This window comes from Zootoca vivipara, chromosome 9 (genome assembly GCF_965207765.1).
Source record: "Zootoca vivipara chromosome 9, rZooViv2.hap1.1, whole genome shotgun sequence".
NCBI lineage: Eukaryota > Metazoa > Chordata > Lepidosauria > Squamata > Lacertidae > Zootoca > Zootoca vivipara.
Window position 1 is genome coordinate 4,425,127 of NC_142592.1, and position 71,910 is coordinate 4,497,036.

Genomic DNA, 71,910 nt, shown 5'->3' on the forward strand with positions numbered 1-71,910 from the left:
GAAGCGACTTTTGATGCTGCTTTGCCCAGTTCCAAAATGGCTGCAGTGTGACTTCTGGCGCGGTGGCCATTTTTGAACTGGGCAAAGCAGCATCAAAAGTCACTTCTGAGTTGGACAGTATGAAGACGCTGGCCGGGGAAAAGGGGAAACTGCTACCTGGGGAGGGAGGGGGTGGGATTTGAGGTTTAGCTATAAGATTGGATAGAATTTGAATCAGGAAATAGTTTATCTTTTTAGGGGGAAATTATAGGCTAAAGGAAATTATTAGAAATAGTTAAAAGTAATGTAGTTTAAAATTTAATAGAAATTGTTGTGTGGGGTAAAAAAAAAGAAGTTGTGAAATTTGATACGGAATAGACCCGGGAGGGGAGGGACGGGGAAGTCGGGGACAAGATATTGTTAGAGATATTACTTTTCTTTTTTCTCTTTTTTTCTTTTTGTGCTTTTTTTTTTGTTTCTCTTAATATTTCTTTTCTATTTTTTAAGCTTTTGTATTTTTGTGTGGTATTTTTTTATTGTAAAAATTCCAATAAATATAATCAAAAAAAAAAGTCACTTCTGAGCATGCTCCGCCCAGTTCCAAAATGGCGGCAGCGCTACTTCCGGTCTGCTATTTCCGGCCCGGTCCCTTATTTCTCTGACAGCAGCTTGGCAGGTATGATAAGAGGAGACAGTACTCTTTTGTGCAATGGTGCTCACCAGTAGAGCACCATTGCACAAAACCCCCTCTGCCTCACATCATCTCAAAGTATGATGCTGTGGTCAATGCATTTTGTCAAAGAAGCTGCTGATACCTGTAGAGCAGAGACCACAGGTCATTTTTTCATTCCCAATTCAAATTTGTAACCTGCCCCCTCCATTCTCTCTCTCTCTCTCATACACACATAGGAGCCAACTCCTAGGGGCCAAGGTCCCTTCAGCCCCCAATAAAGTATTTGAGGGGGGGCAGGCTGATGGGCACTGCCATTCAAATGGTGTGTCTGTGTCATGCCATGTGATTGATTATGTGGGGTGGGGCTTGCCTGCCCCCCCCCCAATATTTTATTCAAGTTGGCACCCCTGCACATACACATACCATGATCCAATTACATGCAGATAATCTCATGAGTCCCGCTGGGAGTGGTCATTAGGAGGCTGGGGACAAGGTGCTCTCAGTCTGCTGATGACACTCAGTTCTATCTCTCAGTTCTATCCAGTCCTTGGATCAGGGCCTGGCCACAGTGGCGAGATGGACAAGGAGAAACAAGCTGAGCTTGAATCCTGGGAAGACAGAGGCACTGCGGATGAGAAGCTCCCATGTCCGAGACGGTGGTCAACTGCACTCCCTTTGAAGGACCACGTTTGCATCCTGGGGGCGCTTCTGAATCCAGCGCCGTCACTGGAGGCTCTGGTAGAAAGATATAAGGTAACATCCAACAGTCTTTCCAATATTTCTTTTCAACTTGTAGCATCTGTTAATATTTGGTTTTCAAACCTCACTGTGACTAGGGATGGGCAAATTTATTCATTTCAGTTTCTTTCAGTTTCTTATTTTCCACTCGTAAGTTCTGTTCTCCACATTTCATCAACATTTTTGTTAATTCTACAAAAATATATATTTCTGTATGCAATTTCCCCTGATACTGCATAAATATTTTTTGCAAAGTTTCCTCCCCCAAATATAATGCATTTTTTGCAGGCTATTGTCACTAATATACGCATTTCTTTACACACTTTATTAACACCATTCACACGCATTACTTGACAGGAGAACTGTATTGCAAAATTCAGACAAATGTGAATTTTCAAAGTTTCCTATGTTTCAGTTAGTACAAATGAAGTAGGTTTTCCTTTAAATCTGGACTGAATCAAACCAATCTCCCATCCCTACCTGTGACGATGATTGCTGTAATTCCTCCCACTGGCAGTAGCAACTTTTGTGTTCTGTGTTCTTTTCGTGTGCAGGAAGTCTATTTAAGAATGTACTGTAATTGTTTATGCAATTTAAATCCTGTCCTTTCTCCCGAAGGAGTTTAGTACCTAGTTTACACAGTGTATTTTCTCCCACAGTTAAGGAATACTGTCGCACGCCACACCACCCTCCAAGTGGTGTGATATTACAGGGGTTCCAGGCGCTTTCCTAGGACTCGTGTTTCCTTTTGATTTGATAGAATTGATTTGATTTTTATGCTGCTTTGAATTCAAATGAATATTTTGGAATGAGGGGCAGTGGAGGCTGTGGTGTCTTTATGATACATGGTTTATTTACACGTACCGTGTTTCTCATATTTTAAGACGTAGCCATAAAATAAGACGTAGCAGGATTTTCAAGCATTTGAGAAATATAAGCCATACCCCAAAAATAAGCCATAGTGGTAGGCACCGTTCTGGAGGGCGCCAAGGAAGAGGCGAGGCTGCCCGCACCTCTCCGGTCACCTCCGAGCCTCCGGGAGCCAGCAGCAACAATGCAAGCTGCGGCAGGAGGAGGAGGAGGCTTGCCGGGTCGGCACCCAGCAGCGCCATGCGGAGGCTTCAGCAGGGCACGCTGCTGGGTCCCGCTGGGTCGGCGCTCGGAGCGGCGCGCGCTGCGGCTCTTGCCGCGTCCTGCCGCCGGGTTGGGGCTCCGGAGGCAGCCTGCCGGGTCGGCGCCAGCGCGCCCTGAGCCTCCAGAAGTCAGCAGCAGCAACACAGCAGAAGGAGGAGGAGGCCTGCCGGGTCGGCACCCAGCAGCGCGTGCAGAGCACCCCAACCCTCCAGGAACCAATGCTCCTGCTGGCTTGGGGCTTGGAGCACGCGGCGCTGGTGGTCGCCGACCCGGCATGCCGCCACCTCCTTCTGCTGTGTTGCTGCTGCTGACTTCCGGAGGCTTGGAGCGCGCTGGGCGCCGACCCGGCAGGCTGCCTCCGGAGCCCCAACCCGGTGGCGGGACGCGTCAAGAGCCGCAGCGCGAGCCGCTCCGAGCGCCGACTCAGCGGGAACCAGCAGCGTGCCCTGCTGAAGTGCCGACAAAGCGCCCACCAGCACAGCAGAAGCAGCAGTCAGTTCCAGGCGCCGAGCCACGACAGGAAGAGGATGTAATTTTTTAAAAAAAATAAATAAATAAGACACCCCCCAAAATAAGCCATAGGCTTATTTTCTTGAGTAAAATAAATATAAGACGGTGTCTTAAATTATGAGAAACATGTACAACCTGAGCCTATGATGGAAGGCTTCACAGCATCAACACCCCAAAAGTGTCTTGCTTTTCACACAGCTACAGCCCTGGATACCATGGGACTTACTCCTGAGTAGAAGTGTAGATTGTGATGTAACAGAGCTAGTGTAGCATAGCTGCTAGGGCCACAATCCTATATACAAGGTGGGGGGAACTGTGAGTCCTCCAGATGTTATTCATTTATTCATCTCAACAGTTTATATGCCACTTCATTACAACAGTGGTGTACAGAAACTCGACACAATGAAGATAATGTCATTGACCTACAAGTCCCATCTTCCCCAGAAAACACGATCACTTTGTGGGAAGTCTCATTTACCTTCTGCCTACCTGAAGGTTTTTAGGAGGAGTCTCCTTACCCCTCAGAGCCACAGGGTAGATTAGTTTCTGCTTAAATATGGTCCCCATTCTGCCCTGAGGAAAGGGAGGAGAGACACATATTAACAAAGGCTAAGCTCTTCGCTGGGTTGCAGAAGTGTGAAGCAATTCCTAGAAACCTCTGCAGAGGAAAGATCAATAACAATTCCAAGAGCACATTATATGCATGCTCTAGTTCAGGCATAGGCAAACTTGGCCCTCCAAATGTTTTGGGACTACAACTCCCATCATCCTTGACCACTGGTCCTGTGAGTTAGGGATGATGGGAGTTGTAGTCTCAAAACATCTGGAGGGCCAAGTTTGCCTATACCTGATCTAGTTGCATTCCTTACAGCAAGGCCTAACAAGTTTTTGGGGACGGTGGGCATGTTTGTAATGGGACAAACTGTTATGGGCACCAGAAACACAGAGCCTGCAGCCAGGCACACTCCAAAGCCTAGTCCAGATGTTTTCAACCTTTTTGAGTCCATGGTTCCCTTGACCAACTGCATTCTTTCTGTGGCACACCTGTGGGGCTCAGGAGCCCAGCCTTGCCTGTCTGGTAGCCTCTCACCCTTTTTCAAACACCCTCCCTCAGCCTCCTCTCCTCTCCTCTGGGCAACTGCTGCTGTCGTCCCTTAGGAAGAATTTCCTGACAGTAAGAGCTGTTCGGCAGTGGAATTTGCTACCAAGGAGTGTGGTGGAGTCTCCTTCTTTGGAGGTCTTTAAGCAGAGGCTTGACAGGCATATGTCAAGAATGCTTTGATGGTGTTTCCTGCTTGGCAGGGGGTTGGACTGGATGGCCCTTGTGGTCTCTTCCAACTCTATGATTCTATGATCCTATGTCTGGAAGAAGGTGGACTGAATACTGGCAAGCTACTTCTTGTGAGAATAATGCTAAACTGATAAAGCACGAAGTAATATATTCCATAAAAAGCCACCACCCGCCATCATCTGGACAGCCAAAGCCACCCCCCACCTTTGTCAATAAGCCCTCTTCTTTGGGGAGGTACGCATGTGAATAGGAAGTAATGACAATGTTAGGAAATTGCCTCAGGTTAATAGCTTGCATGCTTTTATAGAACAAACGTTATTTTCACCACCTAATGTAAGTCAAAGTGCAGGGACTCTGCAAAAACACTGTCAACATGTTGACTGTAGTACACAAACAAAAAATGGAACAAGCTCAAGTTAACCATGCCTATTCAGCAGCCAGAAAATTTTGATCTAATAAATATAATGCTTTATGGTTAATTCATGGGAACTTTTTTTGACATACACCTTTACGGAGGGTAAACCCTTTTGTGTTGAGTGGTAACACAGCCATGTTATCACACCACTAACTTGGCCTGGGAGTGGGGCTCAAATGATCTTTCCACCAGACCTGATCTTTCCACCAGACCATGGCTGTCTGTACCTAGTTCATCAAAATCCCTTCAAATATGCCAAATTTAGCTGGGGCCTTGGCCTAATCAAGGGCCCAGCCCTAGTAAGTGAGCAAGTATGCCGTTCTATTTTTTTCCTCATTTTTATTTGTAAGTTCCTCAGAGGGGTGGGTCTCACGTATTTTGGACAGGAAACCCATTATTCCTGTATCTAAGCATTCAGGGAGGCATAATGCAATGTTAATTGTTTTTAGGAAAAAGTGGTAAGCTTTTGTTTTCATCTGAAGCTGCAATGTAACACTTGAGAGGAAATGTTTTCGTCATGTTCATTGTCATGGTAGATGCTGTACACAGGAATGTGGGAGTCATTCACTGGGATCGGGGCCAGGGGTGTCCATTTTAGCAGGACTGGGGCAAAGTCAAAGTGGCTCACGGTTGATGCTTGTCCAGCTCTCCCTCGAAATATACAGATATGAACTCCAAACATTGCCATACAGCTGGCTCTTTCTTCTCTCTTCATTTCCCTCAGGGTCTCTGATGTAGCACTGATAGGGGGAGTTGTGGGAAAGGGAAAAGGTGGCTAAACACCTTTTAGTGAAGCTTGAAACGATGACACTGCAACCAGGTAATCTCATCTGGGTCCTAGTTACAGGTAGGTAGCCGTGTTGGTCTGACGTAGTCAAAACAAAATTAAAAAACGAAAAGCTCATACCTATGACAAAACTTGTTGTTGTTGTTGTTTAGTCGTTTAGTCGTGTCCGACTCTTCGTGACCCCCTGGACCATAGCACGCCAGGCACTCCTGTCTTCCACTGCCTCCCGCAGTTTGGTCAAACTCATGTTCGTAGCTTCGAGAACACTGTCCAACCATCTCATCCTCTGTCGTCCCCTTCTCCTAGTGCCCTCAATCATTCCCAACATCAGAGTCTTTTCCAGGGAGTCTTCTCTTCTCATGAGGTGGCCAAAGTATTGGAGCCTCAGCTTCAGGATCTGTCCTTCCAGTGAGCATTCAGGGCTGATTTCCTTCAGAATGGATAGGTTTGATCTTCTTGCAGTCCATGGGACTCTCAAGAGTCTTCTCCAGCACCATAATTCAAAAGCATCAATTCTTCAGCGATCAGCCTTCTTTATGGTCCAGCTCTCACTTCCATACATCACTACTGGGAAAACCATAGCTTTAACTATACGGACCTTTGTAGGCAAGGTGATGTCTCTGCTTTTTAAGATGCTGTCTAGGTTTGTCATTGCTTTTCTCCCAAGAAGCAGGCGTCTTTTAATTTCGTGACTGCTGTCACCATCTACAGTGATCAAGGAGCCCAAGAAAGTAAAATCTTTTACTGCCTCCATTTCTTCCCCTTCTATTTGCCAGGAGGTGATGGGACCAGTGGCCATGATCTTGGGTTTTTTTGATGTTCAGCTTCAGACCATATTTTGCGCTCTCCTCTTTCACCCTCATTAAAAGGTTCTTTAATTCCTCCTCACTTTCTGCCAACAAGGTTGTGTCATCTGCATACCTGAGGTTGTTGATATTTCTTCTGGCAATCTTAATTCCGGCTTGGGATTCATCCAGTCCAGCCTTTCGCAGGATGAATTCTGCATATAAGTTAAATAAGCAGGGAGACAATATACAACCTTGTTGTACTCCTTTCCCAATTTTGAACCAATCAGTTGCAATGACAAACTTAGTTGGTCTCTAAGGTGCTGCTGGAAGGAATTTTTTATTTTGTTTCATCTGGGTCCATCAGAGGATGTGTACTGCTTCCTTAGATCTTGAGCTGACCCTCCACAGGCCATGGGCTCCACGGCAGAGCATCAGCCTTACCTGCAGGAGGTCACAGGTTGAATGTTTCCTGCCTGAAATCTTAAGAGAGTAGCTGGCAGTCATTGGAGACAATACTGAGCTGCTGAGGCACAGTTGCCAATCGTCTAGCTCATTATATGGCAGCTTCATCTATTCCTAACCAGGCAAGAGTAAAATGGGAAACCACCTTTGGCAGGGGAGACTCCTGAAAAGGGAACTGTATCAGCAATTCAAGGCTGTGTGTTACACTGTTGCCTTGAAAATAATTCGCTTGCGGACAGTGTGAGTCACTGACAAGGATAGGGTTGCCAGACTCAATAGAGGACAGGACTTCTGTGCCTTTAATTGCCCTGCTCTCTTTTGAGTCTGGAAACCTTAAGGAGAAACCAGCAGACCCTTTGTTTAATTTCCAAGCAAAGGGTCTGCTGATTTCTCTTTTAAGGCTTCCAGACTCAAAAGAGAGCAGGGCAATTAAAGGCACAGAAGTCCTGTCCTCTATTGAGTCTGGCAACCCTAGACAAGGATGCATGCGAGGGATGATAAGCAAGACCAGCCTTGACCAAACTACCAGCTTCACCTCCCCACTTGTCTTAAAAGAGCTGCCAGGAGTCTATGGCCAACAATACAGAATGGTCCAATGGATCCCAGTGTGATTATCTACATGCCAGCAGGAAGGCAGGACTAATTATTCCTGGCTTGAGCAAGGTGTGACAGGGATAGAGAGCAGTTTAATGGAGACGGCACACCTTTCTTGAGGTTTTTTGTGGCCCTGGACATGGGCGAGGGAGAAACAATAATACTTGGCACCAGTTCAAAGCATTTCACATGCACTTCTTAGGAATCCCTGCAAGAGCCCCATAGATTATCCCGATTAAATATGGAAGGCTGGAGTGGCTTTATGAAAGCACTTTATGAAACAACCTGCTAAGTTCACAACTGAGGTGAGGTCTGAATCAAAATCCCATTGCTCAGACAGCTGGCAACTATCATATGCTTGCTCTGAGAAGGTTTGCCAAGCCATGAGCACAATCCAGATCCAGCAGCGCTTTCTTCTCCTCCGTTCCTGTCCCCCTGCCGCCGACAGCAAGCGCTTCTCCGAACCCCAGGATGTTCTAGCACCCATTATTGAACGGGCTGAAATACACTAGTTTACTTATAAAACCATTTCTATGCCTCCGGGCCACCCTGCCACAAAATATCATGGCTGTTTGCAATGTTCAAACATAAAACACCATTTTTAAAAAAGTACAGGTCATGAGGTCTGTTGGCACAAAATGACCGCTCCCCACACCAGATTGTTGTTGTTGTTGTTTAGTCGTTGTTTAGTCGTTGTTTAGTCGTTGTTTAGTCGTTTAGTCGTGTCCGACTCTTCGTGACCCCATGGACCATAGCACGCCAGGCACTCCTGTCTTGCACTGCCTCCCGTAGTTTGGTCAAACTCATGTAAACTGGGCGGGTGACTTTTCCATGGCTGTGCACAGCCCCCAGGATCCCAGTGTGGCTCCTGGTAGTTCGGTAGTTCGGGAGGCGTTGCCAGGGGATTGGCCAGGTAAGGCGAGGGACCGTCCTCCCCACACAACAGAAGGTGTAGCTTACCTGGGAAGCGGCAGTCGGCTCCAGAGCTTCTCCCACCCTCCACTCCCTCAATTAAGTCTTCTTTTACAGGTTAACCTCTTCTCCATAGGTACGCAGGCGCTGCTATATCAAGGTCACTGTTGAAGGGCCGGAAAGAAATTTTCCTGCATTGGGAGGTTTCGCCTTTCCCATAGCAAAACATCACAACTTTTGCGGTTTTAGGCCTTGGGCGGAATCCTTTAGTCTATTTTCCTAAATGGGGGGGGGGGTTGGGAAGCGGTGTCCCACACCCCCTTTGTGGCGTTGATACCAGGATTCCCCATTAAAGGGGTCTTAAGGGGAGGCATTGGTCATACGCCAAGAGGTTGTCATTGCTCTCCCCTCCAGCGGCGGCGAACAGGGGGTGGGCTCTCTGCTTGAACATATGTTCTCCAGAGCCAGCCCAACCCCCACACATTCTGGAGAACCCTGAAGTCCCCCAGATCCCCGGCTGGGGACTGGAAAGGGTAAACGCCCAATGCCCGAGCCAAGGTCTCCCTAAAACTGAATGTTAATAAAGTTGTGGCCAATTTTAATCCCATAGCAACGGACCTGAGTCATTATTCTGCTCGGGGGTTGCCTGGGGTTTGGGGGACTCCGCCTGTCCACACAAAGGTATTCAAAAGGCACCTGAAAGTCAAAGGGGAGGCGGCCTGCCCAATTTCTGCCGGAAGAGTGTTCCACAACATGTGAACAACATTGTGAATTGTCCAAACTCTATCTGAGGCCAGTTGGGCCTCCACAACAGGAGGGACCACTAACAGTGCTCCTCTGGATGCTGAGGTGGTCCTTAAGGTCACCTGGGCCCAAGTTGTTCAGGGCTCTGTAGAGCAACACAGGAACTTCAAATATGGCCCAGGAGCATAAAGGAAGGGCCCAATCCCTTTTATTGCCAGGGCAAAAAGTGGGAAGGGGTTCCCCCCCCCCCAACTGAGGGCCTTCAGGGAGCTACATGACAGTAGTGGGCAGGGACACTTCCATAAGCTTCCACAGCAGGGTGGGGGGCAAGGGGGCAGTGTGTCGGCCTCTCACCCCACTTGGATTGCTGGCTTTCATTTGTTTTGAAGCATGTTTCTAACATTTGTGGAACCTGATATATGAGGGGAAATGTATAGGAACTATTCTTCTCAAAAAAAAATTGTAAAAAATTAGCCTGTGTTGCCTTTCAGTGTATTACTGACCTCCCCACAGGAGAAAACATCCCATGGATTCATCTCTCTCTCTCTCTCTCTCTTTCTCTCTCTCCCCCTCTCCCCCTCTCCCCTTCCCGCATGCATTCCTACACATTCACACACAGTGCATGCCCTCCAACATTTCTTTGATGAAAATAGGGATGCCCCTTTCCATAATGGTAATTTTACTATTTACACCCAACATATCTTATTGGGTTGCCCCAGCCACTCTGGGCAGCTTCCAACATATATAAAAATATAATAAAACATTAAACATTTAAAAAACCTTCCCTATACAGGACTGCCTTCTGATGACTTGGGGTTGGGTAACTCCATACCCTCCAACATTTCTCCAATGAAAATAGGGACATCCTAAGGAAAAGTGGGGCATTCCAGAATCAAATCAGAAACCAGCATGGCTTCTCTAAAACAGGGACGTCCCTGGAAAATAGTGACACTTGGAAAATAGTGACACTTCTCGGTAGTGGCACCCACCCTGGGGAACGCCCTCCCACCAGATATCAAAGAGAAAAACAACTACCAGACTTTTGCATGTGGAGACCTTTTAACCACCCCCAAGAAATAAATTCAGACAAGACTCAATTTTTTGGTTTGATTTTTGGCAGAATGTAGGCCACAACTTTATTGTTTACAATCAAGTGAGTGGTTGCATAGCCTCTGGTTCAACTAGCTCCCTGCACCCTTGCAGGCAGCGCTGACCCTGGGCACCAACCATAGGTCAGCCTCGGGTGAACACCTGGGACAGACGGCAAGCAGGAGCCCTGCTAGGCCTCCACCCAGATGTCCCCTGGACTCAGGCTCCTAAGGCACAACCCCTCACAGGGAAGACCAACCATGAGTCTGGGATTACTTCTTAAAGGAATACCCAACACATAGGGGTATTCCTTTAAGGCTATCCAAACTGCCCCACCCACAATACAGGGTCTGGTTGCCAGGTTGCACCGCAACACGTGCCCTCTGTTAGGGAGGACCCGATTCAGAAGACATCTGTATGTAGCCCTGTTTAGGGAAGCTTTTAATGTTTAACAGACCACTGTACAGTGGTACCTCAGGTTACAAACGCTTCAGGTTACAAATGCTTCAGGTTACAGACTCCGCTAACCCAGAAATACGTAGTACCTCGAGTTAAGAACTTTGCTTCAGGGTGAGAACAGAAATCGTGCTCCAGTGGCACGGTGGCAACAGGAGGCCCCATTAGCTAAAGTGGTGCTTCAGGTTAAGAACAGTTTCAGGTTAAGAATGGACCTCCGGAACGAATTAAGTTCTTAACCAGAGGTACCACTGTACTTTAATATTTTGTTGGAAGCTGCCCAGAGTGGCTGGGGAAACCCAGCCAGATGGGCAGGGTATAAATAATAAATTATTGGCTTCCGGTTCATCGCCTGAGCCGACCGGTGGGGTTTCTCTCGAGCTCCGAGGGAACCCAGCTTTGCGAGGGGGGGAGCCATGAGAGTGACGTGGACCCCTGAAAGAGCCCCAGATCGAGTGTTCTGGGGACGAAGTGCCCGGCGGAGCTCCAAAAGCGACTCTTCTATTCCCCGGTAAGCTCCATTAGGAGCCCCGGAGAGAGTGGATAGGTAGTTGTGGGAGCCATTTCGAGCATCAGTGTTACCCTTGCAAGGTGAAGCTTCGTGCCGACGGCGGAGAGCGGTGGATTTTTCCAATTAGAAGATCTGGTTACATTGGGCACTGTGAGTAAAAGGACTAAAAAAACTTCTTAAGTAAAACTTCTTAAGTTTCTTAAGTAAAAGATTTGGTCACGGTAGGAGCTTGTAAAAGGAAGCCAGGCTCCTCCATTATGTGAACAGAGAAGCAGTAATTTGACCCCTGGCTGACAGGGTGAAAGGAAACAATCAATTTACCAAGAATTTTACTTTTAAACTCTCTCCTGGAGCAGGCAAGGGGAGAGGTGTGAATTGTTTTAAAGAGCCTGTAAAACTTCAAAGGAAAGTCTAAGGAAAGTCCCCCGAAGCTGGATCTGGATGCCTGTGTGGATTAGTGAATGACTTGGATTTGTTTATTTTAAAGTGAATTTGAAGATGTGTTCATGACTGTGGATAAAGATTTTGAGTTATAATCACAAGAATTAAAAAGGGGAAAGATACCCAGAGTGGACATTAAAATGGCGATTGAGTCTTGGAAATATGACTCCTGTCTCTTCCGATTTGGTTATCTGCAGTTCTCCCATGGAATTTGAAAAGGCAAAAATGCCTCTAGACTCAACATCACCACAAGTTCTTTTGGAACTTTCAGACATTAAACAGGAACAGGCTGGGATTATTAAGCATCTGCGTGAAGCTAATAACCAAGTGAAGAAAGTGAAAGGAACTGCCTGGACATTGAATCTGGAGAAGTGGTAGTATTGGACCATGCAGAGGCACAAAAGGAGCAATTATTAACTTTAGATAATGCCACAAATAACAAAATACCTAAGTGCTGCAAAGAAGAGGAGGAAGAAGATTGGAATGTGTCACAAGTGGGAGATGTGGAACAGGATTTAGAAGTAAACCAAGGGCTTCTCGAGGGGGAACCAGATGGTATTGTTGCTCTCCTAGTGAGAGAGGGAGAGCAAGGTACATGCTGTGAAAATGGGAAGGTAGAGGGAGGGTGTTGAGTAACAGGTGGGAAAGGGAAGACACTACAAAGAGGGCTTTAAAAAGTTAGATTCTGGAAAAGGGTGGGAGTGGGTTAAAAGATTTAAATGCTTGATGTTAGGATGGATTGATCGGAAGGTCCGACACTGGAATGAACTACGGAATTCGCTGAGACACCTAGACATCTAGATCTAGGAGAGGGGGGGATGAAGTATTCTGAGTTTGTTTAAAGGTATTATGAGAAAAGATTTAAGATTATGAATTGTGAATCATTGTTGGTAAAAATATAAGCTAAGGGGAGAAATAATAGAAAGATTAGATATTGGGGAAAAATTTTTAGAGATATGAATTAATTGTTTGAATGTTAATAATATAAATTTGGGATTTATACATTGGAATTGAATTGAAATGTTTAGAGATAATTGTAAAAAGAGGTTTAAAATATCGTGAAAACTGCTTAAAGGATAATTTTAATAGGGACCCAATAAGGGGAGATCTGGGGAAGTCCACAATGTGATGGCAAAGTTAAGAGTAATAGGTTTTTATTTTGTTTTTGTTGCTGTTGCTGTTTTGTTTCCTTGTTTTTGTTTGGTATTTTTGCTGTTTTTGTGATGGTTTTCTTTTCTTTTTATGTGTTGGTAAACCATTCTGAATTGGTGGATTATTAATGTGAATTGATTGTTATTGTTCTCTTTATAAAATTACCATATATTCCGGCGTATAAGACGACTGGGCGTATAAGACAACCCCCAACTTTTCCAGTTAAAATATAGAGTTTGGGATATACTCGCCGTATAAGAAATGCGACCCAGCGTATAAGACGACCCCTGACTTTTGAGAAGATTTTCCTGGGTTAAAAAGTAGTCTTATACGCAGGAATATACATTAATAAATATATTTCAAAAATAAATAATAAATTGTTGTTGTTATTGTTATTGGAAAGTCTCACACAAAGCCATGTTCACACATTACTCTCTCTCTCTCTCTCTCTCTCTCTCTCTCTCTCTCTCTCTCTCTCTCTGTGTGTGTGTGTGTGTGTGTGTGTAGTGATCTTTGTGGAGATGCCAACATAGTATTTTTCCATGTTTCTGTATATGCTGTAAGCCACCCTGAGTGGCTCGGGAAACCCAGACAGATGGGTGGGGTATAAATAATAAAATATTTATTAATAATATTATGTGGGGAAGGAAGGGTTATTCCATTCCTACTAACTGTAGTCTCCACAAAGCTCTCCCCCCCCCTTCATGTGGCAATTAAATTTGAAAACAATTACCATGAATATTCAAGCCTAATCGCCACACTGAACGGGGTGGGCAGCGGAGGGTCACAGTGCGTACAAAGGAAGGCGTAATACTATTTAAAATCCACCCCAAGCTCTGCCCTCATCCAAATGATCTGCATGGAAATTAGGTTTAAGATCAGCTTCCAATGGAGAAGCCTCATTGCTGTGCCCGGAGCAAGCCAAGAAGGGAAGTCTGTAGGCTGGATTGCGGGTTGCGGGCAGATATATAAGCCACATCCAGCCCTCAGGACTGAAGTAAACATAAATGTAAAGATGAAATAACTTCTTTAGATACGGAGAGCAAACACCAGAGAAATGAATGAGCTATGCCTAAACAGCATACTTAGAAATATTTGTGCCCATTTCCCCTCATGTTATTGGAGGAAAGGTAACAAGAGGCAAGGCTGTGTTCACATTGTTCCATTTTGTGTACCAAAGCACGGTGTGGGGACTGATGGATTGCACAGCCTTAGGTGCTACAATGGGAATGGATGTGTTCCGGAAATTAGGTGTTCTTTAAATGGCCCTTTCCCACCGCCCTTTTGTAAATACACCAGTTAACTGCAATCTTTTCTGAAGGCTTACACCCAGACCTACTGCAAGCCTAGGAGGATAAATGCCAGCTGCCTTGAAGCAACAGGAAAGCCTCATTTCCCTCCTCTCAAAATAAAACGTACCTCAGGAGCAGCACAAACAGCTAATGGTTAATCCCCAGCCTTGATCATCTGGTCCAAAGGTTAGTGGCTTTTTTCCTCCATAAATGTCCTCGAAGCTATATGAGGAGCTCCATTCAGAACCTTTGCCACAAATTGTCCTAAATTTTATGTGTAAACCAGGGTGTGTTTGGGGGGGGGGGTTAGTAGTTAACTGTTTATGGAATATTCCTGCTGGTTAGTTTGCACAAATTTGCATGGAGGTTAAACAACATTGGGTATTTACTGAGTGTTCCTTCTGATTTGTTTGTAAGGAGGTTATATGATAAGGCATCAAGCGATCATTACCCGTTAATTTCCAGAGCATTTCCCCTTCTCTTTCCTTTTTGTGAGATGTCAGAGTGTGAGGTTGGGGAGGGGGGGGCAGTTTTGCTGTGTAAGATGCCAAATCAATCTTAGCTGAATGACCTGAATTTGTTGGCATGAGATTGAACCCCCACCTGAAAATAGTTTCTGCCTGGAAGCACCCTAAATGCAGGATTTATGTGCCTTTGAATTGCTAGACAAACTTCGGTGGATCCAGAATACGGCAGCAAGATTGCAGGCTGGTCAAGATGAAATTGGTGTGTACTTTAACATTGTCATTGGTTTCAGTCACAGGTGGCTGGTGCCCAGTAGAACTGGTAGGGCATAAAGCAGAAAGATGGCGTTAGAGTCAGTGACAGGCAAAGTCAACTGATTCTAATGTTGTCCCCATTTTCATAGAATCGTAGGATTGTGAAGTGGAAGAGACCCCAAGAGTCATCTAGTCCAACCTCAGGAATCTCAGCTAGATCATACATGACAAATGGCCACCCAACCTTTGCTTAAAAACCTCCAAGGGAGGAGAGTCCATCACCCCTTGTGGGAATCCATACCACTGTCAAACAGCTCTTACTGTCTGAAAGTCATTCCTGATGTTTAGTTGGAATCTACTTTATTGTAATTTTAATCCATTGGTTCTGGCCCTAACCTCATGAGCAGGAGAAAACAAGGTTGCTCCATCTTCCATGTGACAGCCATTGCAATATTTGAAGATGGCTATCATATCTCCTTATCGGGCAAATTGCCCCAACCATTTCTCAGAAGGCTTGGTTTCCAGAACTATCATCTTTGTCGCCTTCCTATGTACACATTCCAATTTGTTAACATCCTTCTTAAATTGTGATGCCCAGAACTGGGCACAGCATTCCAGGTGTGGTCTGAACAAGGCAGAATCTGAAGAAGTGTGCATGCACATGAAAGTTCATACCAATGACAAACTTAGTTGGTCTCTAAGGTGCTACTGGAAGGAATTTTTTAATTTTGTTTCGACTACGTCAGACTAACACGGTTACCTGCCTGTAACTAGAGTGGTACTACTTCTCTTGATCTGGATGCTTCTGTTGATGGTGTCTAGAATAACATTAGCTTCTTCTTTTTTTGCTGCTGCTGCATCATGTTAAGCTTGTGGTCTACCAAGACTCCTAGATCCTTTTCACATGTACAGGGCCGTCTTAAGTATATTTGGCGCCCTGGCGCCATGGTGCGACGGATCCCTCTGGTGCCCCCGCCCTGTTTGCCAGCGTGGCGGGCGGCCAGAGCTGCGCGGCCGGGCTGGTGGGCGCAGCACACAGTGAGGCTGCCGGGGGTGCAGCTCCGCGGCGGGTGGGCGGGGCGCAGCTCCACAGCAGGTGGGTGGGCACAGCTGTGCAGTGCCCCCCGGGCGGGCGGGCGCCCTGGCGCCCTGCGCCACCCAGCCTGGCCGTAGGGCCAGCTTTGCACATGTACTGCTAGTAAGCCAGGTGTCCCTCATCTTATAATTGTGCAGCTGGTTCTTCCTGCCTAAGTGTAAAACCTTACATTTGTCCCTACTGAAATTCATTTTGTTAGTTTTCGCCCAGCTCTTCAATCTGTTAAGGTCATCTTGAATCCCAATTCTGTCTTCTGTGGCAATGGGTCTCCCCTCCCAGTTTGGTGTCATCTGCAAATTCGATAGGCAGCCCCTTGATACCCTCACGCTAGTTATTTATAAAGCTGTTGAACAAAAACGGGCCTAGGGCGGAACCCTGCAGCACCCCACTTGTTGCTTGTTTCTAGGATGATGAGGAACCATTGATTAGCCAGGTCCACCTTTTGGACTGGTTATAAGAAAAAGGCAGACATGTGGGGTCTGAAAGAGACCAGAATGATGTTGGTGTGGCAGTGCCCCATTGCCCTAATGAACCAGCCTCTTGACCTGTGTGCTTATCTGAACTTTTGTAGAGGCCCGTCCACCTGTCCCTTTTAATATCTACTGTCATGAACTGAGTGAATTAGGCCTATTGTCCCAGGAGAAGCTGCAGGATCAAGACTGGGAAGAATCCATAAATGAAAGCCCGGCTAAATCCAGATGGTTACAGGAATTAAGACAGCAAATGTTTAGTTTCAGGGAATTGCATCTCATATACATAATTCTTTGACCTACTTCCAACCTAAGCAACTGCTGCTGGAGGAGTGAAACCAAAATACAAATAGGATATTTGAAGTGATTAATTAGACGAGGTGGAGAGAACATTCTGGACATGTAATACACTCTTCAGATTACTGTCTGGGTACCAAGATGACCTACCTGCAACTACAACTGGTTATATCATGCAGTGGTTATGTGTATGGGCTGTAAACTGGAAAAGGTAAAGGGACCCCTGACCATTAGGTCCAGTCGTGACCGACTCTGGAGTTGCGGTGCTCATCTAGCGTTACTGGCCGAGGGAGCTGGCGTACAGCTTCCAGGTCATGTGGCCAGCATGACAAAGCTGCTTCTGGCGAACCAGAGCAGCACATGGAAATGCCGTTTACCTTCCCGCTGTAAGGTAAAGGTAAAGGCACCCCTGACCATTAGGTCCAGTCATGACCGACTCTGGGGTTGCGCGCTCATCTCGCATTATTAGCCGAGGGAGCCGGCGTATAGTTTCCAGGTCATGTGGCCAGCATGACAAAGCCGCTTCTGGCAAACCAGAGCAGCACATGGAAACGCCGTTTACCTTCCCGCTGTAGCGGTTCCTATTTATCTACTTGCATTTTGACGTGCTTTCAAACTGCTAGGTTGGCAGGAGCTGGGGCCAAGCAACGGGAGCTCACCCCGTCACAGGAATTTGAACCGCCGACCTTCTGATCAGCAAGCCCTAGGCTCAGTGGTTTAACCACAGCGCCACCTGGGTCCCTTGGCAGTACCTATTTATCTACTTGCACTTTGATGTGCTTTTGAACTGCTAGGTTGGCAGGAGCTGGGACCAAGCAACGGGAGCTCACCCTGTCCCAGGGATTCGAACCGCCGACCTTCTGATCTGCAAGCCCTAGGCTCTGTGGTTTAACCCACAGCGCCACCCGTGCTGGAAAAGGGGATGGGCAAATCTGTCAATTTCACTTTATCTCCATTTCTCATTTTTCCAATTCTGTTCTCTACATTTCCACATCAGTTTCCAATGTTTTCTCTTTCTTTTTTAAACATTTACAGCTCCCTAGCTGTAAATTCTTAATTCAAATTTCACATCAGTTGCAAATTGAACACTCAGATTCTTACTAAGTACACAATATGAGAGTAACAAAATTAGCATGTTGTTGTTGTTTAACAATTAAATACTAGTTGGAGATGGTCAATAGTCTTCCCCACAATGTGAAGGGAGAAGATGTTTAAGTTGTCCTCCTCCTGTTGAGATATTGGGATAAAACTTGCCACTGGTGCCATTTCATGCAGGCAGGGAATGTTTTTTACTAAGATGAGGTGAAGATAGCTACTGCCGTCTGTTCTAGTTTAATTTGTTTTTTTAATAGTTTTAGCTGCCTCAGCAGTGTTAATTGTAACATACAGGCAAGGAGTGTATCAGTTTTATCTGTTTTACTTCTATGTGGGTTTAATGGCCATTTTAATTGGAGGACAGGTGCTGGGAAAATAGCTGCTTCAGCTCAGTTTTCAGCTGATAAGGAACGCTTAACCACCCATCTTGCCTGAAGGGTACTCTGCCGTTCTGACACTTTCATCATGATTAACATGCTAGCACAGATCTTCAGTGCTTCAAACAAGTCTTCCAGAACTCCATTGCCAAATTTAATCCAGACGTTTATACTGAACTATTGATTCGGCAACTGGAACAAGGAAGGCGGAGGTAACTGCAAAGCAATTGTGGCAAAAGGTACTTAATCTGTTTTATATGGACAGCCCTGATCCTTTACATGGCAGGTGTGCAAGGAATGGGGCTGGAGGTGCCTTCTTCAAAATAAGAGAATTTGCTACATACTCCTCTAATGAAAGGTTAGTTAACTACGGTAGTCAATCGATCTGGATTTATTAGGAGCTGATACATATGCTCCCAGGCAAATGCCAACTTCTTCCATATAATGAAACATCAACTATGTATAATAATAATCTTGGCATAATAGTCTTGGCCACAACAGAGACTGAAACTCCCTCACTATGGGAAATTTTATGCAACCAATGTCTCCTGTCTAAACAAACAGCAAATCTTTAGCAGAACGGACACATTGGAAAAAGAAGTTTCAGGTTTGAATGCCATAAATGGTACATTGGCCAGGTTAGTGGAGACAACAAATTATCACTCTTTAAAGCCCTAAATGGCCTTGGTCCAGTATACCTGAAGGAGCGTCTCCACCTCCATCATTCTGCTCGGACACTGAGGTCCAGCACCAAGGGCCTTCTAGCAGTTCCCTCGTTGCGAGAAGCCAAGTTGCAGGGAACTAGGCAGAGGGCCTTCTCGGTGGTGGCGCCCACCCTGTGGAATGCCCTCCCAACAGATGTCAAAGAGGAAAACAGCTACCAGACTTTTAGAAGACATCTGAAGGCAGCCCTGTTCAGGGAGGCTTTTAATGTTTAATAGATTATTGTGTTTTATTTATCTGTTGGAAGCCACCCAGAGTGGCTGGGGAAACCCGGCCAGATGGGCGGGGTATAAATAATAAATTATTATTATTATTATTATTATTATTATTATTATTATTATTTATTATTATTATTATCACCACAGAAAAGACCTACCAACAAAGAAACTGAAGTTACTGAAGTTTTGAAGGTACATCAAGATGGAGATGGGTCTGAGCTCAGTAAGTCCCTATGTAATACAGTAGCAAAACAATTAAATGATATCAATCAAGATCCAAACCTGAACTCAGAAACTTGCTTTTACATCAGTATGAATGCTCAAGAGATGGGGTTGGAGGAGTCGCTTTCCATTCTTAACCTAACCCCTCCAGATCCAAGGCTAGTATAGATAGTAGATTAATAGAGTGACCACCCACTTGCTACCTTCCAAGGAAATGATCTCAGCCCTTCACCTAATCTGATTTGTTCAAGCCCCAATCGGGCGTGTTTTGATGGAACTTTGGGGGTTTCAGATTGACACACCTCATTTCCTGCCCTACAGTGAAGACAGGAGGGGAAAGCAGCAAAGAGTAGATGAATAAACATAGGCCTACTTGGAAAGGAACTGAACGGGGGGGGGGGGAGTCCAAATTCCAATGGTGATTCTTCTAGGAAGAGGGCCCTAGATGATCTCCCGGTGGTCATTCATAATGGGCCAGTGAAGAAATCCAGCGGAATAAGGAAAACCAGAATCTGAACCGATGTATGGAATACATTTTGGTTTCTAATTCATATCTTTGCTGACAGAGAGCTGTTATTAAAATTAAAAGGTTGTTCAAATAACCCACCCACCCAATGGCAAGTTGTACTAACTAGAGAAAGAGAATTGCGATCTGGAAAAGGCAACTTGAGAGAAAAGAGCAGAAGATTTTTGAGCCATAAGACTCCTGAATTTGTTACCCATCCTAATAATATCCAGATATGCTCCAATAGAAAAGAAGGGAAGATTTGTGATAGATTATTATTATTATTATTATGTGTGGGAGTGTTGTTGTTTTTTGATAATTTTATACATATAAAACATAACCATGCTTGATGTTCCTGGTTTCGGATAGTCCCTGTCAGTTTCGCCATCTCCACTTACTCCATCAGTTTCATCTGCCATTCTTCCTTTTTTGGTATTTCTCCTTCCTTTCATCTCTATGCTAGTAGCATTCTCTCTGCCGTTCTTGCATGCATAAAAAGTCTTTTATCTTCTCTTGGTATTAAGTGCACCTATTAAGTAAGAAGGCTTCTGGTTTTTTAACAAATGTTATTTTTAAACATTTCCCTTAGTTCATTATATATCATTTGCCAGAAACCCTTTACCAATGTACATGTCCACCACATATGGTAAAAACTACCCTCCTTCTCTTTACATTTCCAACACAATTTTGAACTTGTTTGGTACGTTTCAGCAATTTTACCAATGATATATCATCTTCATATAGTTTTCTTTCAATGAACAGCATGCAGTAAACTTTATTTCTTCTTTCCATAAGCTTTCCAAGATGAAAGTTGGATATTATACCCAAAATCTCTAGCCCAATGTATTATCACTCCCTTGACTCCTTCATCTTTTGTATGCCATTCTGAAAGTAATTTGTACATTTTTGATAACACTTTTACATTATTTTCCAACAGATCTATTTCAAACCTCAATCTCATTGTATCGAAACTTTTTTTATCAACCTTAAACCATACCTGCCAAGTCTCCCGCTGAAAAAAGCGGGATCAGCAGCGGCGCGGCACCGGACGTTGATTAGAAGCAACTTCCGGTGCCGCTCTGCCCATGTGTGGGCACTGGAAATTGGGCAGAGCAGCACCGGAAGTCGCTTCTACGCATGCCCGGTGGCTATCTTGGTGGTGGCCGCATGGCGATGGCCATCTTGGTGGTGCCCGCCGCCATGTGGCCACCACCAAGATGGCCACCGGGCATGCGTAGAAGCGACTTCCGGTGCCACTCTACCCGATTTCCGGTGCCTAGGCATAGGCAAAGCGGCACCCAAAATGGAGGCTCCCTGGCAGGTAGGAAATCCGGGGGATTTCTGGGATTTTTCTCCATTCGGGAGAACAGTGGGAAATGGATTAAAATCCAGGGGTTTCCCGTGAAAAACGGGATACCTGGCAGCTAAGCCTTAAACACATCATTTAATTGGTGATACTGAGGCCAGTCCATTAACAATTCTCTAATATCTTCAATTCAATTTTTTTCAATTTTAATTGGTTGGTTTCCTGCCTTTTAACAAATCTCTATAGGTGACCCACTCGCCTCTCATATTTACTTTTTTAACCGAAATTGCTACCAATGGAGAGAGCCACCATGGTGTTCTCCATTCTAATAAGTTCTTATACCTATCCCATACCTCGTAGATCAATTTTCTTAACAAATGGTGCAGGAATCTTTTATGTACTTTTGTTTTATCATACCACAAATATGCGTGCCACCCAAATCTATTATCATGACCTTCCAGGTCTAGTAAATCTGTATTTTTTAACAAAATCCATTCCCGCAATGAGCAGAGGCAGGACGCTTCATAATATAACTGCAGATCAGGCAGGGAAAAGCCTCCTCTTTCTTTAGAATCAGTTAGTAATTTATATTTTATTCTTGGTTTCTTCCTCTGCCAGATAAATCTAGATATTACTTTCTGCCATTTGTTATATTGGTCCAAATGCAAGAAATATGCCCAGGTTAGAGGCCCTACTAGCAATTTATTTTCCAGAAATCAAAGGGATTATCCATTAACAAATGCTCAAGAAAAGCCCAGACCTAGGGGTATTTATAGAAAAGCAAATTATTATGCCTTCAGCTGTCCTTTAAGATAACATTGCTGATTAGTAAACATCAAGAAAGGTCTTACCATTCTTTCCTGGAACTGTGTGGGTTGAGATAATTAAAAGGCAGTCAATGATTTTATTTGTATTTTTCAACAATTTTATATACGTAATATGTTTGGAAGAGACTTGGCCACCACAATATTTGTTTGAATGTCACAGAAAGCTGCCCTGGTCTGCGCGGTGACAAGAGATGCTGCGGAGACCAGCACAGCCTAGCGGAAGGCTGCACCAGCCTACACAAAGTGGGGAGACACGTGTGATGTCATGTGATGCATTTCGCACATATGATGTCATACATGCACTACACATGCTGGGCCTCCTCAATCTTGGGGGCAACCTGATGAATATCTTGTGCGCACACATCCACTAACCTGATATTCAATTTTAAGAAGACCAGTAACATGTTTGCCAATCCCATAATATACAGTTACAGGTGCTTAGCCACTTAATGGCTCTGGGCGAAGCATATGCTTCAACTTTGCCCTTTTATAAGGTGGTGTTAAATGTGAGCCACAGGGTTATCATTAAAAAGATGTAGGTGTGAAGTACTTTGAAAGTTATATAACTGCATGGCCTGCAATCCAACACACACTTACTTGGGAGTAAGCCCCACTGAACTCAATGCGGCTTGCTTTTCGGAGTAGGCATGATTTAGGATTGCAAGGCACTGTTGATTTAAACGTGAATTGATGCGGGGATTAATATTAAGTTTTCAAAGAAAAAGATTAAAGAGGCCAAAACTCTTTTAGGGTGGAGGTCATTTGTCGCAGGACACAAAATGTTCCTGTGACAGGAAATTCACGTCAAGCAATCTAAGACTTCGTTCAGCTTCCTCAGGGAGTCCTCATTTCACCAAGAGCTTCAGTTGCCAGTTTTCCTATTGCAAGCAATTCTCACCGATATAATTTATTTATTTCATAAATCTGCACACACAAAAACCTCAAAGCGACATACCAGGGATGAAACAGCAAAATCAAGAAAAAAAATCACAACCATGCTTTAAGACATACAAAAGTCAAAATACTAAAACAAATCAAAATTACCTCAAATTTCTAAGCATCTGGGTAGGCCTGTCCAAACAGGACTGATTTTAGCAGGCACCAACTTAGATCTCAAGAGGCAGGGAGTTCCAAAGTTGATGTGCTGCAACACTAAATGATCGAGTTCTTACAAACGCAGAAAGGGTATTCTGTGGCATCTGCAGTCGTGCCTGTTCTGCAGATTGAAGCGGTCAAGTGGGCACATGCGGAGTAAGGCGATCTTGTAGGTAAGCTAAGGGCTTTGTATGCTAATAGTAACACCGTAAACTTGGCCCTGTAGCAAATTGGCAACCCGTGCAGCTCTCTGAGTACACGTGTTACTTGCTGTCAAGGCCTCGCTCTTGTCAGCAATTGTGCTGCCGCATTCTGCACTAACTGAAGCTTCCAGACTGAACATGAAGCTCTTTTAGGATTAAGGTCTTTTGTCTCAGGACAATGTTCCTGCCTAGAGCTGAGCCCACAGATAATGTTGCAAGATTTGGAGCCCGGCAGCATCTAATGGCTAGCTGCATTCTGTTTTTGCATTCGCGTAGGAAGTAGGGATCAGGTGAGAGTTGCACAGAGGAGAGTTTCCTCAAGTTTCTCTATGGTAAGCACATAACCATAGGCATAACCCTTTGCTTTATTAGAGCAGGAATGTTGTGATGCAAGGAGGAAGAGCAATAGCACAACATCTGTTTTGCATACAGAAGGGCCTAGGTTCAAACCCAGCCTGAAATCCTTGAAAGCCACTGCCAGTTGTTGCCGTTGGTATCCCTCTGTCTCGAGAGACAATGGAGTGTGCCTCTGGGGGTGAAGTCAAACCAGAAACCAAAGTGACCTCCCTAGAGCACAAGCCTGGGCAGCCCAGACAGCAATACTACCCTCTCAGTTTCGCTGATATGGTCCAAAGGAAAGCAGAACAGCTTGGCTGCAGGAGTTGCTGGAAGGAGGCATACCAACCGTCTTAGGGACTCACCTCCAGATTTGTGTAGGGTTTACTCCATGGCCTTTTCCTCTCCCAAAGATTTCCTCAAGGCAGCAGAGAGATAGGGATGGGGTATATTCACAATGAGGGGAACTCATGATGTGACTGTCCTGAATTCAAAAAGTCTAACACCGTGTTGAGCTGGGCCCATACTCCTCGGAACGGAAATATGCAGTTCAGATATTCTTAAAGAAGGCTGTGCTGTATTCTGTCCATCTTCTTTTGCTGTCCTTAGATACTGGGTGACACCATATACCATCAGCAGAAAATATACCCCTAGAGGCCCAGAAATACATTCCAGCCTTGGAATGTAAATGTTGTTGGCACTGTGATCCCTGAAAATTATAGGTACAAAATAGCTTTAAGCAGCACTTAAATATATATATTCCGCACTGTTGTTTTACTATAAGTGTGCAATCTTCCTGTTTAAAAGACTGTGGAAAGCAAATCCTGTTGCAACTTGCAAGCATCAGTATTCAGTTCAATCACCAATAATGGATTGCACACTGCAAATTTAAGGAACATTCTGTATCCGGCATTGCCCTACCTACCCACACAGTGGTTCTTGGAAAGAGCATGTTGCATTGCCCCAGATGCTGATCGCCATTAACATTTCCTTCAAAATGGAACCTTTGTACTGTTTGCCACCCATTAAGCTTCTCCTGTTATGACCTTATGGTCAATTAAACTTTTTATTGGACTAGCCATAGGCCATGGCACCTGTCAGAGGTTATTACGGCTACTCCTGAGTAACGACTCTCCACAAACTTGTCTTTATTGGTGCACGTTATTTACAGTGTGATGAGCTGTCGGTTTCATGTCCTCTCATTCCGTGTCAGAATCCGGCACTGCCCCTTTTCGCCCCTTGGACCAACATAAGAGCCTGGGGACAGCGAATCTCCTCCCTTTTCTCCTCCTCCTTAATTCCGGTGCCGGGGGAAAGGGTCTACGCTCCGTCTTTTCCCTCTCCCCCCTTTCCGTCTCTCTCTCTTCCCGCCTGTGGAGCAGGGGCTCTTCCCTGCTGCCGGAGCCCTGGCTCTCTCTCTCTGCTTCCTGACTAGCTCCTTCAGACCCTCCGCTTCCCTGGCTGCTTGGGGAGGAGCTGCTCCTGATGATAGGGGGAGGTTCTCTATACTCTCTCCCCCTTACAACATCATTCAGAAGGAGAACCCAAAAAACTAACACAATAACCATAAAAATCACCTGGCACCACACACACAATAAAACCACGGTCATGGCTACTAAAACTATTTGTTGCGTTAGATAGAAGAGAATAGCAGAAGATTCTCAGATAAAATGTGCCAAATTAAATATCCGAATCCCCTTTGCAGTTGACCACTATTTTGTCTAGTTCCTTCCTCCTGATCTTCTTAGCTGCCAGTGCATGATGGATGGAGTGCTACGTTATAAGTAACAAAGTCATCGGTATCACTCAGCAACCATTTCACCCTTTCCACCCTATTCACATGTGTTCCATTTGTAAACAGGGATTTTATAAATCGGTCTCTTGGTTCTATATATAATGGGCATATGACCTTATGTAGCTGCAGCCTTAGGGCTTAGCTAGAAATGAGGAGAATCGTTTGCATTGGGAGGAATGCTCCAGATTTTCACCGGAATTAGCAGGACAGAGTCCGCTCCCCTCTGTCTACTCTGAAATAAATCCTTTTGAATTCAATGGGGCTTGCACCCAATTTGGATCACAATCTTCACCCCTTACCTCCAGGTGCTCAGGCAGAAAACAGGAGGGCCAGATCTCCCCTCACTGACAAGCACCAGCTTTGGCAGGTGGGTGGGACAACCCACCTGGCAGTCATCTGACATCATAAAGGCATCAGGTAATTGACAGCACTTCCCAAACACCTGGCACCAAGCACTGCTCAAAAGCTGTGCATGCAAGCCCTGTGCTTGACTTGCTCTGCACCTGATACCAGGTGGCTCTAATGAAAAGACACTGCAGACCAAATGGTGTGGAGGTTTTCCACATTCAAAGTTAGATATAGTTGTGTGGGTTGCCTGCTGTTCTTGTTTCAAAAAGCAATATGAGCATTTTGATTGAATGCAAAAGCACTTTGCTCAGATAATGTTTGTATTGCAAAATGCATATGCTGTATGTCAGTGATCCAGCTAGCATAAAGTGTGTCAGTTTGCCCAGCAATTATCTGCAGGTGTTTATCCCGCCATCTAGTGTCCAACAGCAGTAATTTATATATCAGATCATCAGATCATTTAATGACAGATTTAGGATATACAATTAAATTGGGTTTGGTGCACTTGTGCAACAGACCAACTAATGAAAAGAAACATGATTGAATATTTGTGGTAAGAAAAGAGCTGGGAAAGTGGGAATGATGGTGAGGCTATAGAACTGCAGTACAAACAAATCAGGATGAAGGCTGACTAAACCTGCAGGAGCTCTGACTTTGTTTTTCAGGGAGATAAGGACTGTCTCTAATTCATTTTTTAAAAAAAGACTCTTCTTTTAAGCAAGGCCACAGCCAAAAATAGGAAGCTGCTTTAAACTGAGATAATCCATCAGTAAAGCCATCCAAGACTGTGGAGGAGGCTTGGCAAAGTCAATCTTTGTGAAGTCTCATCCAGATTGATAGACGAATGTAGGGTTGCCATACGCATAGCTGGGATTCAGTCGTCGGAAACAATGCCTGGCCGTCAATCGCTCAAATGTCTGGGGTTTCGCTTATTGAAGTAGGGCAACCCTGGACAAAGGTGCATATCAGAACTTCATTACATACCTGCTTTTGCTGTTCCGACCCAGTTCTTGACCTAAAAGAGCTCTCAAAATGCATTTGAAAAGGTGTATTTTGAGAGAAAGCAACATAGAAAAACTCAATCTCAAGAGCCTCCGACACTTGGGGCTCGTGGGCACATTTCGCTTGGACTACTGCAATGCGCTCTATGTGGGGCTACCTTTGAAGGTGACCCGGACACTACAACTAATCCAGAATGTGGCAGCTAGAGTGGTGACTGGGAGTGGCCGCCGAGACCACATAACACCAGTCTTGAAACACCTACATTGGTTCCCAGTACGTTTCCAAGCACACTGACCTTTAAAGGTGCTGACCTTTAAAGCCCTAAACGGCCTCGGTCCAGTATACCTGAAGGAGCATCTCTACCCCCCATTGTTCTACTGAGGTCCAGCCCCGAGGTCCTTCTGGTGGTTCCCTCGCTGCGAGAAACCAAGTTACAGAGAACCAGGCAGAGGGCCTTCTTCGTAGTGGCACCTGGCCTGTGGAATGCCCTCCCACCAGATGTCAAAGAGAACAACAACTACCAGACTTTTAGAAGACACCTGAAGGCAGCCCTGTTTAGGGAAGCTTTTAATGTTTAATAGATTACTGTATTTAAAAATTTTGTTGGAAGCTGCCCAGAGTGGCTGGGAAGGCCCAGTCAGATGGGTGGGGTATTAATAATAATACGGTAATAATAATAATAATAATAATAATAATAATAATAATAATAATAATAATACTATTACTATATTTGCAAACCAGAGTGTATGTTGTGGGCATTATGCTCACTCTGCAACCACACATTCCCACTCTCTTGCCTCTCCCAAAATTAGGCTTGAAGAAAGCTGAGGTTCCAATGCTGTTGGGCCAAATCTGCCATGTCAGAGCCTTGCAGGGCCCCTGAAAAGAATTTGGCGAAGGCAGGAGACAAGGGGAGTGACCCAGGAGAGGGGACCAGTCATGCCACCCACAAGGCAGGAGCCAGGGGAGAAGGGAGAGTCAGGGCAGTCCAAGGCAGAGGAAGGCGCGCAGGATGTAGCAGAGGAAGAAGGGACAGTTCAGGCAATGGATGGGTCAGTATATCCCCCACCCCACAGTCTCCTGGAACCAGGAGAGGCTTGAAAAAGGCAGAGCACCAATGACTTCCATGCAGGAAATGTCTCAGGTGGTGGACACGCAGCCCATCAGAGGGGGGTATATAAGCCAAAGGAGCAGAGGGTCCCCACTGTTTCTGCAACTGCTCCCTAGGGCCCAGATCTGTGGACCACTCTCTACAGGCTAGAAGCAGGCATGTGTGTGTATCTGGAGCACCACAGAAGCTGCTGCAAAGGTTTCTCTTGCCAATAGAGAGTAAAATATCAGGTGTGCGCTTCTTCTTTATCTGGGATGGGCCGTGACATGCCACCCCACAGACACTCTATCCTAAATGATGATATCCCAGGATCCCCAGGCCCAGATTGTCATTTCAATTTGCTTAAAGTGAAGCCATGGGGAGATTTTCCAGTGTTTTGCTTTCAGTGAAAACAACTGAGTTCACACCTGTGGCTCAAAATGGCTTTTGGTGCATCAGCCATGGAAGACAATAGAGTCATCATTTCAAAATGTCATTTGTTGTGCAGGGTTTTTTGCAGGGGGCAGGGTTGTATGGTGTTTTAGATCTGCATGTTTCAAAAATGATTTAATTTTTTTTCCAAAATGGTATCCAGATAATACACCAGCATTTCTGATCAGGCAAGATGTCTGCAAAAAAACAAAAAAACAAAAAACCCCAGAATCATCTGTTCTCAAGTTTGCCCTGTGAAATGACAGGGTGAGTGAGAGTAGCGGATTGGAGGGGGAGAGAGCTCTTTTGTGACTGACAGGTTTAACTTCTAATCAGAGGAAATAAATTTTACCAGGGCTCTCCAACTGCAGAAGTTTGGGGAAGGGTTGTTGAAGTAATGTATCACTTTGGACTCAGCTAGATTGATAAAGAAAAAGTATTTTATGTGTGATACAACACTGTGACACCAGGTGGCGCTGTGGGGCCCCGTCTTTCCCTACTGGATTTCCATGTATGAGTTTACAACACGTTTAACTGAATTGCTTCTTTGACGTGTCTAGATCCAGCCTTTGTTCCTGTCTGTTTTGTGCTCTTTGCTAGTTCTGTTCATGGTTTGGGTAGCACTGGGCTTTCCAGTATTCCTGCCTGGGTGCCACAGGCTCACATTTCTGCTCGTGACAAATCTGGAGTTTACCGGTAGTTTATGTGAGTTTTGGTGCCAGCTGAGCAGAACAAAATCCTGAAGCTGTTTTGTTCCACTCATCTTAACTCCCTGGTCCCTGCACTCCTCTTTCTGAAATATTGCAGGTTACTCTTCTAGAGCATCTCTTCATTGAATGCCATGTTCATCACAGAACTTTTTGCTCCCCAAAAAAACACAGGGAGAGAAGGGATACAGACATACCTGCAGTTACGTTCATCGTAGGTTGCGTACAACATGGGTTACGAACGCGCCAAACCCAGAAGTGCTGGAACGGGTTACTTCCAGGTTCGGCGATTCGCACATGCGCAAACGCGCCGAATGAGATCACGCGCATGTGCAGAAGCACCGAATCTGCCAAGCATGCGCAGATTCTGCGCTTCAGGCTGCGTACTGCTCTGGATGTGAACGGGGCTCCGGAACGGATCCCGTTTGCATCCAGGTGTACCACTGTACCCCCAAAATCCACTTTAAAGCACCCACCACAGCCCCCTTTTATCTCTTTGGCAGGATTCTTTTTTTACCTAGGGGCACTTCTTTGATGTATATTACTATACAAATTGCTAACAAACAATAATAAAGTAAAGCTTATTGTGAGGACTAAGCCTTTACACGGGGACCCAGGTGGCGCTGTGGGTTAAACCACAGAGTCTAGGGCTTGCTGATCAGAAGGTCGGCGGTTCGAATCCCTGCAACGGGGGAGCTCCCGTTGCTCAGTCCCAGCTCCTGCCCACCTAGCAGTTCGAAAGCACATCAAAGTGCAAGTAGATAAATAGGGACCACTCCGGCGGGAAGGTAAACGGCGTTTCCGTGCGCTGCTCTGGTTCGCCAGAAGCAGCTTTGTTATGCTGGCCACATGACCTGGAAGCTGTCTGCGGACAAACGCCGGCTCCCTCGGCCTATAGAGCGAGATGAGCGCCGCAACCCCAGAGTCGGACACGACTGGACCTGATGGTCAGGGGCCCCTTTACCTTTACCTTTTAAGCCTTTGCACAAATATCTACATAAGAATGTTAAAAATCATTACCTATAACCTTAGCAATGACATATAACCTTAGCAATAAAATAAGAATAAAATACAATAAAAACAAATTATGAAGACAATAAAGGGGTCTTTTCCTTGTCAGCCAGAAATCTTTCCCTAGCTTTCATCGATTTCATCGCATAGACCGCTACCACATAGAAAATCTGTGGATTGGCATCAACTAATAAAAAATGTATGCGATCTTTGGGGTTAGGTATTGAATTGGGTATGATTTGCAGCATCCCACCTCTAAAGCTCGAATAGAGAGGACACAGAAGAAGGTAATTTATAAGGTCCTCTTTAGTTCTCAGGGGGCAAGGGATAACAAACAATAGGGATGATTAAGTGAGTTCTTTTTTAACCACTGCAAAGGCTGCCCTTGTGAGAAAAATCGCTACAGTTATCTTTCTGAAATTTGACAGGATCCATCTCTTCCAAAAAGGCAAATTTCATTAGTTTCTACCAAAAATGAAAGAATAATCTTCTATATATATAAAGTCCAAGTTGTCCCTGTGTCCAAGTTGTCCCATGTGTCCCTGGGGTACTGCGCATGTGCGCCAGGGACACAGGGATTGGACGGAGAGACAAGCAGGGACACAGGGATTGGACGCGCGCGTTCTCCCCCCCCCAAACCCCTCTGCCTATGGTCAGACAACAGCCAACCGCCGCTCCGCCAACCCCCGCTCCGAAGCCCAGTCTCATGCTGGAGGTGCGCGGTGAGGCAGCGGGGGAGAGAAGCGCTCCCCCCGGCAGTATTGCCGCACACCGCCGGCATGGGACGGCGCTTCCTCGGCGAATGCCAGCAGGCAGACAGCCCGCCTGCCTGCCTTCCCCGAGGAAGCCGAAGCGGCAGCGGGCGCCGAGGGAAGCCGGCTTTGGCTTGGCGGCGGCGGGAAGAAGGGGAGGAATTCCTCCCCTTTTTCCTGCTGCCGCCAAGCCAGTCCCCGAGTCAAAGGGCGGCGCGGCGGGTGCTTTTCGCCGTTTGCCTCCCCCTGGGGGGAAGGCAAACGGCGAAAAGCCCCCGCTGCGGACTGGCTTGGTGGTGGCGGGAAGTCTTCCCCCCACCGCCAAGCCAGTCCCCGAGCCGAATTGTGGCGCGACGGGGTTTTTCGCCGTTTGCCTCCCCCTGGGGGGAAGGCAAACGGCGAAAAGCCCCCGCTGCGGACTGGCTTGGCGGTGGCGGGAAGTCTTCCCCCCACCGCCAAGCCAGTCCCCGAGCCGAATTGCGGCGCGGCGGGGTTTTTCGCCGTTTGCCTCCCCCTGGGGGGAAGGCAAACGGCGAAAAGCCCCCGCTGCGGACTGGCTTGGTGGTGGCGGGAAGACCCGCCACCGCCAAGCCAGTCCCGGAGCCGAATTGCGGCGCGGCGGGGTTTTTCGCCGTTTGCCTCCCCCTGGGGGGAAGGCAAATGGCGAAAAGCCCCCGCTGTGGACTGGCTTGGCGGTGGCGGGAAGAAGGGGAAAAATTCTCCCCTTCTTCCCCCCACCGCCAAGCCAGTCCCGGAGCCGAATTGCGGCGCGGAGGGGTTTTTCGTCGTTTGCCTCCCCCTGAGGGGAAGGCAAATGGCGAAAAGCCCCCGCTGTGGACTGGCTTGGCGGTGGCGGGAAGAAGGGGGAAAATCCTCCCCTTCTTCCCCCCACCGCCAAGCCAGTCCCCGAGCCGAAGTGCGGCGCGGCGGGGTTTTTCGTCGTTTGCCTCCCCCTGGGGGGAAGGCAAACGGCGAAAAGGCCCCCCCCCGCCGCAATTCGGCTCAGTCCCCCACGCGCTTGGGTTTGGGGAAGCAGGCAGGGAGACGGCAACAGCCCGGGAAGCTGCCTGCTTCCCCGAGCCGTAGCGCATTGGGGGACAGAGCCGAAGATCGGCGGGCGCTGTTTGCTGGGGTTGACAAGCCCCGGCAAGCAGCGGCCGCCGATCTTCGTGTGACAGGCGGTGGGGAATGCAGGCAGGCAAGAGAGCAAGCGCCTGTCTGCCTGCCTGCCTTCCCCGCCACCAGTCCCCCGGTGCTTCGTGCAGCGCTGCTGGGTGCCGACCCGGCAGGCCGCTTCTTCTAGCGCCCGTTTTTAAACGGTATGAATTCCACTAGTAAATAATAAAAGTCCAGACAATTCATGGAACAAAAAACCCTGGACCTATTTCTCTGTCATTTGGATGGATGGAAAGGATACTGTGCCTGCAAATTCTAATACTCTGAAGGGGGTGGGAGTTGTTTCCAGATTTCCCTATAGTGCATGGGGGAGTCACCAAACTTTGCTTTTCGAAACTAGGATTTGGATGTGGAGTGAAACCAAACCAGGCAGCTTCTGAAGCACCAGACCAAATTGGCTGTTTTCTGAAGAATTGAGGTCCGAACCAAATCTTGTGGTCTGTTTGTAATTTTGAAAAATAAATGAAGCCCCTAAACATGCTTATCACTGCAAATAAGTTTCAAACAATGCAAATAAGGATGCAAAACCTCAGTGGCGTAGGCTGACTGGAAGCAAGGCAGGCAAGGCATGGGCAATTGCCACTCACATAATCAATCAATCAATAAACCTTTTATTGTCACTACACCACCTGTGTGCAGTGAAATTAAACGAGCCCCCGTCCCTCCATACACTCGGTCTTGTTTGCACTCTGTGTGCTTGTCGGAAGTCAATTGCACCACTATTGTTTCACTACTACAAACCGAACCTTGGTGCTATTGACGGTGACCCTTCGCTGGCGGAGGAGCTTAATCTCCTCTTTGCACGCTTCGAAAAGGAGCCACTAGAGACGGCTGTATTACAGCAACTAGCCCATAGCAGCCCCCCATTCACTGTAAAGGAGCATGAGGTGAGACAGGTAATGAGGATGGTGAATCCGAGGAAGGCTGCTGGACCTGATGGTATCACTGGACGGGTGTTGAGGGGCTGTGCAGATCAATTGACAAAGGTCTTTACTAAGATCTTCAGCAAGTCTTTACATCAGTCTATTGTCCCACCCTGCCTGAAATCATCAACTATTGTTCCTCTGCCTAAAAAATCCACAATTAGTAGTTTGAATGACTATAGACCAGTTGCACTGACTCCAATTATCATGAAGTGTTTTGAGAAACTAGTACGCGGTCACATTATTTCTTGTCTTCCATCGACTTTAGACAACTACCAATTTGCATACAGGGCAAATAGATCCACGGAAGGTGCTATCAACACCACTCTACATATTGCTCTGGAGCAGCTGGGGAGTTATGAGAGGCTGTTATTCATGGATTTTAGCTCTGCTTTCAACACCATCCTCCCCCATAGATTGATGTCCGAGCTAGAGGCGATTGGACTTTCTAACTCTATTTGTCTCTGGGTATTAAACTTTTTGTCAGATCGTTCACAGAGGGTTAGAGTAGGGTCATATATGTCCTCAGCAATTAGCCTTAACACTGGATCACCACAAGGCTGTGTATCGAGTCCCCTGGTCTATACCCTCTATACATATGACTGCACAGCCATCTATTCTAGCAACAAAATCATCAAGTTTGCTGACGACACTACAGTGGTGGGGCTCATCTCAGGAGGGGATGAATCCGCATATCAGGACGAGGTGGAGCGGTTTGGTGTGGAGAAAATAATCTGGCTCTTAATACTGCCAAGACTAAGGAAATGGTGATAGATTAGGGGGGGTAGCAGATATTCAGCCACTGTATATCTGAGGGGATCGGGTGGAGAGGGTGGCTGTATTCAAGTTTTTGGGAGCGACTATCGAGCAGGGTATGACTTGGAGTGCAAACACCACTGCTCTGGTAAAGAAGGCACAGCAGAGAACTCATTTCCTCAGACTTTTAAAGAACAATCTGAGTGAGAGACTGCTAGTGTCCTTCTACCGTGGCTCGATAGAGAGCATTATTACATATTGTATTTGTGCTTGGTTTTCCACTTGTACAGAAATGGAGTGGAAGATGCTCCAGGAGGTCATAAGCACAGCTGGAATGATTATTGGTCATCCCCTCCCATCTTTGGAAGTTCTATACAGCTCCCGTTGTCTCAAAAAAGTTTTAAAAAAAGATTTTACAGGATCCATCTCATCCGGGATATAGTCTTTTTGTACTACTGCCTTCGGGCAAGAGATATAGAACAATTAAATTAAGAACAAATAGACTAAAAAACATTTTCTACCCAAAAGCTATAACCATCTTAAATACTGTAACTAAATAATTGACCTGAAGAGTTGTGTAGGTATGTGAATGTGTGGTTGAAAATGTGTTTTTTGTTTTGTTTCTTGTTTTTTGTTTTTATGGGATAGCATCCAGTTTCATTGTAATTACACAATGACAATGATCTAATCCAGGGGTGGCCAACTCCCAAGTGACGGTGAGTTAAAAACTGGCAGTGATCTACTCCCTTTGGGGGGGGGGGTTCAGGTCAAAGTTGTTGAGCTTTTTTTTTAGGAACGAAAGCCCTGTTTTTTGGGTTTCAGATGAGAGAGTTGTTGAGAAATTGTTGAGCTTTTTTTTAGCCAGGCCAAAGTAGTTGAGCTTCTATGGGGGGAGCCAGTGATCTACCACAGACGTCCAGTGATCTACCGGTAGATCACGATCTACCTGTTGGATGTGCCTGATCTAATCTAATCTATTCTAATTTTTGAATTATGGTGCTGGAGAAGACTCTTGAGAATCCCATGGACTGCAAGAAGATCAAACCTATCCATTCTGAAGGAAATCAGCCCTGAGTGCTCACTGGAAGGACAGATTGTGAAGCTGAGACGCCAGTACTTTGGCCACCTCATGAGAAGGGAAGAATCCTTGGAAAAGACCCTGATGTTGGGAAAGATTGAGGGCACTAGGAGAAGGGGACGACAGAGGACGGGATGGTTGGACAGTGTTCTCGAAGCTATGAACATGAGTTTGACCAAACTGCGGGAGGCAGTGCAAGACAGGAGTGCCTGGTGTGCTATGGTCCATGGGGTCACGAAGAGTCGGACACGACTAAACAACAACAACAACAATTCTAATTTTGTTTCCATTCAGAAGCCCAACACCTCACGGATAAAAACTGTTGTTTAACCTGTTGGTGTGGCTGACTATACTTCTGTATCTCCTGCCCAAAAGTAGTCCTGAGGCAGCGGACTCCTGCAATGTCATCTAGCGAACTCAGGGGACAGCCCATGATATCATGTGCTGTATTCACCACCCTCTGTAGGGACTTCCTGTCCGTGGCTGTCAAACCAGCGTACCACACTGTAATACAGTATGAAAGGACACTTTCTGTTGTGGACCGGTAGAAAGAGATCGTCAATTTTTGTTTGACATTGTTCTTACACAAGACCCTAAGGAAATGGAGTCTCTGTTGAGCCTTCCTAACCACCCACACTCAGGCTGCTTGGATGCTGCTGGGGTACCAGGTCTCTCCATTCCTGTGCAAAGACCCAGCTCCTGCTCTTACTGTGCACTGAATATTGCCTTCCATTGATAGCAGTTGCTAAGAGGGTCACTCTCATCCTAAACCTCTGCTGCCTTGTGGGACATCTTCAGGAGGAAAAAGAGGCCAAGGAGTAAACCCTACACAAATCCCAGAAGCCTTGTATGCCTCCTTCTGGCAACTCGCTTGCCGCCTGGGCAGCCCAGGACCTCCGTACATACTGCCCAGGCTTATGCCCCAGGGAGGTCACTTCAGTGCTACTGCCCCGGTGGTTTGACCTCACCCCAGAGGCACACTCTATTGCTTCTTGAGACAGTGGAATGCCAACACCATCAAGTATAGGTGTTAATAAAAAAAATTCCTTCAGTAGCACCTTAAAGACCAACTAAGTTTTTATTTTGGTATGAGCTTTCGTGTGCATGCACACTTCTTCAGATACACTTGAAACAGAAGAGCCAGACCCTTATGTATTTACAGAGGGTGGTGGGGGTGGGTGGGAATGGGTGATGGGCTGATCAGCAGTCGTTAACAGCCATCAACAGGTTTACCACCAATGGAGTTGGGTTTGCCTGCTGACTGGGAGAGTCAATAGCAAAGGACACAACCAGAGAAAGGGACACTCCAATCACCTAAAAGGCCCCACTGACTTCCATGGTCTGACAGTCGTCATTGTCCTTAGTGAACCATCCAAGTATGTATATGACATTAAATTCCCCAAAACACAAATCCCTGCCCCAAAGAGCTTACAATAAAGAACCAGTATGCTGTAGTAGCTCTAGCGTTTGGCTTTGGTAGGGGTGGCCCATGTTAAAATCTCAGCTCAATTATGAATTGCATTGGGGCGATTTTCAGCCAGATATTATTCCTGCTCAGTTAAACCTACCCCAAAGGGTTGTTGTGAAGATTACATTTGGAAAAGGTAAGCCTTCTGTGTCATGGAATAAAAACATAGCTGAATAAAAAGCAAACAATGTGGGGGGTTATGAAGCCAAAAAGGGGGAGCCAAGAATATAAAGGCATGGAGGTGAACACATTCAGCTTCAGCTTCAGTTCTTCAGCTTCATGTAAGTTGTTTAAAACTTCTGTGTTTTAATGTTATAAGCTGCCCTGGGACTGAAGGTGACGGGTAGATAAATCAGCAGCAACAGCAGTATCTGGCGTCTGGCATGGTCCCTGATTTTCTCATTCTGTTAAGCACGTGCCTAACTGTTTTGATCAATGGGAATAAAAAATACTGCTTGACTTTGGTTGCAACCATATTTTCCTCCTCCCCTATGAAATTACTCTGCACTACAAGCACCGCTGGTGTCACACACAAACACAGAGCCATCGCATTCATTGCTGTGCTTTTTGCACATGCTTTTCCAAAGGTAAAGCAGCATTGTGGTACATTTACATGTCTGACATCATAGCTAGCTGACTTCATAGGCATCTACAAAATCCCTTCTGTCCTGTCCTCTGAGGCATGTGACAGACCAGAAGCCGCTCTTTGGAGTGAAGGCAGCCAGCAGAAAGAAGGCTGACTAGGAAATAACGTAAGCTCCATTGTAACACTTCTGCAGTAGGCTCCTTGTGATTAGACATCACCAGCTTGCTTGGACAATAAGCTAATAATTTAGCTCCACCGTTATGGGCAGTGGAGTCAGCTCAGAGTCTAAAGAATCAGCCAAAAGGTCACGGGAACTTGAAAAAAGGCTCCAAGAAGATGCCGTGAGAGATGCCAGGACAGTCAAGTTGCTCTTATTGGGTAAATATGTGTGATTTCATTCATGAAATGGCTACATTAACCTTTGCATGAATGGGAGGTGTTGTTTGACAGTCAGACGTGTTCTGAGCTCTCACTTTGGGCATGCCACTTATTTTAATCACGAAATCGAATGATAGAGACTTGATATAACTGGAAATGAGTGGTTTTTGTTTGCTGCAAGTCACAAGCCACTCGCCAGCCTGGAGATGATCCAGACACTCAGACCAACAATGGAGATATTTGTGTGGATACAGCTCCCTTGCTGGATCTGCAGGTGCAGAATGGACATGGATGCACAATCCATATCAGCGAGTGTGACACTGGGGGTGGCATTCAACTAGGCTTTACTCAGAGTACACCCACTGAAATTAATTGTCCTTAACTTAGTCATGTGCCAACCTAGGGTAAAACGGAGTTGAATAGCATCCTTGGCAATGCACATGGAAGATGTCTATTTTAAAAAAAACAAATAAAGCCACTTGTGCTATAAATGTGCATTTCCTCCTGCATCGGAATGGGCAGAGCATGGATGATTCTGGGACAGGGCCATAGAGTTCAGTTCCGGAGAACGTTCAGAGTGGACTGCCCCTGTAGCCTTGATATGATATAAATCAGAAAAGAATGTTCACACAGGAAAAATGTGAATTTGTGAATAGAACAAATTGTGAACAGTATACTGTCTGGATAATTATCTGATAGTAAAACTGTCTGTTTTGGGGAAAAATATATGGCACATCACATAAAATACATTTTTAAAAGTTAAAAGCTAGCACTTGTAAATGTTTTTAATGGTTTCTCTGATTAATAATAATTGTTTAAAACACCAGATGCTACTGGTTAATTTTATAGTTTTATAAAGCTGTTACAGCTTGTTGAACCAAACACTTAACAGATGATATAGTGAGGGGGAATGCACGTTCTGCTTGCAGTTTTAAAAATCTTCAGTAAAATATTTAGCTCAAAAGCTGCTAACTGCAAACCTGAAAATCTTTATAGGCATGTTCAGCCAGGAAGCATTCAGGCTGGAGCTCTATGGAAATGAATGGGAGTGCCACATGTGGATCAGAGTAGTGTTTGTTGATGTTTCAGTAAGATTTTTTTAAGATTTTTTTTTCTGCTGCATTTCACCCTGATTATCTTATTGCTATTTCTTCTTAAACATTGCATATTTCCAAGCAAGGGTTAGGTACTTTTATGCCCATATACTAAAGATGCAGCACTAATGATGTGTGGAAACCTTGTTGTAAATTTCACTAGTCTTAGACCTTTTGCTTCTTTAGAATTCCCAATCATATTTGCCTTGAAATGTTTGCTTTATGTGAACCTCGGTGGGATGGGAGAGGTGCGCATTCTATGCCAGAGGAAAATGGGTTTGCTGGGCTATTGAAACTCTTCTTGCATCCTGTGAAATTTCTTCCATTTTTTGCCAGAGTAAGAACCTCCAGATTTGGGGGTGACTCTGGGACACATTGTAGATGGTAATTACATTTCCTTTAGACAATTTGTGGTTGCTTCCGATTTTTTCCCTTGTATTTTTTTTTACTTTGTGGTGGGTGGACACCAAAGATTTCATACTCAGTGTTCAATATTGCTTGCTAGGAATGATCTCAAGCCAATTTTTTCTGCAATAGTTTCACAGGATTATCCTGAGCTTCAAAGAGAAGGATGATTATCACACCCCCATGTCTTATTTTATCACCGTATTAAGGACCAGATGTCAGTATTGTTCCTTTAGCAGCCGCACCAAGAAGGAAAGACCAACAGCTATTGACTAAGAGTCCTGGTATACGTAAGGAAAACAGCACACTCTTTATATTGCTTCTAGTTCTGAATTTATGAAAGGGGTCATTCGTAGCTGTGTTAATTTCTGTCATTAGCATATTTTATTTTACTTCAAATAGGTTGGGTTCTTTTCCTGCAAAATTTAGGGAGTCTAATTTGCCAGCAATCCATTGTCTATGGAAGACATGGCTCTGAGGATGGAATCACACCCCAGGGATTTTAATAGAATTATCACAGCTACCTCATGGGAGCATGCCATTTGATGTTTCTTTCAGGCTGCTCACACAGACCCTTTTCATCACACCAAAATGACGCCTGTCAATGGGAAGGGGAATTTGCCTGTGGAATATTTATTGCCATAAAAAAGGGAGTGATTCCATCCTGAACTTCTGGAGCAAAAGATAAGGAGGAACTATACAGCTGTCATTTTATGGCAGGCATCCCCAAACTGTGGCCCTCCAGATGTTTTGGCCTACAACTCCCATGATCCCTAGCTAACAGGACCAGTAGTTGGGGAAGATGAGAATCGTAGTCCAAAACATCTGGAGAGCCAAAGTTTGGGGATGCCTGTTTTATGGTTTCCTAATTTTTACAGGACAGACAGCTGCTTCCTTATCACAACCTGAGGTTTGGTTGACAGGTGCAGCAGAATCAGGTGGTAGAATCCAGACTCTACCATTCCAGTTTGCAGGTGGGAACATCATTTTTCAACCCTCCTACAAACTGGGGTTTGTTTGTTTTCTAATCCCTACAGCTAAAACAGGGGTGGAGAACCTTTTTCACCTTGAGGGCCACGTTCTCTCATAGAGAACCCTTGGGGGCAACTTTCCCGAAGGTGGACAGATACCAAGGCAAAAGTGGATGGAGCCAGAGGCAAATGTGGGCAGAGTGCCAGAATCTTCCCCTTGCACTCTAGACATTTCACCCACACTAAGCTGCACACTGAGAATTTCCCATTGTTTATTTCAGTTCTTTCAGCTCATTTATAACTTTCCCAATTTAATTCAAGGATGTACATGTGTGCATCAACTGAGCTCTGCAAAATTAAAAATTGTAATAAAGCTGATTGTACATATGGCTGTAACAAGATCCTTCCTCTGTGGTGCTTTGACAAATGTGGAGTGCATAGGCACATCAGAAGTGCACAAAAAGTAGATGGACATGAGCATAATCATTCACTCTGTTCTTCATCAGAGGGACTGCTCTGTTGTCTCCTGCCTTGAGGTAAGTTGTGTGTCCAGCTGGGAAACGACCATCCCAGTAATTGCTTCAATGCTGTAGAAATCCATTTCCAGGGAATCCCACTTATCTCCATTACGATGGGCTTTGCGAGAATGTGACTGCTTCTCTGTGCGAGGGAGCCTTCCCAGACCCGCTGAAAGAGGCGGTTATTAAACCGCTTCTTAAAAAAACATCTTTAGATGCGGCCAATATGGCCAACTATCGCCCAGTCTCAAATCTTCCATTCTTGGGCAGGGTGATTGAGCGAGTGGTTGCTGAACAACTCCAAGCACACCTGGAAGAAGCGGACCATTTGGATCCCTTCCAGTCAGGATTCTGGCCTCATCATGGGACTGAAACTGCCTTGGTCGCACTGGTTGATGATCTCCGGCAGACTAGGGACAAAGGTGAGAGCTGTTTCCTAGTTCTGCTGGATCTCTCAGCGGCCTTTGACACCATCGACCATAACATCCTTCTGGACTGTCTAGAGGGGCTGGGAGCTGGGGGCACTGTCATACAGTGGCTCCACTCCTTCCTCCTGGGCCGTGTTCAGAAAGTGGTAGTGGGGGTGAGTGTTCAGACCCCTGGGCTCTCACTTGTGGGGTGCTTCAGGGTTCTGTCCTCTCCCCCATGCTTTTTAACATCTACATGCAGATGCTTGGAGAGATCATCAGGGGGTTTCGGCTGGGTGTTAATCAGTATGCGGATGATACCCAGCTCTACCTCTCTTTCAAATCAGAACCAGTGAAGGCGGTGAAGGTCCTATGTGAGTGCCTGGAGGCGATTGAAGGATGGATGGCGGCTAACAGATTGAGATTGAAGCCTGACAAGACAGAAGTACTGTTTTGGGGGGACAGGAGGTGGGCAGGTGTGGAATACTCCCTGGTCCTGAACGAGGTAACTGTGCCCCTGAAGGACCAGGTACACAGCCTGGGAGTCATTTTGGACTCACAGCTGTCCATGGAGGTGCAGGTCAATTCTGTGTCCAGGGCAGCTGTCTATCAGCTCCATCTGGTACGCAGGCTGAGACCCTACCTGCCTGCAGACTGTCTCGCCAGAGTGGTGAATGCTCTAGTTATCTCTCGCTTGGATTACTGCAATGCGCTCTATGTGGGGCTACCTTTGAAGGTGACCTGGAAACTACAACTAATCCAGAATGTGGCAGCTAGACTGGTGACTGGGAGCGGCCGCCGAGACCACATAACATCGGTCCTGAAAGACCTACATTGGCTCCCAGTACGTTTCCGAGCACAATTCAAAGTGTTGGTGCTGACCTTTAAACCCCCAAATGGCCTTGGTCCAGTATACCCCCATCGTTCTGCCTGGAGACTGAGGTCCAGCGCCAAGGGCCTTCTGGCGGTTCCCTCACTGCGAGAAGCAAAGCTACAGGGAACCAGGCAGAGGGCCTTCTCGGTAGTGGCACCCGCCCTGTGGAACACCCTCCCATCAGATGTCAAAGAGAATAACAACTACCATACTTTCAGAAGACATCTGAATAATAATAATAATAATAATAATAATAATAATAATAATAAATTCATTATTTATACCCAGCCCATCTGGCTGGGTTTCCCCAGCCACTCTGGGCGGCTTACAACAGAAAAATGAAATAAAATAATCTATTAAACATTAAAAGCCTCCCTAAATGTCTTCTAAAAATCTGGTAGCTGTTTTTTTTCTTTGACATCTGATGGGAAGTATTATTATTATTATTATTATTATTATTATTATTATTATTTAATTTATTTCCTGTTCTGCACTGCAGATGGTACCCGGCAACTGGCAGGAGATGTCATGTCCGCTCCTATTGGCCATTGGGAATTCAATTTTTTTTTTTGCCTGCCTGAATTTGTCCAATCATAGGCAGGCCTGCAGATGGGCTTCTGGGGAGTGGACCTGATTGGTCCAGAGTCAGAGTCTTCACTCAGGTCCGCTTAAATTCAACTTCAATTTGGCCTAAATTCAGCCTGCCTCCTTTCCTCAGTGCCACAGTTGTCCTGTGATCTCCCACCCACACCCTTCCCTCTTTGTCACAACTTTGGCAGGGTAGGCATTGGGTAGCCTATTATCCTTAGCCAAGGAAGGAGCGGAGCTTGTATGCCTCTGCCACCCCTCCGGGCTGTAAGATATCTTGCTAAAGGAATCCTAGGGGAGGCACTTCTGTTCAAATGCCCAGGCGCGAGCTGAGGGCCGTAGCATTCGCTAGCGAGGTGATCCAGTCGAGGTTGCACCTACTCGATGTGTGTCATAGGCTAAGCTCATCCCAGGATCGACCCCAAGAAATCTTCTGGCAGGTGGGCTGGATGATAGAGGAGATACCCAGTGCCTAAGCCAATCAAACCTCCATCTGTAACTGTTAAAACTGTAGCCTGATTTGAACCAAAACAAGTGTCAGTGTGCCCTTTATTGCTGCATTAGATGCACTTTGGGGCTCATCACCTGTGCACGCAATCTCATAGTACATTCAAGAGCTTCGACACACAACCTGGGAATTACCAACGTAAGACTTTCTGTAGTTTAGCGTTGCCATTCAGAGGCCCAGGAAAGGGCTTCATTTGCTTATTATTTTTACTGTGATTCTTCAGCCTTCCCTGTACTTTGCATGTATATGATGCTCATGTGCTCTTTCTGCTCCACAGTAATAACATTGCGCCTAATGGCATTTGGGTTGATTCAGAAATGCATTTGGAAAATAGCAGGGAGCCATTCTGAATTTGCAAATCCCAGATGCAAAAGCTTTCGTTGACAAAGTTGTCATTATTTATATGAACTTGGCAGGCAGAAACTTTGCATAAACATGGAACCTGCTGCTTGTGTTTCTCTCTCTCTCTCTTACATCGTGGGTTTTAGGGACCACTTTCCATATATTTGGTCATTTGTCACGATTCATTTGCTTGAGTTAGGGCAAGCTACATATTACACGCAAATTCATATCGCAAAGCTCAGCCTTTTAAATAAACGCTTTTAATACTTTATTTAAAGGCTTTTCAATAAAAAGTAACCTCAGCAGCCTCATCTTTGGAGTGAAGCCATTTTTCTACTCAGTGCCTCCCTTTCACCCCTCAGCTCCTGTAAACAGATGCCTGGAACTCTTGGCAAGGAAATAAAGCTGGCGAGGTGAATGGGCTGGCAGGGAAAGGGTTAAGCATCACCTGACTTCCCCCCAGCTCAAAAATCTCAGCCTCCAAAAGGTTTTTCATTTAGAAAGAAAAAAATACCGTTTCTTTGTTATATCCATTTTTGTAACATCGATCATTTGTCCCTTCGTCACTCACAGTTGACTGTTACTCACTTGCTGAAGTCTGTTTTCAACAATATTTTTTGAGACTTTTCCATTCTAACTAATGAGGATGCAGGGCTGAAAACGTTTTGGAGGTCACCCACCCCAATCTCCTTTCCCTACAACTTTAAACTAAGTGGCTCCTGAGGCTGGATTCGTTCCACTAAGAGTGAGGTCTCATATACATGCTGCATAGTTCTAGTTACAGGTAGGTAGCCGTGTTGGTCTGAGTCGAAGCAAAATAAAAAAAATCCTTCAGTAGCACCTTAAAGACCAACTAAGTTTTTATTTTGGTATGAGCTTTCGTGTTCTGAAGAAGTGTTGGTCTTTAAGGTGCTACTGAAGGAATTTTTTTATTATACATGCTGCAGTCCTTGAGTAATGGCTTGCTGTGGGAGCCTTGCTATGTTTGAAAGCAGCAGCTTGGATGATCACCACCTACAGAATTCCCATATCACATCTCATCCAGCCATTTCCGGTGGAGGCATTTCTGCCATAAATTAATAAGTGGTGAAACACTGGGTTGTATCTGACTAACTCATACTCAGAGTAGACCCAATGAAATCAATGGACTTAATTTCGTCATGACTAACAACCCATAGAGTACATGTATGTGCAGGCGGGTCCTAAGTTTGTGCTTATAAGTGAGTACACTCATGGTGCTTTACAGAGTGCCATAAACTGGGAGCTATCAGCGAAATATTGAGAGTGAATGGTCATCAATAAGCAGGTGACACCCTGCTCAATCTCTCTGTTCCATCTGAATTGAAGGAGGTGGCTAAGCTGTTAGACCATTTCTAAGATGTGGTGATGGGCTGGACTTGGGCCAATAAACTGAAATGGAATCCGAAAAGACAGAAGTGTATGGGTTAGTTTTCTAGTCCAGGAGGTGGGGAAGCAGCCTGTTCTGGACTAGGATTGCACTTCCCTGAAGAAGCAGGTCAATAGCTTGGGGATAGTCCCTAGAGACTTAGGTGCCTTTTTCCAGCTCTGGTTGGTTTGCCAGCTGTGGTCCCTTTTGAACAGAAATGACTTGGCAGCTGTATTCCATGCTCTGGTAACTTCCAGATTGACTGGCCTTCCACCTAGATGTCCTCTGCCTCCACATTTAAAAATTACATGGCTGCCAATTCATTTCTGGGCCCTATTCAAGGTGCTAAGGGTAGCGTTTAAAGCCCTAAACAGTTTAGGCCCCAATATCTGAAAGACCATCTCCTTCCCTACAGTTTAATATCAGCAGAAGAGGTCCTCCTGGTAGCCCCTCTGTGTCCTATAAACCTGGGTGGGTGTGACCTGGGAAAGGGCATTCTTTGTGACAACCCCTAAGTTGCGGAACTAGTTTTCCTCAAATGCTGAAGATGCCCCTCTTTATCCTGACTTTTGAAACTTGAGATGTCTCCTCCCAAGGAGACCATCTAAACAGGAAATAATAGGGCAGTGTACTTTAGTACTGAAAGCTACTATCATGGTACCCTCCAGATGTTGTTGGACTACAACTCCCATCTTGCCTCACCATTGGCCATCCTGGTTGGAGCTGATGGGGCTTGAAGTTCATCAATATCTGGAGGGCATTTTTCGGACTACCCTGACATTCCTCAACTAGAATAGAAGGAATTTCCTCTTTTCCACTGCAGTTCTGTGAGGTAGGTCAAGAGATCTCTTAATACATGTGCTAAATAAAATTGTGCTCAAGATGTAGCATTGTCAGATTTATAAGAAATCTGTACTTAAACTAAAATCCTTAAACCTGGATTGCCACATATGTCTAAAGACTTGGGGAGTCTATGGTGAAAAATGTTTAGATGTGATTATCTGAGATCTCTGGCTCATAATATGTAACAATTTAGGTTGAACAAAATGAGAAATCGTCGCCGTGCTTTTTGATTCCTTAGCTCCATAAAACTGCTCTTGTAATGGTTTCTCTGCGCAATCGTTCTATGTTTTGACTGCTTGTGGCTGTCTTTTCAGCTACTGCAACTGATATATGTATATATTTAAAAGAACTAATATTAAAATGTGTTTGGGGGGGGGCATGGGTCTGAAAGTGCAGTGAAAGCCTTTGTATTTGATCCTTATCTACATCCACCCCCACAGTCATATCAGAAGAAATCCTGGGAGTAGTAAAATAAAGACGCTTAGATTTCTGGTCCAACAGGTCTGCACATTCGCCCTGTAAAAACAAACACTTTTATTTGATGCTTATCAGAGCTTGATATGCTCACATTGGCTTCCATAAACTGAGTATTTCTGTCTGGAGTAGCTCAATGTGTTGTAGCTACAAATTAGTACGGTATACACTTTTCTAGAGGCAACCCATACTCCTCTAGGGTTTGCTAAATACCCTGGTCCATAAACAATGTTCCCAAACCATGGCTAGTGATGCAGCAGCTTAAAAAGCCAATGCAATTCTGGGCTGCATCAATAGTATAGCATCTAGATCTAGGGAAGTAATAGTACCACTGTATTCTGCTCTGGTCAGACCTCACCTGGAGTACTGTGTCCAGTTCTGGGCACCACAGTTCAAGAAGGATACTGACAAGCTGGAACATGTCCAGAGGAGGGCAACCAAAATGGTCAAAGGCCTGGAAACAATGCCTTATGAGGAACGGCTTAGGGAGCTGGCTATGTTTAGCCTGGAGAAGAGAAGGTTAAGGGGTGATATGATAGCCATGTTCAAATATATAAAAGGATGCCATATAGAGGAGGGAGAAAGGTTGTTTTCTGCTGCTCTAGAGAAGGGGACACGGAGCAATGGATTCAAACTACAAGAAAGAAGATTCCACCTAAACATTAGGAAGAACTTCCTGACAGTAAGAGCTGTTCGACAGTGGAATTTGCTGCCAAGAAGTGTGGTGGAGTCTCCTTCTTTGGAGGTCTTTAAGCAGAGGCTTGACAGCCATATGTCAAGGATGCTTTGATGGTGTTTCCTGCTTGGCAGGGAGTTGGACTGGATGGCCCTTGTGGTCTCTTCCAACTCTATGATTCTAGTGCAAATTGCCCATTTGGCTAAAGCACATGCACTGCTTGAGGGACACACACGCATACTTTTGTTGGACCGACATGTGCTGGTGAAATAGAACGCCTCTTTTCCAAGTAGAATTGATTTTTTAAAAAAAAAAACAAGCAAATAAACCCACTACTTTTGCATATTTTTATGTGCTTTTTTCCCTTCATCACTTACTTTCTTTGTCTCGTTTTCCCACTTGGCTCCTTTTTAGCAACATTAAATGTGACCAATATGTGCATGTTCTTTGTCTGCAGGAGCTGGAGAATCAGGGAAGAGCACTATTGTGAAACAAATGAAGTAGGTGCATCAATATTCATGTCACATTGGGTAGCACAAAGTGCTACATGAAGCACAGTGCCAAAGGGCGTGAGGTGGGGGAGCTATCAAACAAATCAAGCTTGACAATCTAATCCTAACAGATATTGTACATGAGGATGCAAAGTAGCAATCCTTTATACGTCATTCACTAACCTGATGTTTTGCCCAATATATCAATATGTGCTTGACTTCTTCTATCTGAAGCCAAGGATACCAGTTTAAAGACAGGAGCAGCTAAAATAGGTATTAGGGTGGAGGGGAGAGACACCAAACACACACACACACACACACACACACACACACACACACACACACACCCTTTCCTAAAAGCTTTGCAGTTATTTTTCTGCCATTGAAAGTCATATTCACTGCTCAATGTGAAATTCACTGCTCAATCAACAAAAACAAATATGCATTTTTCTTACATTGGCAGGACTTTCCGATGTGTTCAATGGCATATTAGTTCACATCTGAACATAGTAATGCTTGCTCTCATTAAAGCAGGGGTAGCCCATGCGGTGCCCTCCAGACGTTGATTGAATGCAACTTGCACCTGCCACAGCCAGCATGACCAATGGTTGGAGATGGTGAGATTTGTAGGCCAACAACATCTGGAAGGCTATTCCTTGGATAATGGGACATTCAAATCAGATCATGCAGCCATGTCTATGACTGGCAGTCTCTTCCCAGTTCCAGATCTTAGAATCCTGCTCTCTCGCCCTCTTCTTATTTTAGATTATTGTGAGATTTGCCGTCTTCTTTGCTTCCTAGGATCATCCATAAAGATGGCTATACAGAACAGGAATGCAGAGAGTATAGATCTGTGGTTTACAGCAATATGCTACAATCCATTCTGGCTATTGTCAAGGCAATGTCCACATTAGGAATTGAATATGGGAACTCAGAAAGCAAAGTGAGTATGATGTCTCTCTTAACTAGTATTCTTTTCTTTTCTTTTCTGGTCTTTCACAACAGTACCATAATTCAGTTCACCTCTGGGAAGTGCAGCTGCCATTCTGTTGAATAAGTTCAGTTTCAGTTTATTGGCCCTCATCCAGCCAATCAAGCACATTCTCCCATTCACAAGCTTGCTTGGGACTTTCTGCCCAGACAGTAACTGCCTCAGGGTCACCAAGTGATCATTGCTCTGAAAAACCCTTAATTCTCATATGGATCTCATAGTTCTTATGCAGACCTTTTACCATAGCTGCCCTTATGATTTTCCCTTATGCTGAATAGGCTTCCTCGCGAGAAAAGGGAAAACTTGGCAGCTATGCCTTTTACTCTTATGCAATATACAAGGGTTAGCGTTAGACATGGGCAGGCATGACCCAACTCCTTCAAATGGAAATGTGAAGAAGTTGTGGCTTTAAACAGACCTCATATTATTGTAGCAGAGGTGAGACATCAGCGAGAGATTTCTTTATCCTTTTTAACACTGTTTTGAACATAATTTCAATTATTCACATTGGGCTATGGCTGTCAGTTTAATTTGAAAGGCCCATAAGCCATTCAGATAATGAGTCAGAGCTGTACAAAAAAAAATGCTAAGAAAGTATTGTCGCTTGCCGTCACAAGGTGACAGAGTACTTTGGGTGACCTCATAGATTGAGACGCAGAACTGTTAAGGGCAGGCATCCCCAAACTGCGGCCCTCCAGATGTTTTGGCCTACAACTCCCATGATCCCTAGCTAACAGGACCAGTGGTCAGGGATGATGGGAATTGTAGTCCAAAACATCTGGGGGGGGCGAAGTTTGGGGATGCCTGGTTAAGGGTGACATTAAGCAAACCAGGTAATTGCCATGACCTCCCTCCTTTCTTCAAAACAACTGAGGAACAGAGGTTCACAGCAGTCACGAATAAGGCTGACAAGGTGTTGTCTTGGCCACCAGCTTGGATGGCTTTAAAAGAGAATTAGACAAATCCAAGGAGGTCTGGACTATCAGTGACTCCTAGGCCTGATGACTATACTCTGCCTTCTCTGAACACCAGCTGCCTTGAATCACAAGTGGGGAGAATGCTGTTGTACTTTGGTCCCGCTTGCAGGCTCCCTATGGGCATCTGGTTGGCTGCTGTGAGAACAGGATGCGGAAAGCAGGTTCTCCCTTTGAGAGCATGGGTTGCGGAAGAGTTAACAAGACGTTCCCTGGTTTGTTGGGCGGGTCAGTTTGGATGTCCACTGAGGGTATTGTTTGCTGGGGATGTCCACTGAGGGATGTCCACTGAGGGTATTGTTTGCTGGGGAGAATGTTATGTTGCAATTGTTTGATGGACAGCCACAGCCTTTAAGTACTGGGCAAGCAGTTTGCGCTTGCGCTTTTGGTGCTTGCAACGGATCTCCCTCCCACCCGCCCTCCCTATATTTAGGGGTTTGTTTGCGCATGACTTTGCTGTGCGTGTCATGGGGTCATCCGTATTGATGCGGGCGCCTAGTAGGAATTTTGCCACTTGGCTGATTGGCTAGTGCCTTGTGGTTTTTGCCTACTACATAGCAAAATGTCACAACTTGTTAGGCATTGGTTCCAATTGGATGGTGGAGGGGTACGGATTTGGCTGGGCCTGCCCCTCAAAATTGCTGCTGCCTTTAGGGGTATTCTGTTAAAGGAATCCTGGGGCTCCACATGTTTGTCCGTACCCCCGGTAGGGGCTAGGATGGCGCATGAGCCTCGGGGAACATCTGGGGGAGAGGTCAAGGGCTTGGTGGCCCTGCCCCTGCCTCTCTCAGAGGGTGCTTACCTATCCTGCCCCCCCCAGTCCGCTAGGAGAGTCAGATCTGTCCCAGGTGGGGAACAGATGGCATGGGAACCAATGCCTAAGCAACCACTCACATCAGTTGTATTGAAATAAAGTTGTGGCCAAAATTAATGCCAAAAACCTAAACTTAAATTATGTGTGAAGTGTGAGTTATTTGGTGGGAAGTTTTGGTACCTCGACACGCAACTAAATGGACCTTTGGCACGATCCAGCTGGGCCCTTATGTTCTTGTAATTTCATGTATGCCAAGATAGGCACCAGGGTGGGCTATGGCCCAGAGCCATATATAGACCACTGTTTTTCTGTGACACCTTATTTATCCTCCCTGCTGCTCTTCTGAGACCAACATAAGCTAGAGGTAGTGCTGTGTCCCTGAACAGGAACAAAACCAAAATAATATCTTATTACAGTATCTCTAAAGAGAACAGAAGCAAAAAATAAACTTCTGCATTTGAAATTCCCCAATGAAGAACCTGATAAGTGTGTTGGATATTTAACTTTTCTCCCTACCCTTTTGCTTCCTGCTTCCCTCTCCCTACCTCCCCATATTCATAATATGGTAGATCATTTTTCATTACTTAAAAAATAAAGTATCAGCCCCAATGGTCAAGCCTGATTCACAGAAATCTCGTTTCAGGAAGATGAAAGGCAGCTTTTGGCAATTGCAGATTCCATGGAAGATGGCACCATGTCTTCTGAACTGGCTGGGATCATCAAACGTTTGTGGAAGGATTCAGGGATTCAGGCCTGCTTTGAAAGAGCATCAGAGTACCAACTGAATGACTCAGCTGCCTAGTAAGGGGCCAGTTTGCAACTGAATTCTGTAATCCTAAACCGTGTGTGTGTGTGTGTGTGTGTGTGTGTGTGTGTGTGTGTGTGTCACACAATAATATGCTTAGAAGTTACATAATTGATTCTGCCTTCAGGGTGCTGGCTCTGTATTTATGCTATTAAGCTATTGTTATGATGCTATTAGGGGACACGGGTGGCACTGTGGTCTAAACCACAGAGCCTAGGGCTTGCCGATCAGAAGGTCGGTGGTTCGAATCCCCACGACGGGATGAGCTCCCATTGCTCGGTCCCAGTTCCTGCCAACCTAGCAGTTCTAAGCATGTCAAATGCAAGTAGATAAATAGGGAAGGTAAACGGTGTTTCCATGTGCTGCTCTGGTTTGCCAGAGGTGGCTTAGTCATGCTGGCCACATGAGCCAGAAGCTGTACACCAGCTCCCTCGGCCTATAACGCAAGATGAGTGCAGCAACCCCAGAGTCGTCCGCAACTGGAGGCAATGTGAGAAGGGATATGTAAAACAAAGGATAAAAGAGCAGTAAAAAAAATGTTTTGACATGACTTTGCAACTGATTGTTAAACCTTTCTGGGAGCTGTAGCTCTGATAGGAATAGAAGTTTCCTAACAACTCTCAGCACCATTAACAAACCACATTTCCCAGGATGCTTTGGGGGAAGCTATCACCATTTACAGTGGTATGGCACTGTTTTAAATGGAGAGTGCAGATGGGGCCAGTAACTCAGAAACAGATGGGATTATTTTTTTTTAATGCACAGATGCAAGTTGGATCCTGGGACTATTACACAGCCCTGGCATGAATGTGTATTTTCTATATGTGACTTTCCCCAAAACTTTTGTCACGTAGAACCATCCACTTGGATACAGATTTGGCTTCTTCTTTCTGCTTGTGCCCTATTTATGGCTAGATTTTAGGTGTTATGTATTGGGCCAGCAGGGGGATACTGTATACAGTTTCCACTCGGGTCCTCGTCAGTTAGTTTAGGCGGGAAACCCTGGGTTGTTGTTGTGTTACAATGTCACATTATTGCCAGCCGGCTGCCGATAAAAGGAGGCCGGCTGAGCTGTTCTGCTTTGGAGAAATAGCTGTGTCGTCTGCTATGTCAACCCACTATTCAACAGTATTGGCCTACCCTTATTCCCCAGGCCATGGCACTGGACTTACAGATGCTGCCCCAGCCTCACCTTCTCGTGCACAAGAGTGTCCCTGTTTCCACCTTGCAGAAAGATGGAGCCTGCAATACTTTATCTCTCTCTCTCTCTCTCTCTCTCTCTTTCTGTAGCTATCTCAATGATCTGGAGAGGATAACAGCTCCTGGCTACGTCCCAAACGAGCAAGATGTCCTTCGCTCACGAGTAAAGACAACAGGAATTATTGAGACACAGTTTTCATTCAAAGATTTGCACTTTAGGTATGAAAGCTGTTCTTCTGTGTTTCTTCCTAAGTATGATAGATATGCATGTGGTTTGAGAGTAGAGGCCAAAGCAGTCTACCTGATTCAGGCTGCTGAATTTCTGACATTTTGAGCAGCTTAAAGGGCAGTAGGAGACTTTGGTATGGCTATGGTCACAGCCAGCAATCTGAGCCTCCCCAAATCCAATGTTCTACCAGGAAATCTTGCAATTTTCCCAGCTGTATTCGTTTTATAAGAGCTCTCTTTCGATTCTACCTGTGGAAACTTTGCAGCTGTACACAGTCAGCTTCCATGATGTTGGCAGGAAAAAAATAGTACCGCATATAAGACGACCCCCTAATTTTCAAGTTAAAATATAGAATTTGGGATATACTCTAGCCCTTTTTTGGCAGGGAGGGGAGGGGAGGCTGTCTTCTCCAGCACTCAAGTCTGCAGCTGGGGAAATGGTGGTTGGTTGGTTGGTTGGTTGGTTGGTTGGTTTGTTTAGTTATTGAGAGGGGAAAAGAAGCCATAGAGAGGAAGGAGAGAGAGAGAGAGGCAGAGGCAGAGGCAGAGACATCGAGGCTGGCTGAGCGAGTGAAAGGGGAATAGAAGCCATAGAGAGGAGAGAGATAGAGAGGCAGAGACATCGGGGTTCGCACAGCCAGCGAAAGACGCTGAGCAGAGCAGTGAAAGAGAGAGAGAGAGAGAGAGAGAGAGAGAGAGAGAGAGAGAGAGAGATCCCTTCGCTATGCGCTGACAGAGAAGAGTCGGCAGCTTGACACCAATGAAATACACAAAACTGTATCTCTATGCTGATGCGGGTCGCGAAGCCCTGGTGGGGAGCAGCCCTCTCCTGAGCACTTCTTCGTGTTCATACGGTCGCTGCATACGGCGGGGATGCAGCCACAGCCGTTTCTGAGCTCCCCCCCACCATATGCGGCGACTGCAGATTCTTGTACCCGGTGTATAAGACGGCCCCCCAACTTTTGAAAAGATTTTCCTGGGTTCAGAAGCCGTCTTATACGCCGGAATATACGGTAATAGAATTAAAATTGTGGGTTGCTGCACATGGGCTACTGAATTCGGAAAGTCTCTGAATATTCGGCTGTTCTCTTCTCAGCTGCTTTACATATTATGGATGAGCTGCGCAGATTAATTTACATCGGGCCAGTCACGTGGATCAGTTCAACATGCTAGATAGGTGGCTTTTCTCCAAACTGCTGGAGGATTTAGCTGGTAGGATTTGATGTAACATGGAGGAAACTGCGCAATTCATGAACTAAGATGCTGCACATAAACAGCTCACATGCAGAGCAGTCTCAGCTTATTTGTGGAAGGGAACAATTTAAAAGCCTGTGCTCAGGAGAAACTCAAACCAGTATTGGAACTGCAGGCTTCCTGCTGCCTGCCGTACCCTTGCACCTAGCTGATTTCTTCCCACTTTGTCCCTATCTTACCTCTGTACTTGTCCATAACTTGCAACTGTTTATGTACACATGTGGCCTGGTGTCATGTGCAAATCCACTCCCTCCCATCCCCTCTGATTTTTGCCTGGTAAGCTCCATGGAGCAAACTGTTTTGCCTGCTGCATCCATCACGCTGTGTGAGAGGCATGTCGGATTTCAGGCAGAACATATCATTTCCAATGCTAATATTTGAAAAGTGGTTCTTGTTGGAGGTGGAAGCAAATAAATATTTGCGAAATGCTTTGCATGCTATTTACAAAACTAGGCAAGCAAATAGCAAAGAAACAACAAACTGCCATGCAAAAGGCATGGATTGGTTTGACACAAGCTCCACGTTTGAGCTTCCATAGCACGTCACATATATGATTTGTGATCAGGAGCCCCATATTGGAGATAGAAGGCTTTCTTGGCTCACTGTGTATACAGTACTTCTCATGCAGACACCACACAGCCAATCTCCGAGACTTGTAGTGGTGAAATAATCCTGACATTCCCCCCCCCCCAATGCCCAACATAACCAGTGTCAGAGATGCAGTGAATGGGTGTACATGTTTATCTTTTGCTTCATTTCCTAGGATGTTTGATGTGGGAGGACAACGATCTGAGAGGAAAAAGTGGATTCATTGCTTTGAAGGAGTTACTTGCATAATATTCTGTGCAGCTTTAAGTGCTTATGACATGGTCCTGGTGGAAGATGAAGAAGTGGTGAGTCAGAACAGCAAATGTGGGGGGCAGGGGGGGGCACGGGAGTTGCAATTTGTGGAAAGCATTTAAGGTAACCTTGCATGGTCCCTTAAGAACATTATTCACATTCCCTGCTCTGAGAACCCTAACCCACTGAATTCCTATTTCTTTGATTAAAAAGAACATTGGACTTTGCACGTCACCAGCTAATGGGACTTAATAGCCACATTTTCCCGCCTTTTACAGAACCGAATGCACGAGAGTCTCCACCTGTTCAACAGCATCTGTAACCACAAGTACTTTGCAACCACTTCTATTGTGCTCTTCCTAAATAAGAAGGATCTCTTCCAAGACAAAATATTGAAAGTTCATCTCAGTGTCTGCTTTCCAGAATATGATGGTAAGTTTAGAACCTGTGGCCCTCCAGATGTTGTTGAACTCTCATCGGCCCCCAGCCAGCAGGGGCAAGAATCAGGGATGAGGGTAGTCCAGCTGGCTTAAAACATCCCACTTCTTTGGTTTCCGAAGATTGCTCATGAGGAACATAGTCCCCGGATTGAAATGATTTCCCACCGCTGAATTAAGGCAGCATTACTTGGTACCAGCAGAGATACATGTTCTTAGCTCTTCTTGAGACCGCTTTCTTAAGCCCTTTGTAAAGGTAAAGGTCCCCTGACAGTTAAGTCCAGTTGCAGACGACTCTGGGGTTGTGGCGCTCATCTTGCTTTACTGGCCGAGGGAGCCAACATTTGTCCGCAGACAGTTTTTCCAGGTCATGTGGACAGCGTGACTAAGCTGCTTCTGGCAAAACCAGAGCAGTGCACAAAAACGCCATTTACCTTCCTGCCGGAGTGGTACCTATTTATCTACTTGCACTTGACGTGCTTTCGAACTGCTAGGCGGGCAGGAGCTGGGACCAAGCAATAGGAGCTCACCCCATCGCCGGGATTTGAACTGCCAAGCTTCTGACCGGCAAGCCCTAGGCTCAGTGGTTTAGACCACAGACCACCATAAAAGACTAGGCTGTGTCCAGCTTAGTGAGTCCAGCTGTGTGGTCCATCTCTGGACATGGTAGTGCATTTTCATGGCTCCCATAAGGATAACGATTAACAGAATGCAAAGAGATAGTTTTGGGAAAGGGAAATAATTTTTTAAATCTTACTCGTGGTTTATTACTTTTCTATATGAATGAAAAAGGGGTTCCTTGCATGCAGTAAATGAGAATTGTAGAGCCATTTACATGTGCACTGAAGATTTCGTGCATGCCATACTTTTTGTTTGGGGAGGAGGTCAGAGGTCAGTGGAGGCTGAGCTTGACAGACTGTGTTCCAAGGGCTATTTTTAACAAATTAATTAGTATGGTATTTTGTTGACAGTTCCTTCTGTCTTCCTCTGACTAGGATCAAACACATTTGAAGATGCAGGAAATTACATCAAGAACCAATTCCTAGATCTGAATTTAAGAAAAGAGGACAAGGAGATCTACTCCCACATGACCTGTGCCACCGATACGCAGAATGTTAAGTTTGTGTTTGATGCTGTGACAGATATAATCATCAAAGAGAACCTGAAGGACTGTGGGCTCTTTTAGCTCTTCACCCTGAGCCACCGTCATCCTGCTGTTTCTCTTCCCTGTGGTCTCTCTCTTTCATTTGTAGGATGTTTCTGTTTAAGGATGCCATCTTTCACATACATTCCTGAAAGTAGGCTTTCATTGCAACCTCTAGGGCTTACTTTTGAGTAGGGATGGATGGATCAGTCTGCTACTAGTTTGTGTCAGTTCCCCATCTCTGTGTTCATAAGTCTCTTTTATCCCATTTCTTTAAAAAATGTGACTTTTTTTAAAAAAATTGAAAGTTCATAAATATGTATTTGAACATGTATATTATCACAAGATACATATTTAAATACATCATCTATCTCAATGCACACCTTTCTAATCACATACAGTATAATCCCAAAATATGCTCCTTGAGCATTTTGGTGTTTTTTCAGCTGACCTAGCAAAACTCAGAGAACTGGGAAATCTGAAGGATATTTACATTCTGATCCATGGATTAATTTGGAAGGTAGGTTGATTTGCTTAAATATGTGAGCTAGAACTTTTTTCCTCCATCCCTACTTCAAAGTAAACATGCATTGGTTTAAACTGCAAAAGCAAAAAGAGAGAAGGAGACACAATACTCTAAATGCTAGTCCTTTTTGACTTGCTAAAATGTTTGTGTCACGCCACAATTTAATTCAGCCAAATCGGGTAGGGTAACTTCATTGCAGGCACAATGTTCTCCCTCCCTTCTAATTTAATCTTCCAAAATTCTTTTGATCTTACTGAGAATTTTTGTTTGCCTGTACCCTACTGCAATCTGAAATAAGATGGTGGTATAACACACCCAATTCTAAATGTTTCCATTGGCAAATTTGCTTACAGTGCCAGAAATCTCTTTCTTGACACAGAGTTGTAATTGGCATTGCTTCATGGGTGTTGATTAACTGGTGCTACAAGCTTCATGATAATGATATATTACGAACACAATTCTGCCAAAGTTAAGCACTGCTAAGTTCAGTTGATCACAGTGGAAGATAATGAAGCCCGTACTTAACTTTCCTGGTGAAATCCATTGGATCATGTTGACTGGATCATGTCCTAATTTTTTTCCTTGCAGATGCTGAAATAAAAATGCCCTTGCTATCACATCAGTGGGATTAATAGAAAAATGATAAATAAAAGGAATTCTTACTGCTTGTGATATCATCCTCTGGATAAGAGGCTGCTGTCTTCTATCCCCCACCCCACCCCCCCAAAAAAAGTCTTAAGCGGCAAGTCTTCTGACACCTTTGTCTATCTGTTGGGTTAAATTTCATAGCATGATCTCTCTTAATAGAAAACCAAAGCAGTTTTTGTCTATAAAATGTATGCAAATGTTGCTATATCACCAAAAGCTTGTTTGGATAAGTAGGTTTTAATTTGCCTACAGAAACTCTGTAATGCCAGAGCGGGACCGAGAGGATAATAAAACAGGGAACATGATAGATAAAGTTGTGCTTCCTGCTTTTGCTGAACTTAGACTAGTTCATTGGCTGAATCTGAAACAAACAGGGAGAAGTCAGCACTAAGCTGTGCAAGTATTAGGGTGGTTTAAGGCTTCAAAAAGTTAAATTGAGTGCCGAAGCTCATAGGAAGTCAACATGACTTGAAAATAGATCTGATTGATTCACAGCTGTTGATTCACATCAAGAGACAGATTGTTTCATTCTTCCACTTCTTGCAATTTCTGACCACACTTAAAGGACAGCCTGACATAACATATATTACAGTAGTCTATTATTGAGGTTACAGATGCATGGGCAACAGTGGCCAGGTCCTCGTCTTGTAGTAAAGGTTGAAGATGTAAGATGATGTATACATAGCTGCCAAGTTTTCCCTTTTCTCGCGAGGAAGCCTATTCAGAATTAGGGAAAATCCCTTAAAAAGGGATAACTTGGCAGCTATGGATGTATAATTGGCAAAAGACACTTGGAGCTACTGCTGCCACCCAGCCTTCTAGATACCACAGCAAAACCCGGATCACATGGTGCACCATAGGAGAGATAATTTTGATCCATGACGTCTTTTCTTCCCAAGTCTAAGGATCCTAGAATTACCATAATTCTTGTCTAGATTGAACTCAAGGCTGTTTGTTCCCATCCAGTCTACTAGTAACAACACCAGAGATAGGGAAATACGTGGCCCACAACCTATTGTTGGGGTACAACTCCCATGGCCATGGTGGCTGAAGCCAACAGAAACTGTAGTCCAGCAAACATCAAGAAGGCCACAGGTTTCCTGGCCCTGCCATATACAAGTTCAGGACGGAGCTATGGAGACCCAAAAGGACAGAACTGGTTGTCATCAGCAAGGGAATGAAGGCTCACTCCAAAACTTCAGCGTATCTCTTGCAGCAGCTTCATATAGATTGAGGCAGCAATGGATATAGATGGCAACCTGTAGAACACAATGTTGCACAGCAACATATTGCACGGCAACTGCATGTATGGTCCATGCTAGCCTTTGGCTCTCAAGGAGGACCAGACCACCTACAGAGCAGCCTTCAGCATTAACAGAAAAATCCCCAAGAGAGTTTCAAAAAACCAATCAGATCTCTCCATCTCTGAGAGGTGGACCATTGTGACTGGTCATTTAGCCCATGGATGCATTGAGGGGACTCTAATGTCTGTGACAGAGGTGATAGCATAACACTCCTCATGTCCTCCAGGCTGGTAGAAAATAGTTCATATTGTCAGTTTGCCCTGGAGAGGCTCTATGGGATGAACTTCTGCTCTTCTTCCACATACAGAAGCCACCTCCAGCCAGGGGAGGGAGGAGGAAAGACATGTCCCTTCTGAGAAGGAATCAATCCCATCAGCACCCAGGTCATGACAATTATGTGGGAATTTCAGTTGGACAGAACAAGTCCCTCTACCAGATTCAGCTGATGAGCAGTTGGGATTGGGACAAGGTAAAGGTGGTCAAAAAAAGAGCAGATTTTCTCTTACTTAGACTTTTAACCTGAAAGGCTTTATGAAATCAGTAGTGCCATTTACAAGCTTTCATTAGTGCTGAAGGGGCTTTGAAGAGGGCATAGCTTGGGGGGAAGGAGCTCTGTCTTCACAACCAGGGGGCACTTCCTTCCACTGTGCTGCAGCCTCACGGTCTGGCTCAGGAAGAGTTCAGGGAAAGTGGAGGCAATGCCAGGGCATGTCTGTCTCTCCTTACGTTCTTCTGCAGTTGGTAGCACACCAATGGGAGAGTTATTCAGCCGACTGGACAGAGAGCTCTCCCACTCATCTGGTACAGCACAGTGTGAGTTGCCTGGTTGCCAAGCAATTGGGTGAGCCCTAGTCTATTTCAGTGCTGTGCTGCCTGTCTCTTCTTCTTCTTCTTCTTTGGTGGCTGAAGAGCTTGTGAACATTCCTAGAAGAAGCAAGTTTAAAGGCAGCACAGGTGCTTTGAGAGCCAGTGTGGTGTAGTGGTTAAGAGCGGTAGACTTGGAATCTGGGGAACCGGGTTCGTGTCTCCACTCCTCCACATGCAGCTGCTGGGTGACCTTGGGCTAGTCACACTTCTCTGAAGTCTCTCAGCCCCACTCACCTCACAGAGTGTTTGTTGTGGGGGAGGAAGGGAAAGGAGAATGTTAGCCGCTTTGAGACTCCTTCGGGTAGTGATAAAGCGGGATATCAAATCCAAACTTTTCTTCTTCTTCTTTGGGGGGCATTTCTGTACCCCCCCCCCGGTGCCCATTTCACTCCTGTAGAAACGTAAGCTCAGCCGTAGTGTTACCTGACCAGCTGTGGGACAACATAAACAGTGCCGGATTTACGTATAAGCTAAACAAGCTATAGCTTAGGGCCCCGCAAAAAATTAAAGGGGAAAACTGGATTTACTTTGATAAAATACATATTTTGTTATGTGCTGATGGCTTTAGATACCTATTAGGTCCACAAATTACCATACAGCATATGTTCAACACAAAAAAAACAGTGACAATTTGTTGTTGACAAAGGACAGCTGGACATATAAAAGGCCCCATTACCTTCAGCAGCTGCGCCCGCCCATCGCTCTTCCATGCAGCAGCGCCCTCGGCAGTAGCGCTGTGCGCTGAGCCCGCCGCCGCGCAGCAGCGCCCTCGGCAGCCGCACTGCGCCTGCCCGCCCACCCATCGTGCTGGGAAACGGGGGGGGGGGCGCGGAGGGATCCGTCGCACCACGGAGCCAGGGCGCCAGAGGTGCTTAAGACGGCCCTGACCTTTGGTAGCTTAGGGACTCATCGAACCTACCGTAAATCCAGCCCTGGACACAAACAAGGGCCATGTGGCTAGTTAGCCTTTCATTTCTTGCTGAGGTGGTGATGCAGAGGCAGAAACCCTGCCATTTCTTGCTGAGGTCTCTAGTCCAAGACCCAGCACAAGCTCTGGTCCTGACACATACACAACAGTGGTGAATTGAGAATGAAAGGGCATGGCATATGCTAACCCAAGTGATCTCTGCCACATCTGCAATATGCACACACATGAGCTTTTGAAATCCAGCACTTTCACTGATTTATTATCTGCATTGCTGGATGCTGTTGTTTGATTAATTATTTATAAAGTAAATACTCTCAATAAGAAGTTTCCTTTAAAAGCCTCCCAGTATAAATATTTGAATACCGCAGTAGCATAGCTCAACGGCATGTAAAAGGAACTGCAAAACCCAACATTTTGACTTCCTACCGCAATGCTCTTAATGCAAAAGAATGATAGTCGGGTTTCATCTACTCTTTTCATGCTACACAATGGTGTAGCAAACTGCATTCAAGTAAATCTTTATTAAAATAGCTATTTTAAAAAGGAAAGAAAGAAAGAGGGAGAGAGAGAGAGAGAGAGAGAGAGAGAGAGAGAGAGAGAGAGAGAGAGAGAGAGAGAGAACACAGCCTTATTCAAATTGTTACCACATTTTGACAAAAATAAGCAGATGCCCAAAATAAGATGAATTTTAACAGGGAGAAATGTAAAGTACTACACTTGGGCAAAAGAAAAGAAAAGAAAAGAAAGGCACAAATACAGGATGGGTGACACCTGGCTTGAGAGCGGTACATGTGAAAAGGATCTAGGAGTCTTGGTAGACCACGAACTTGACATGAGTCAACAGTGTGACGCAGCAGCTAAAAAAGCCAATGCAATTCTGGGCTGCATCAATAGGAGTATAGCATCTAGATCAAGGGAAGTAATAGTACCACTCTGGTCAGACCTCACCTGGAATACTGTGTCCAGTTCTGGGCACCATAGTTCAAGAAGGATACTGACAAGCTGGAACATGTCCAGAGGAGGGCAACCAAAATGGTCAAAGGCCTGGAAACAATGCCTTATGAGGAACAGCTTAGGGAGCTGGGCATGTTTAGCCTGGAGAAGAGAAGGTTAAGGGGTGATATGATAGCCATGTTCAAATATATAAAAGGATGTCATATAGAAGAGGGTGAAAGGTTGTTTTCTGCTGCTCCAGAGAAGCAGACACGGAGCAATGGATTCAAGCTACAAGAAAGAAGATTCCACCTAAACATTAGGAAGAACTTCCTGACAGTAAGAGCTGTTCGACAGTGGAATTTGCTACCAAGGAGTGTGGTGGAGTCTCCTTCTTTGGAGGTCTTTAAGCAGAGGCTTGAGAGGCATATGTCAAGAATGCTTTGATGGTGTTTCCTGCTTGGCAGGGGGTTGGACTGGATGGCCCTTGTGGTCTCTTCCAACTCTATGATTCTAAGTATCTGCCTTGTTATGGAAAACACATTATAATCCTCTTTGCCAGGAGTGCACAGCATGATAGGACTGCAGTAGTCACTTGACCTCTGGTTGGTTGCTTCACTGGAGAGAGATGGGCAAGGTGGCAGTGAGGTCGGTGTGCTGCAAATGCAGGCCAAGAGCAGTGGATTGGCTCCAGCACTGCATTGTACTGTGTTGACCAAGCCACCAGCCCACCCTCACCCCTACTTCTCTATAAGTAGCAGCAGCAGGACCAACTGGAGGTCAAGTGAGCATCACTGCAGGACCACACCGTCAGCTGCTGCTTTGTGTAATTTTAGACAGCTGACCAGTTTGGAGATTCCTTTGCTTGTTGTCTTTAGTAGTGTTCATAATCATGCCAGTTTTTTCCACCGAAGCTCCAGAGGGGGGTATAGGTGAGGGCAGATCTTCCCCATTGACCCACCAGAAGCTATGAGGATGTTCAGACAATGTCCTTAAAGTATTAAAAACAGGCAGGGGAGGGCCATGGGGCTGCTGGTACCCCCCATTAGACACCCCTCCTAAACCATATGCCATAGCTGCCAAGTCTCCCGTATTCCCCGGGAAACCCCCATTTTTCCAGCTGTCCCCAGCCGAAAAAATGGGATCTTTTGTTTTTTCCCGGTTTATTATGGCGCGGTGGCCATTTTGGAACTGGGCGGAGCATGCTCAGAAGCGACTTTTGATGCTGCTCCGCCCAGTTCCAAAATGGCCACAGCGCGACTTCTGGTGTGGTGGCCATTTTGGAACAGGGCAGAGCAGCATCAAAAGTAGCTTCTGAGCATGCTCCGCCCAGTTCCAAAATGGCGGCAGCGCCATAGCTGCCAAGTTATCCCTTTTTTTAAGGGATTTTCCCTTATGCTGAATAGGCTTCTTCGCGAGAAAAGGGAAAACTTGGCAGCTATGGGCAGCGCTACTTCCGGTCTGCTACTTCCGGTCCAGTCCCTTATTTCTCAGGCCGGAACTTGGCAGCTATGCCATATGCATATTTGTCAACTGTGATGAAGGACCCTATGCACGTACCAAGCTATGTCTCAGTGTGAGGGATCAGTCCATGCGTGCACAAGAACTTTTCACTCATATGAGCAGCTAGCAGGGCCTTGGCTAGTAAGCCTGCCGGCACAGTGGGAGGGGCTAATATGTGCCGTCCTGCTAATTCCTCATGGGTTAACCCATGGGAGACTCCAAAGGTGAAGATGTCTTCCCACCTTCTAGGTGAGGCTAATTGAGAGCTCATCATACTCTGTTAAATAAAACTAGAAATAATGTATTTACTGTAACTTTAGATTTAATTTGAAATGGCATCACAGAAGGCTGCAGAAAAGTTGGATTTCAGAGAAGAGGAAAACCTCATATAAGCTCTTTATTAGTACAGAACACTGATATTGTGAAATGCATTTTCTGGATAATGAGTTCAAAACCTTCGATTAGAGAACAGTCAACAATGGCGAGATGTAATCACTGGCAGAGGAAGGCGGGTGCGGTGTGCACTGGGTGTCAGCCATGAGGGTGGGTGACATCACCGTGCCGCGCCACACAGCCCCCAACCCCACCCCACGCAGTGCCCCCGGATGTTCGCTGTGCGAGCAGCGGACCACTAGGGGCATTGCTGCCGCGGGCAGCTAGTGGCACCCCCCTGCCCCTGCGGGCTGGATAGCCCCACCCCCACACCACATTGGGTGCTGGGGCAGGTAGCTCCGCCCCTGGATGTAATGAACTCAGCAGGAAGAGCTGAGTTTAATACTTTAATTAGTTATCCACAAATACTTCGACCTATTCACACACTAATGTACATCAATTAACTTTTCTGCACTTGATTGCTAAAATAATAATGACAAGCAGCTGAATGTGTTAGGGTTCTCCTTTGGAAAGCATTACATTTTAGGATAATGAAGTGTCTGTAGTATAATATCTGTGATATCTCATTCATATACACATATATTATCTGTTGACACTGTGGCCAAGCACTGATCTTTGAGCCAGCCCTTATGCAGGAACATACCCCTGACTCTGGGGTTGCGGCGCTCATCTCGCTTTACAGATTTTTCTGGGTCATGTGGCCAACATGACTAAGCTGCTTCTGGTGCAATGGAACACTAAAACCAGAGCTGCGCACGGAAACGCCGTTTACTTTCCCGCTGGAGCGGTACCTATTAATCTACTTGCACTTTTTGACGTGCTTTCGAACTGCTAGGTGGGCAGGAGCTGGGACTGAGCAACGAGAGCTCACCCCATCGCGGGGATTCGAACCACCGACCTTTTGATTGGCAAGCCCAAGGCTCTGTGGTTTAGACCACAGCGCCACCTGCGTCCCTTTTTATGCAGGAACATACACAATTGCAAATTGCAAATGAAATGTGGAAACCTGAATTAAAATTAGGAAAAATGAGAAATGTAGAGATCCAAAATCAACAGGTTCATACATCCCTACACAGAACAAATATATGAGTCTAGTATTATTTGTCCAGGAGTTCTGGGCCAAGATCAGGCCACAATTTGGTGAATTGGTACATGCTAGGAAAACTCCAGGAAGGGTTTCCAAGCTCACTGCCTACAGAAACCTCATTTCAAGTTATTACTTGCAGGAAAGCACATTGAAAACATGTCCTGCATATCATAGATGGGGGAAAACAGGAGCCTGTACTGGCAAAAGACAGAAAGAGAAATTATAAAACAAGATTCTTTATCAGTATGGATGAATATACATGGTTCAGCCACAGGAGGGCGAGCATGCATCGTCTATGTTGCACACTCTCCCTCAGATTTCTCAATTGTTTTAGTAGTTATTGTAGGAACCATGCAGTGAAAAAGATCACATAAAAAATGCCAATCAGCAGTTGGCTGAAAGCTCCCCTGCCCACTTTTATCATTCTAGAAAAACAGATCATGGCCCTAGTTTAATAATAAGATACATTGTATACTAGCTTATGCATTCCAAAAGAGGAACATAGTGGGCACATTCTAGCAAAATGATCAGCCTATTATTATTATTATTATTATTATTATTATTATTATTATTATTATTATTTGTATACTTCAGCCAAAAATATGAAACGTTGTTGTTGTTGTTGTTGTTGTTGTTGTTGTTGTTGTTGTTGTTGTTGTTTAGAAGACATCTGAAGCCCTGTATAAGCCCTGTATAAGGAAGCTTTTTAATGTGTAGAAAGGAAACCGCAGACACAATAAAAACAAGAAAAGAAAAGAAAATTGTCCCCTTCCACATTCACATTTAAAAGGACATACACTGTTATGAACATTTTCGCCTGGAGACTAAAAATATATAAGGAAGGCGCCAGGCAAACCTCCCTGGGGCGAGCATCCCACAAAAGGGGAGCCACTACAGAAAAGGCCCTGTTCTCCTGTTGCGACCCTCCAGACCTCATGTGGAGGAGGCACATGAAGAAGGGCCTCAGATGATGATCGTAGGGTCTGGGTCAGTTATATGGGGAGAGGCGGTCCTTGAGGTATTGCGGTCCTCAGCCTTCTATGGCTTCATAGGTCCAAACCAGCACTTTGAATTGGGCCCGGAAACTAACTGGTAGCCAGTGCAGTCAGACCGGGATTGGTGTAATATGACCTTGCTGCCTTGCTCCGGTGAGCAACCTGGCTGCTGAATTCTGCATCGGCTGAAGTTTCCAAACCGTCTTCAGAGGCAACCCTGTGTATAACGCTATGTTTGAAATAAGCCCTACTATGCTGAATGGGCATTATTCCCATCCATGTATGTGCAGGACTGTTGCATGGAAGTCAATGAGACTTCACTGTGTCCTTAAATACTTAGGTCTGATTGTTTTCTTTGGGATACAGGTTCATTTCTATCCTACTGCAACTGTCCCCAAAGTTGTTGTTGTTTAGTCGTTTAGTCGTGTCCAACTCTTCGTGACCCCATGGACCAGAGCACGGCAGGCACTCCTGTCTTCCACTGCCTCCCGCAGCTTGGTCAAACTCATGTTCGTAGCTTCGAGAACACTGTCCAACCATCTCGTCTTCTGTCATCCCCTTCTCCTTGTGCCCTTCATCTTTCCCAACATCAGGGTCTTTTCCAGGGAGTCTTCTTTTCTCATGAGGTGGCCAAAGTATTGGAGCCTCAGCTTCCAGTGAGCACTCCGGGCTGATTTCCTTCAGAATGGATAGGTTTGATCTTCTTGCAGTCCATGGGTCTCTAAAGTGTCTCCTCCAGCACCATAATTCAAAAGCATCAATTCTTTGGCGATCAGCCTTTATGGTCCAGCTCTCACTTCCATACATCACTACAGTGGAACCTCTACTTACAATTTTAATCCGTTCCGAATGCACATACATAAGTAGAAACATTCGTAAGTCGAAATGATTTTTCCCATAGGAATGCACTGGGAATGGATTAATTCGTTCCGGGGCCTAAAAAAAAAGGCACTTTAAAGGCCGGAGGGAGGCCGGCAGCGGTGGCTGTGAGGGCTTGATCCGGCCCTATGGCTGGATCGGTAGCTGGGGGGTGGCGGGGGGCCGCTGGCTGCAGCGGCAAGGGCCTGACCCCACTACATTCAAATGTCATGTCCTCAGGTTCTGAATTCCCCCTCCCCAACAAGGCTTCAGTGTTGACGTCAGTCGCCATGGAGACGAGAACCTTAATACTCCTCTTGAGTATCAAGCAGAGCACTCAGGCAATCAGATTCTTTTTCATGGTGGGATAAGCAGGGGGTACCTCCTGCATCACACACAAGATCAGACTTTGGTGGAGAGTATTGTGAACTCAGCTGGGGAGATTAAATAATAACCTTTCTTTTTCTTTTTTACCAGCGTCAGAACAGCAGGCCTGTTTTGTAAGTTCAAGCGAAAGACTGTGCCAATTCTTCCGGCTTTCTCCTGAGCAGCTTTGACAACCTGAAGAGCAGATCCACACCTTTCATTTAAACCACACACACACACACAGAGAGAGAGAGAGAGAGAGAGAGAGAGAGAGAGAGAGAGAGAGAGAGAGAGAGTGTTGGATTTACGTGTAAGCTAAACAAGCTATAGCTTAGGGCGCCACTCTCTTGGGCCCCCCCAAAAAAGTGGAAGAAAAAAACAACACCTGGATGTACATTTCCAAAATATAAGATAAAAAACAAATAAAATAAAACCTACATACAGCAACAGTGTTTTGTTTTGTGTAGGCTCCTATGATGTTAGTAAAGGACTCCGCCTGCTAGCCTGCTCCCTAAAATATCACTGGTTTGCTCATTTCTATATACGTATAGGGTGCCTACATTCTGCATGGACTGGTTGCAAATGGCTTTAGATACCTATTAGGTCCATAAATTACCATATAGCATATATTCCACACAAAAAACAGCGACAATTTGTTGTTGACAAAGGACAGCTGGACATATAAAGGGCCTCATTACCTTCAGGAGCTTAGGGCCTCATCAGACCTAAATCTGGCCCTGACCCCACCGCCAAGAATCCTGAGAAAAACTTCTCCCTCATAGAGCTACAATCTCCAGCACCCTTCTCAAACTACAGTTCCCACGATTCTTTGGAGAGAGCCATGAACTTTAAATAGGCATTTGATGTGTTTTAAATTTATGCTACGTATCTCCCCATTGACTCACGATTTAGAAGCTCCAAGAGCTAACAAGTTATGATGGGTGAAGAGTTGGGTTTGGACCAGAGAAACTCACATTCAAATTTCCACTAAATCCTAAAGATTATTGAGTGTCCTTCAGCCACTCACAATCTCTCAGCCCAACACCCCCATCTGTCCCCACCCCACCCCAGGCAGTTTCAAGCACAAAATGGGAAAGCCTGTTCAAGAGATCCTGAGCTGCTGTGAACAAAATGTTGGGTACAAATCTGATAAAGTAAGTGTGTTACCTGAGTGGCAAAGAAGCCACTTCCCTTGGAACAATCGCATTGCCTAAGCATATTAGAATGTTTTGTTTCTCCGATAGCTTGCTCTCGCTCAGAGCAGCTTATAGCAGACTTTTCTAAATATGAATAGTTTTCTTGCCCAGGGCCTCACAATCCAAGGAAATCAAATGGTTTGATAAAACAGACCAAATGAAGTTAAATGACTCTATGAACATTAGATTGTTGACTATATATAAAATATATAAAGCATCACAAATAAACAGTCCCAAAAACCCACCAAAGGACTGCCCTTTTTCCAAGCAACTACCTGTTAATTGAAAAGGTGCTGCAGCAGAGCAGTTATGGGCTGGCTGGGGAGCGCAGTTCAGTTTCATGTGAGGTGTTTATTTTATTCATTAAATTTCTCTACTGTACCACCCTTCATAGGGACGTGGGTGGCGCTGTGGGTTAAACCACAGAGCCTAGGGCTTGCCGATCAGAAGGTCAGCGGTTCGAATCCCTGTGACGGGGTGAGCTCCCGTTGCTTGGTCCCAGCTCCTGCCAACCTAGCAGTTCGAAAGCACGTCAAAGTGCAAGTAGATAAATAGGGACCGCTCCGGCGGGAAGGTAAACAGCGTTTCCATGTGCTGCTCTGGTTTGCCAGAAGCGGCTTTGTCATGCTGGCCACATGACCTGGAAGCTATACGCCGGCTCCCTCGGCCAATAATGCGAGATGAGCGCGCAACCCCAGAGTCGGTCACGACTGGACCTAATGGTCAGGGGTCCCTTTACCTTTACCTTTACCACCCTTCATGCAAGATCACAGCATTGTTGGTGGTGTTTCTGAAGCTCTGCTTAGGAAGTAAATTGAAGTGGGGAACTTATTAGCCTCCCAGGTGTTGTTGAACTACAGTTCCCATCATCTCTGACCATTGACCATGCTGGCTGGGACTGATGGGAGTTGAAATCCTACAGTACTAGAGGGCCACAGACTTCCTATCCCTGAAGAAGATGGATCCCCATCCCCAGACCCTGGAATGTTTTTTTTTCCTGCAGCAACAGTGTTGACATTGGAAAAGGTGGTGCCGATTTAATCAAGCTGAATGGGGAGCAGAAGCAAAGTGGTTTGTTTCCATGCTGTTGCCTTCCGCTCATCATGGTGAAGCAGGGGGGGGGGAATCATATTAGGCATACCATCATTGCACCATTGAATCAGCTTGAAATATACTCGGAGTCGAGAGTGAATTTCATGCTCTTTATTCAGCTCGTAGTCCTCGAAGAGAAGAAGAATGCCCTTTTCCCCAAACCATCTGCTTATATACATTATTTACACAATGGGCTTTGCGTGATTGGCTACTTCAGGGCTACACCTGTGGGCCAATCAGTTTGTGGATTGACTTCTGCCAGCAGCCTGATTGGCTGCTCCTGCAGGCCAATCAGGTTGTGGGGCCAATCAGGTTGTGGATTCACTTCTGCCAGCCGCCTGATTGGCTGCTCCTGCAGGCCAATCAGGTTGCGGATTCACTTCCACCTGGAGTTGGATTGGGTGGCTCCTGCGGACCAATCAGACTGCTGATTCTGGATCCTATTGTTCCATGATTCAGCACAGTACATAACATAGCTATTGTGTGATAAAAGATGAGCAACGTCCCTGCCAGGCCATCAAAAAAATCAATGCATATGCGTGCACCTTTGATTCAAAAGTTATTTCTGCTATGATTATGGTAGCTATAATTGTGTCATATATGCAACATTTAGGGAGAGTGCTGCTGTTGCACTCAAGCCCTGCTTGTGGGCCTCCCATAGGCACCTGGTTGGCCACTGAGAGAACAAGAGGCTTGACTATTTGGGTCTGTTGGCCTGATACCTGGGAGCTCCCAGAGAGGAGCTGACAGGCACATTGCTCCTCTCTGGTCTTTCCTGCTACTGCTGCTGCATTAAGCCAAGCCAAGCCAAAGTTTGCCTTAGCATGTTGACTGTTACCAGTGTATCTTAGTTCACAGGCTTAGCAGCGAATGCCCACCTGCTAGGTGTTCAGAAACATCAAATGACCCTTGATACAGAAAAGCATTTTCAAAGGCTACCTTCAGTGCTTTGCCATCAATAGTTACGTAAGGCTTTTCCCAGACCAAGTTGGCACCTGAGAGTTTGCCCTTGAGAAAGTGGCTCGCTTTCAGCTTTAGCCTGTGTTCTCCTATACTGTGATTTTTTTTTATAGGGATATAATATCCGATTTTATATCTCATTGACTTTCACTATACTTCGGGAACTCATATGAAGTTTATGTCTCCATTTTAATGAGAGAGTCCAACCATTACAGATCACAGGAAATATAGCAACGTTCCTCACAGTAGCCATCAAAACCTAGTCACAATTCTTAAAGGGAAGGTTTTTGAGTCATTTGAAATTATATGTTTTTAAATTAGTTATTATTATTTATGGTTTATTTATGGATTTCGCTATGCTCTCATTTCAAAAGACACGAATTGTGTGTGTGCATATTCTCCCCCTCCAATGGCTGCCTTGAAAACACTACACTGTATTAGATGTATGGTCTGCAGACCATAAACTGAAATGAATTTATTGATCTTTGCATTCAAGGACAGCATCGCATAATAAGCTACTGCAAATCTAGCGTCTGTGTTCTCATTTCACTCTTTGAACAATGCTGTTGATTGAATTCAGAATTACTCCCCGGTCTCATCAATGTGATGCACCAGTCTCAGTTCCATGCAGTCACAGCAGTGACTAAGGATGGCTGAATCTGTCCCTCATTTTGGCTTTCTCTCCACCAGGGCCAGTCCACCCACAAGGCAAGGTGAGGCACTGCCTTGGGTGGCAGGATCCACAGGGGCAGCAGATCTGGCTTCCAAGGAATGCATCATCTGCTGCTGCCATGGTGACAGTGACAGCCATACCTGCCAAGTTGCTGTCAGAGAAATAAGGCCGGAAATAGCAGACTGGAAGTAGCGCTGCTGCCATTTTGGAACTGGGCGGAGCATGCTCAGAAGCGACTTTTGATGCTGCTTTGCCCAGTTCCAAAATGGCCGCCACGCCAGAAGTCGCACTGCAGCCATTTTGGAACTGGGCAGAGCAGCATCAAAAGTCGCTTCTGAGCATGCTCCACCCAGTTCCAAAATGGCCGCCGCGCCAGAATAAACCGGGGGGTAAACAAACAAAAAAAATCCATTTTTTCAGCTAGGAACAGCTGGAAAAATGGGGATTTCCCAGGGAAAACGGGAGACTTGGCAGCTATGGTGACAGCTGTGGCACACCCTTTGGGGGGCAGATTGGCTGCCTCCTTGGCACCCTCCCCCCGTGTTGCTTCTACAACAGCCTCTTGGTGACTAGAAGGCGCCACTGGTCTCCTCCCAGCCTGGTTCCCAGTGTAGATCTTTATTCCCTCCATGATCCTGATATAGATCTCACCCCTTCTTCTTTGGCAGCAGGGGTGGGGGCATCTTGTGGTTCACCTCAGGTGCCAAAATGTCTTGGGCAGGCCCTGCTGTCCATTTCTCACGTTCAGCCACAGTGGTGCCTTGGTTCTCAAACTTAATCTGTTCTGGAAGTCCGTTCCAAAACCAAAGCGTTCCAGAACCAAGTCACGCTTTCCCATTGAAAGTAATGCAAAATGGATTAATCCGTTCCAGACTTTTAAAAACAACCCCCCAAAACGGCAATTTAACATGAATTTTACTATCTAACAAGACCATTGATCCATAAAATGAAAGCAATAATCAATGTACTGTACTATAAAATAAATAAGACAGTATTGTAGATGATAAAAATTAAAATTAACTTTTTCCCTTACCTATACTGATGGTAGTCATTGTTTGGATGGGGGGCTTTTATCCATTTCTGCAGTCACACAATCAATCAATCAATCAGTAGCTGAATTGGGTTCCACACAGTCACAAAAACAAATTAATGGAGAAAGCCTCAAAAACACAAAATAAATAGGAAAAACAAAAGCGCCAAACTGAATCAGTTCCGGAAGTGCATTTGACTTCTGAAATGTTCATAAATCAAGGTACAGCTTCTGATTGGTGCAGGTGCCCTGGAAACAACAGCTGACAGCCGCATCAGCTGTTCACAGGCCCGGCTCTAGGGGTAGTCTCGGTGGCGCGGGGTGCCAGGGCGCTGGGCCGGCAGGAGGGCGCTGCGCGGCAAAGTCACGCAGAAGCCGTGCTGCGCCCGCCCATTAGGGTGGGGGCGCTGGAGCGATCTCCGTGCCACGGTGCCAGGGCGCCCGACCGGCTTGAGACGGCCCTGGCTGTTCAACGTCTGAAAAACGTTCGAAAACCGGAACACTTACTTCCGAGTTTTCGAAGTTTGAGAACCAAAGCGTTTGAGAACCAAGGTAACACTGTATTCACATTTCCACTTCAGTTTGTCAGTTTTTAAAGTCCTTGTGATAGTTCATCAGCATTTTATGTGCATTTTATCTAATAGACACATTTCTGGATGCAATTTTGCCTACTGTACAAATTTTTGCAAAGCAATTCCCTCTCATTCAATGCATTATTGTATGTTATTTTCACTAATGTATGCATTTACATGCTCACGTTACCCAAGTACATGCATTTTCCTACACATTACGTTGCTGGAGAAATGTATTTCAAAATTCAGAGTAGTTGTCATGTTGCTGGACTCACATGCGCGCAGTCAGCACTCATCTCTCTTCATATACTGAGAGGTTTAGGATCTTTTGCTGGAGTTATAATTTGCACTTGTTATAGATGTGTGCTAACCCTTGAACGGGAGGAGCAGAAGCAGGTTAAACACAGGCATAGCCTTCACCTGCTTGCACGCAGCTCAAGTGGGGGAAGATACATAAACTGAGGTCAAGGAGGGGCCTCTCTGTTGCTGCAACTGGGTGCACACCAAGGAGTAGTTGAGAGACGAAGGGCTGATGGACATGCCTTTTCCTAACTTGGAAGTGAACTTTTGACAACAAAGAGTTAATTCCTCATGCTAGACATTCCTTGCCTGAAAGTGCAGTGAGAGTAGTGCAAATTTTGAAGGATAGTTGTATTTGGCTCATGTATTAGGTAAGGTAAAGGTAAAGGGACCCCTGACCATTAGGTCCAGTCGTGACTGACTCTGGGGTTGCGCGCTCATCATGCATTATTGGC

General features: G+C 45.5%; 1 protein-coding gene across 4 annotated transcripts; it reads left to right on the forward strand.

Moving 5' to 3' along the window:
* The first annotated feature begins 1,269 nt into the window (after positions 1-1,269).
* LOC118091276 (guanine nucleotide-binding protein G(t) subunit alpha-3) lies at positions 1,270-56,711 on the forward strand. Of its 4 annotated transcripts, XM_088676725.1 has the most exons (9): positions 13,998-14,154; positions 19,111-19,186; positions 46,504-46,546; positions 47,339-47,480; positions 49,960-50,117; positions 51,412-51,540; positions 53,567-53,696; positions 53,922-54,075; positions 55,076-56,711. In XM_088676725.1, exons 3-9 carry the CDS (start codon positions 46,542-46,544, stop codon positions 55,264-55,266), a joined length of 909 nt encoding a protein of 302 aa, XP_088532851.1. In that variant the 5' UTR covers positions 13,998-14,154; positions 19,111-19,186; positions 46,504-46,541; the 3' UTR covers positions 55,267-56,711. The 4 variants fall into 4 exon arrangements, with proteins under 4 accessions (XP_088532852.1, XP_088532851.1, XP_088532850.1 ...); XM_088676726.1 differs by lacking the exons at positions 13,998-14,154; positions 19,111-19,186 and adding an exon at positions 1,270-1,405; XM_088676724.1 differs by lacking the exon at positions 19,111-19,186.
* Positions 56,712-71,910: the final 15,199 nt, after the last annotated feature.

Excerpts from the sequence above, each read along its gene's own strand:
- LOC118091276 (XM_035128079.3), top strand. The coding sequence starts at position 36,842 with ATGGGCAGTGGAGTCAGCTCAGAGTCTAAAGAATCAGCCAAAAGGTCA. Across the intron at positions 46,547-47,338 it reads ACTATTGTGAAACAAATGAA|GATCATCCATAAAGATGGCT; the intron begins GTAGGTGCATCA and ends TTTGCTTCCTAG. Across the intron at positions 50,118-51,411 it reads CTGAATGACTCAGCTGCCTA|CTATCTCAATGATCTGGAGA; the intron begins GTAAGGGGCCAG and ends CTCTTTCTGTAG.